Source organism: Diplotaxodon limnothrissa, linkage group LG1, assembly GCF_057381915.1.
Source record: "Diplotaxodon limnothrissa isolate DT_005_m linkage group LG1, D_limnothrissa_male_GT1.1, whole genome shotgun sequence".
In the NCBI taxonomy this organism is placed as follows: domain Eukaryota; kingdom Metazoa; phylum Chordata; class Actinopteri; order Cichliformes; family Cichlidae; genus Diplotaxodon; species Diplotaxodon limnothrissa.
In genome coordinates this window covers 26,408,752-26,480,840 of record NC_140596.1, presented here as the reverse complement: position 1 = coordinate 26,480,840, position 72,089 = coordinate 26,408,752, and the positions used below count along the sequence as shown (strand labels likewise).

The following is a 72,089-nucleotide window of genomic DNA, read 5'->3' as shown; positions in this document are numbered from 1 at the left end:
TGTGAGGAAGCAGTTTAGGAGTCTGAATGCTCGGAAAGCTCCCGGCCCAGACGGTGTGTCTCCTGCCACCCTCAGACACTGTGCAAACGAGCTGGCCCCAGTGTTTTCTGGCATCTTCAACTCCTCACTGCAGGCATGTCATGTGCCTGCCTGCTTCAAGTCCTCTACCATAATCCCTGTCCCCAAGAAACCTAGGATCACTGGACTAAATGACTACAGACCCGTGGCTCTGACATCTGTGGTCATGAAGTCATTTGAGCGCCTAGTTCTCTCCCATCTCAAGACCCTCACGGCCCCCCTCCTGGACCCCCTGCAGTTTGCATATAGAGCCAACAGGTCTGTAGACGACGCCATCAACATGGCCCTACACTTCATCCTGCAGCATCTGGACTCCCCAGGAACCTACGCCAGGATCCTGTTTGTGGACTTCAGCTCTGCCTTCAACACCATCCTTCCAGACCATCTCCGAGGCAAGCTTTCCCAGATGAATGTGCCTGATCCCATCTGCCGGTGGATCACTGACTTCCTGACGGACAGGAAGCAGCATGTGAGGCTGGGGAAGAATGTCTCGGACTCCCGGACCATCAGCACCGGCTCCCCTCAGGGCTGTGTTCTTTCTCCTCTGCTCTTCTCCCTGTACACCAACTGCTGCACCTCCACCCACCAGTCTGTCAAGCTAATCAAGTTCGCAGATGACACCACCGTCATTGGGCTCATCTCTGACGGGGATGAGTCTGCCTACAGGAGGGAGGTTGAACGTCTGGTGTCTTGGTGCAGCCACAACAACCTGGTGCTGAATGCCCAGAAGACAGTGGAGATTATTGTGGACTTCAGGAAGCACACAGCCCCACTCCCCCCCATCATCCTGACTGACACCCCCATCACCTCTGTGGACTCATTCCGCTTCCTGGGTACCACCATCACCCAGGACCTGAAGTGGGAGCCCACCATCACCTCCGTCATCAAGAAAGCCCAGCAGAGGATGTACTTCCTGAGGCAGCTGAAGAAATTCAACCTGCCAACACGGACGATGATGCAATTCTACACTGCAATCATCGAGTCCATCCTCACCTCCTCCATCACCGTGTGGTACGCTGGAGCCACTATCAGGGACAAACAGAGACTGCAGCGTGTTGTGCGCTCTGCTGAGAAGGTGATTGGCTGCAGACTCCCATCTCTGCAGGACCTGTACACCTCCAGGACACTGCGGCGTGCAGCCCGGATCTCAGCTGACCCTTCTCACCCTGGACACAGTCTGTTTGACCTGCTCCCCTCAGGCAGGAGGCTCCGGTCCATTCGCACCAGAACCTCTCGCCACAAGAACAGTTTCTTCCCCTCTGCTGTTGGACACATGAACAATAACCACATGACTGTCCCCGCCACTAACACATGACCCTACGCTGTGTCACTGCATCATTTCATGTCTGGCACTGATCACCACCTGCACTCATGTATATATCTTTCTACGTAGCACTCATAATTCTTATTCTCATGTATATATCTCATGTATATCTCATGCACATATCTTTCTTTCTACATAGCACTTTAATTCTTATTGTCTGCACTGAAGCACCGCAGCAATTTCCTAATGTTGTAAACCTCAACATCTGGCAATAAACCCATTCTGATTCTGATTCTGATTCTGATTCTGAGAATTATTGCTCAGGAACGCTTACAGTTTGTTGTACAAAAAAACTACAAGAAAGTCCAAAATTTTTGACACAAATATAAAGAAATGATGGGTGGCTCAAGACTTTAGCACAGTACTGTATACAAAGTCACTCTAAAAAAGCCGAATGTTATCAGTCGGTTATCTCTGAACCTCAGTTAAGTGGTCTAACTCTTCATTCGAAACAGACAAGTGTTCAATGTGAACATAAATCCCATCAGTGCCCAACAGCACCGGTAATGAACAGAAAAAACAGCTGTCCATCATCCCCAGAGCAGATTCTTCTTTACAGTTTTGTTTTTCTCTTTCTCTCACTCCCCTTTTTTAAATATATTTTTTGTCCTCTTCTACTTATACAGGGAGTGCAGAATTATTAGGCAAGTTGTATTTTTGAGGAATAATTTTATTATTGAACAACAACCATGTTCTCAATGAACCCAGAAAACTCATTAATATCAAAGCTGAATGTTTTTGGAAGTAGTTTTTAGTTTGTTTTTAGTTTTAGCTATTTTAGGGGGATATCTGTGTGTGCAGGTGACTATTACTGTGCATAATTATTAGGCAACTTAACAAAAAACAAATATATACCCATTTCAATTATTTATTTTTACCAGTGAAACCAATATAACATCTCCACATTCACAAATATACATTTCTGACATTCAAAAACAAAACAAAAACAAATCAGCGACCAATATAGCCACCTTTCTTTGCAAGGACACTCAAAAGCCTGCCATCCATGGATTCTGTCAGTGTTTTGATCTGTTCACCATCAACATTGCGTGCAGCAGCAACCACAGCCTCCCAGACACTGTTCAGAGAGGTGTACCGTTTTCCCTCCTTGTAAATCTCACATTTGATGATGGACCACAGGTTCTCAATGGGGTTCAGATCAGGTGAACAAGGTGGCCATGTCATTAGTTTTTCTTCTTTTATACCCTTTCTTGCCAGCCACGCTGTGGAGTACTTGGACGCGTGTGATGGAGCATTGTCCTGCATGAAAATCATGTTTTTCTTGAAGGATGCAGACTTCTTCCTGTACCACTGCTTGAAGAAGGTGTCTTCCAGAAACTGGCAGTAGGACTGGGAGTTGAGCTTGACTCCATCCTCAACCCGAAAAGGCCCCACAAGCTCATCTTTGATGATACCAGCCCAAACCAGTACTCTACCTCCACCTTGCTGGCGTCTGAGTCGGACTGGAGCTCTCTGCTCTTTACCAATCCAGCCACGGGCCCATCCATCTGGCCCATCAAGACTCACTCTCATTTCATCAGTCCATAAAACCTTAGAAAAACCAGTCTTGAGATATTTCTTGGCCCAGTCTTGACGTTTCAGCTTGTGTGTCTTGTTCAGTGGTGGTCGTCTTTCAGCCTTTCTTACCTTGGCCATGTCTCTGAGTATTGCACACCTTGTGCTTTTGGGCACTCCAGTGATGTTGCAGCTCTGAAATATGGCCAAACTGGTGGCAAGTGGCATCTTGGCAGCTGCACGCTTGACTTTTCTCAGTTCATGGACAGTTATTTGGTGCCTTGGTTTTTCCACACGCTTCTTGCGACCCTGTTGACTATTTTGAATGAAATGCTTGATTGTTCGATGATCACGCTTCAGAAGCTTTGCAATTTTGAGACTGCTGCATCCCTCTGCAAGGTATCTCACTATTTTTGACTTTTCTGAGCCTGTCAAGTCCTTCTTTTGACCCATTTTGCCAAAGGAAAGGACGTTGCCTAATAATTATGCACACCTGATATAGGGTGTTGATGTCATTAGACCACACCCCTTCTCATGACAGAGATGCACATCACCTAATATGCTTAATTGGTAGTAGGCTTTCGAGCCTATACAGCTTGGAGTACGACAACATGCATGAAGAGGATGATGTGGACAAAATACTCATTTGCCTAATAATTCTGCACTCCCTGTACTTAGGTCATTTGTCTAAGCTTGATCTTTGGTTTTATTCCTCATTTCTCCTAAGGGGAATTTGGTGGAGAGTTAAGACAAACAACTTGGAATTTAGTAAAGTCAAACCAAGAATATTATTTTGCCAGGAGAAAAAAAGATTCATGAGCTGCAATTTATCCTCTGGGCACCCAAAGCATTAATGGTCTGAATTATAAATACTGTTTCATCTTAATGCTGCACTTTTTTTTTTCACTTTTTTATTATTGTTCTCACACACAGTGTTAGCATACGGTTCTGTTTTGCTCCTGTTATAGAACCTTAGTTGCACTGTCATCATCTGCTTTTGCTTACCGATGAAAAGTGATGTGTTACGTGAGTGTCACATGATATCCAGCCTATACAGCACATACCTGTGAGAGCTGTTGTTCATAATGCTGTTAGGTTGTGTGAAGGTGATGTCAAGAGTCACCTCAAGAGCAAGTAGAGTTATGTGGAATGGCAGGGACAGTGATAATGAAATATGGTCAGCATCTGTTTTGAATTTGAATCAAATTATGTCAAAACACTGAGTATTTTTTACAGTTTTAAAATCATTTGTTTTAAAATAACTACTCTGGGTTGGGTGTTCTCTTCTCCATCTACTGGGCAGGTGAAAGGTGACACGCTTGTGATATCCTGCTGGGACAGACTCTCGTTAATGCCTAGGTAGGGACCTTGAAGATAACCTCACACTGCAATTAATCACACCAGCCTTAATTATCTCATTATAAAAAGCAATTAATTCTTTAAACCCCTATTCACATTCAGGTGGCAAGAAAAAAAGACCAACAAAAAAAAGAACATGGTGGACAACAAGTGAACAGTAAGGATCTTTTCTTTTAATAATCCCAACAATTATGGCTAAAACCGACGTGTTCCTTCTAACCAACTCCAGCTGCTTGTCTCTCTCTTTTCTCTGCCTCCCCTCCTACCTGGTTGACTGTTCCACTTGCTGACAGGAACTGTTGGGTGAGAGATTTCTCCAACAGCAGACGGCAGTGACGCCTCATCAGACTTCCAGCAAGCCCTGTGGCCCCTGATGGCGCCACAGCTGGGTGGACGGACATGATCACTCACTCACCGACAGGATTAACCCCCCCCCCCCCAACTGCATCTGTCTTCGCTGTCCTGCTTCTAATCTCTGTCTCCTGGCCTCTGTCTGTCTTCCCGCTTCAGCTTGTCTCTATCCCACAGTGCTCATGTACATGTCACAGTGGTGTTAAGTCTAGACAAAGTAGGCAGTACCCCAAGTTCTTAAGACCACTATTTACTGAGCAGGCTTTCACAGTATTGAGGGATTTTGTCTGTAAGGATATAACTGTGCTGTAAGAACACACCTCGGGTGACTGCAGCAGTATAAAACTATGCCAGGTAACTGTAGCCATTTGGAACTGATAGCTCAATGTAAAGGAAGTGAAAATTATTATTACATTTTGCAGATTTACGAAAGAGAGCAAAATGAAAATTGGAAATGGTTTACAGTAATCTCAAACAATCCTCAAACTGCTTTTTCCACTTCAAGTCTCTTCCATTATTTAATGTTAAGGCCTAATAATTATTACTTTGAGATACTACATGATCAAAGGTCTGAGCTTGCTTTTGTCAGAAAAAGAGATGACTATCGTTTGACTTTTACACCATTAAAACAGTTCCCATTATGAACTCCAAGATCAGACGGATATCTAACTGTTACTGAAAATGCACTCTTCAATTTAATGTGTATTTGCAGCCACACACTCACACAGCAAAAAAGTGAATGGTCTTTCTCCACAAAACATAACACATAAAGTGAACAGCATGTGAAGGCACTTTAATGTGACTTAAACGTCCTTATTAAAACAGACTTTTCCTCCCAAACTGTCCTAATCAGATTTTAGATATAGTTCAGCTCTTAGGATTTACTTGTTACTCCGCCTTGGTGTCACATTAACAAAGGGAATATTATGCAAAGTGGAAAAAACTTGAAAAACTACACAATGCACAGCTTTATTTAGCATGAAATGCGACAGACTAGGATAATAATAGGTGGATTATGAACATCAATGCAAGGGTTATGATTTAAATGCCAAATGCAAGATCACAGCTGACTGTCATTATGTGTTAAAAAAATACTAAATAAAAATATGTGAAATCATTGATCTGCAACCAAATGTTGAGCAATGTTGAAAAGCAGTTTAGAAAAATCTAAATAGAAGGTGGAGAAAAAAACATGGAAAAGTAAGATTTTGTTTTACATATTTCCAATGCAATGTGGAACGCTGTCTTCAAAGCTTGTTCAGTTCATTGCCATGGTTATTTAACTTCCTGCCGTGTGAGGCTCACACCACCACTGTGACGTTCGTTTTATCTAACACTGTAACACACCAGCCCTGCCCACTCCGACTGCACTATTCACACCATCTAAAGCTTTTGGGGGCCCAGTGGACACACAGAACAGCGTCATGCTGGGCTGCTTTGATAGAGACAGCTTACGTTTATCACAAGCAAAAAAAAAAAAAAAAATGGGGTGGGGGTGGGGGTGGCATCAGGAGGGGGTTGACAAAACACTACATCAAAGTGTGGCTACAGAACAGTCACTCACATATGACCCAGTGGTTTGCTTTCTCACTTGTGCATACATAGCTCTAGCCACATGCACGGTCCACATGCAGGGTTTGCACATTCTGTTATAAGTGCAATGTAATATGTTTCCTCATTACTCTCCCAGAGAGAAGATTGTTTTGCAACTGGGTCACTAAGAAAATTGTGTTGCTTCTGCTGCTCTTTTGCTCTTATTAATGACTGATACAGAACAAAGATATAAGAATATTAACTTGTTAAATCGTAGTTGTTTAAGTATTCTACCAATCCACTATTGGGGAAAGTTTTGTTTCTTTATTTTCTTTCAGTTGACTCTTAGAACTGAAGAAGCTTCTCAGATGAGAGGTGAAACGTCTTCAAGCAACTTAAAGAAGTCCAGACGCTTTTCTTTCCCAGCTCCTTAGACTACGATGACCTGGATGACTGAGAACCTTCACAGACAAAGCTCATGCAGTGTTAACTGACATTATATAAATGTATTAGGTTTTAAACACATGTGGTTTTGATCTAGGTTAATGTGTCTTCATGTAAGTTCCACATAAACTAGAGAATGGGAGAATGATTACATGTATTTAGAGTTATATCAGTTTTTGTTATATGATATAAGTTGTGGAATAACCCTAACCCTACATTCTTAACACTAAAAATTAATATAATGCGACATAAGGATAAATGATCTTTTATCCAGCTTAAACACTGTATATTTAGGGAGGGACCTGTCAAGCCTTCAGTAGCATTCTTCATGTATTAGATATACTATCCATGATACGGGAACTAATCAGGCATGAATCTGGGAAACTGAGGAGCATCCAACATAAGCCCCCTGATACACACATTTTCACATTGATGAGTTAAGCTCACTTTTTTCTCAGAAACTGATAAAATAAAAAATTGAAAACTGAACACATTTCAATCAACAGTTTGTTTATTTATTTATTTATTTTTCAAATATATTAACACTGTATAACCTTTGCGAGTTCACTGGTTTCTTGCCTGACCTCTCCCTCTTAAGCCCCAACACACGCAACAGTCCTTCTCCAATAGGCTGTAAGACTCAAAACCGAGCCCACTTAATCAAACAGGCAGCATAATCATGCTACTTTCATCAACCTGCCATCCAAATCTCCCATTACTACTTACATGCTTTTCTTCTTCATTCTAGCTCAAGTTTTGCAAATAAAATGCCTGTGGTGTGAATGTTGATTGTAGATTACGTAAGATTTATGTCTTCTAAACAAAATAATACTGCAGCATCAAATATTCATAGTCTTCTGTGATCAGCAATGCATACAGCGCTATTGATCCATATGGAAAATGCAGCTGCCAGTAACCACAGACCTGATCCATCAGCAGCAGGAGAAATAAGAGCGAGGGACGTGGAGTGCAGGAGCAATTTGCAATCACATGGAGAAAATACATGAATTTCCTGGAGTGGCGTCTGAAGGTGAAAGATGTTGCACCTACGTGAAATTGGAAGCAGACACAACTCTTACATAAATATGATCCTTAGACAAGTGGCTTTCTCCATCCTGACAGCTTATTTTCTGGGCCGACAGATGAGCGATGTTTCAATGGGTGAGACAGGAAGAGAGTGGCTGACTGAGGCTTTCCTTTTTTCCAGACGCTATGAGGACAAGAGAAGCCTTTTTGCAGAGAGGATTGAGAGAGGGGTAGAGGATATGTTAAGTGATGGAGAGAGGTTTTCTGATTTTTTTTAAAAGAGAAAGTGTTGTGGAAAGAGGTTGCACTCAAATGAGAATGGGACTGAAAGGATGGACATCACAGGTTGGCAAAAAAGCAACAAGGATCCTCTCCAGGTTGCAACCAATTTCGCCTGATTCGATTGTCTTGTGTGTGTAGTATTCACCTATTACAGAGTGCTGCCATTTATTAACACCATCCATGCATTTACAGCTTCAAAAAATGCTATTATGAATAGTATTTTTACAATCTGATTATGTTTCAAGGTATATCTAGGGGAATTTAAGGTTTTACAATCTTCACATGTCCTTGTATGAGACAATTTCTATTGGCCTTGCGCAATATTAGTAGTTTGTCTTACAGATAATGCATTTCATATTTTTTTCTGGCTTGCTTTCATCAGAATCAAGGTCACTACAGAGCAATAACTAAAAGCATGCCATCTGACAAACAGTTTAAAGCAAAACCGATAAATGTTAAAGACGACAGGTCGTCTGCCGCAATAAATGACAGCGATCCCACATACAAACATTGCGAAGTTCACAAGACACAGAAAAATGTCATCACCCTGAATATAGGCCAGGTTAAACCCATCTGCTTCGAGGAAAACTTTAATGTTGTTAAAGCATTTTTTTTAAAAGAAGGAGTTTCATAGTTTGGATGCAGTGCTGATGAATTTAACAGTACAGTGCTAAAGGTGTTGAAGACAGGTCGATGTGTGGGGTTATGTGTGCTGCTACTACCACTGTGGCACAAATTTCAGGGTAATAACGCAGTTTTAAAGAAAACCCCCTTTTTTGCTTTTTTTATGCAGTGAAACAGTGTGCCTGTGAAAATTCACGTGTAGTGAAAGATTGAATTAGTTGCAGTGTATTATGTCTGCTGTCATCTGGCTGTGTTATGTATTCACACTTCTTGGGTAAGGATATTCATAATCATTTATATATGGTATGTCTAGGAAATTTTACTGTATTTATGAAGTGTTGTTGGTGGTTGGTATGTTCTCCACAACCCTTGCATTTTGTCAAATGGAAATGTCTTTAAGTGTCCTTTGCTAGTAAATTATTCCTACAATTTCTGTGAATAACAGTTATGCAATGTAAGCACTGGATAATAAGCATGGTTAAGGCAAAGGTTTCTTGACTGAGGTCATTTTTATAGCTAATGAAATCTGAACACTGATATTATGAGCTGTAGACATAAGGGGGAGTTGTTGTGAATTAGCTGTTTACAGTGGGGCAAAAAAGTATTTAGTCAGCCACCGATTGTGCAAGTTCCCCCACTTAAAATGATGACAGAGGTCAATAATTTGCACCAGAGGTACACTTCAACTGTGAGAGACAGAATGTGAAAAAAAAATCCATGAATCCACATGGTAGGATTTGTAAAAAATTTATTCGTAAATTAGGGTGGAAAATAAGTATTTGGTCACCTCAAACAAGGAAAATCTCTGGCTCTCACAGACCTGTAACATCTTCTGTAAGAAGCTTTTCTGTCCCCCACTCGTTACCTGTATGAATGGCACCTGTTTGAACTCATCATCTGTATAAAAGACACCTGTCCACAGCCTCAAACAGTCAGACTCCAAACGCCGCCATGGCCAAGACCAAAGAGCTTTCGAAGGACACCAGGAAAAGTATTGTAGACCTGCACCAGACTGGGAAGAGTGAATCTACAATAGGCAAGCAGCTTGGTGTGAAAAAATCAACTGTGGGAGCAATCATCAGAAAATGGAAGACATACAAGACCACTGATAATCTCCCTCGATCTGGGGCTCCACGCAAGATCTCATCCCGTGGGGTCAAAATGATCATGAGAACGGTGAGCAAAGATCCCAGAACCACACGGGGGGACCTGGTGAATGACCTGCAGAGAGCTGGGACCAAAGTAACAAAGGTCACCATCAGTAACACACTACAACGGCAGGGAATCAAATCCCGCAGTGCCAGACGTGTTCCGCTGCTGAAGCCAGTGCATGTCCAGGCCCGTCTGAAGTTTGCCAGAGAGCACATGGATGATACAGCAGAGGATTGGGAGAATGTCATGTGGTCAGATGAAACCAAAGTAGAACTTTTTGGTATAAACTCAACTCGTCGTGTTTGGAGGAAGAAGAATACTGTCATGGTCCTGCGACCATGACTCAGTGACTTTATGTTTATGTTCTTTATTGTTATTACTTTCATTATTATTCATGGCTGTTTTGGGATGGTTTGTGTTTGGGATTTTAGACACTGGGTTCTGGGTTTGTGCTCCCTCTGTTGGTCCCTGGTGTTAGTGTTCCCCTGTCTCGTCAGGTTAATCAGGTCCAGCTGTTTCCCCCACCTGTGTGTGATTTCCCAGTGTCTCTTTGTGTACTTATAGTGTGTGATTTCCTCTGCTCCTCGTCGCGTCGTCTGTGTTCATACCCGGTGAATCCCCTGCGTGCTCTCCCTGCTGTTCTCCCTTCATGTTCAGGTTTGCCACTCCCTTTGTGTAGTTTCTCCCACTTTAGTTCGTCCTTAGTTCTGTTTTGCCATCTCCACTTTATGTTCAGTATTGTCAATAAATCACCTTCACATCTGAGTAAGTGCTGCATCTGAGTCCTCCTTTCCACTCTTCACACGGCCGCTGCCCCGGACCGTGACAGTACGACGCGACCACAAGATGGACCCAGCAGCGCTTAATCCGTCCAGGGAGCTACGGGAGACGCTCATCGATGCCACACAGGAGCTGATCGACCTGTGGCTGGAAAGCCCGGGTGGCACGTCCCAGCGCGCTATAGAGAGGCGGCTACAGCGTCTGGTGACCGGTCTCCCATGGCTGCTGGACTCGCTCTGTTCGTGGGAGCGGGAGTTTCTCCTTTTGGACCTTGGACTTCACCCCCCGTCTGCATTCACTTTCGAGCAGCCCGATGCGGTGAGTCAGCGGGATGCATTGCCTTCCCCGGTTTCCGGGACTTTGTTTTCTGGGGCTATTCAGAGCGGGATGGGAGACTGTATGGATCGCTTACCTACCTTCGTGGTAACGGATCCTTTCCAAGTGGGCGTGTACAAACCCGCTGCAAAACTGACAGACTGTGTCTCTGCCGCTCCTTCTGAGCCAGGACTTTATTGCCATTCTCCGGCTCAGTTCTGTGTCCAACCACAAGCTTCCCAGTCTGTAGCTCAACCATTAGCCTCCCTTAAGCCACAATTTTCACACTGTTTTTCCACCGCTGTTTCTGAGCAGGGAGACAAACTGTTTCACTACGGACCTGTTCCTCAAAAGCTGGCTACATTAGAGACTATTGCTCACTCCGGGGCTTCCCCAGAGGCTGGGTTACTGCCCTCAGCTTACTCTGGACCCCTGGAGGCCAAGATGCCAGCTGTGAACTGCACCGGGCTGTCACTGCCTGAGCAGGGTCAGTGCTCTGCGCAGCTGCAGCCCTCCTTATGTGTGCCGGAGGCCCACGTGCCTACTGGTTTTGTTTCATGTGTGCCAGAGGCCCACGTGCCTACTGGTTTTGTTTCATGTGTGCCGGGGGCCCCGGTGCCCACTGGTTCTGCGGCTGTTTTCGCTGGGGGGCCCGAGGAGCCCGTCCAGCCTCCTGCTTCGCCTGCTGGGGGGCCCGAGGAGCCCGTCCAGCCTCCTGCTTCGCCTGCTGGGGGGCCCGAGGAGCCCGTCCAGCCTCATGCCACACTGACTGCCACGTCGGCTGGGGGGCCCGAGGATCCCGTCGGGCCACCTGTGGCTGCTTCTCCACCTGTGGCTGCTTCTCCACCTGTGGCTGCAGCGCCGCCTCCTGCAGTACCATCACCTGCAGCGCTACCACCTGCTACTGCCACGCCTCAGCCTGAAGCTTCAGCCTCGCCTGGTTCTGGTCCAGCTTCATCCTCGCCCGGCCCAGCTTCAGCTACAGCTTCGTCCTCGCCCGGCCCAGCTTCAGCTACAGCTTCGTCCTCGCCCGGCCCGGCTTCAGCTACAGCTTCTTCATCGCCTGGTCCGGCTTCATCCTCGCCTGGCCCGGCTTCATCCACGCCTGGTCCGGCTTCATCCTCGGCTTCATCCACGCCTGGCCCGGTTTCATCTCCGGCTTCATCCACGCCTGGCCCGGTTTCATCTCCAGCTTCATCCACGCCTGGTCCGGCTTCATCCACGCCTGGCCCGGTTTCATCTCCAGCTTCATCCACGCCTGGTCCGGCTTCGGCTTCTGCTTCAGCATCGCCTGGTCCAGCCTTCGTGTCTGCATCCTCGTCTGGTCCAGCCTTCGTGCCCGCATCCTCGGCCACAGCATCCTCATCTTCACCCACTGCGCCTGGTCCAGCCTCCGCTTCAGCATCCTCATCAGCATCGCCTGGTCCAGCCTCCGCTTCAGCATCCTCATCAGCCTCGCCTGGTCCAGCCTTCGTGTCTGCATCCTCATCAGCCTCGCCTGGTCCAGCCTTCGTGTCTGCATCCTCATCAGCCTCGCCTGGTCCAGCCTTCGTGTCTGCATCCTCATCAGCCTCGCCTGGTCCAGCCTTCGTGTCTGCATCCTCATCAGCCTCGCCTGGTCCAGCCTTCGTGTCTGCATCCTCGTCTGGTCCGGCCTTCGTGTCTGCATCCTCGTCTGGTCCGGCCTTCGTGTCTGCATCCTCGTCTGGTCCGGCCTTCGTGTCTGCATCATCGTCTGGTCCGGCCTTCGTGTCTGCATCATCGTCTGGTCCGGCCTTCATTATTATTCATGGCTGTTTTGGGATGGTTTGTGTTTGGGATTTTAGACACTGGGTTCTGGGTTTGTGCTCCCTCTGTTGGTCCCTGGTGTTAGTGTTCCCCTGTCTCGTCAGGTTAATCAGGTCCAGCTGTTTCCCCCACCTGTGTGTGATTTCCCAGTGTCTCTTTGTGTACTTATAGTGTGTGATTTCCTCTGCTCCTCGTCGCGTCGTCTGTGTTCATACCCGGTGAATCCCCTGCGTGCTCTCCCTGCTGTTCTCCCTTCATGTTCAGGTTTGCCACTCCCTTTGTGTAGTTTCTCCCACTTTAGTTCGTCCTTAGTTCTGTTTTGCCATCTCCACTTTATGTTCAGTATTGTCAATAAATCACCTTCACATCTGAGTAAGTGCTGCATCTGAGTCCTCCTTTCCACTCTTCACACGGCCGCTGCCCTGGACCGTGACAAATACTGAGTTGCATCCCAAGAACACCATACCTACTGTGAAGCATGGGGGTGGAAACATCATGCTATGGGGCTGTTTTTCTGCCAAGGGGACAGGACGACTGATCCGTGTTAAGGACAGAATGAATGGGGCCATGTATCGTGAGATTTTGAGCCAAAACCTCCTTCCATCAGTGAGAACTTTGAAGATGAAACGAGGCTGGGTCTTCCAACATGACAATGATCCAAAACACACCGCCCGGGCAACAAAGGAGTGGCTCCGTAAGAAGCATTTGAAAGTCCTGGAGTGGCCTAGCCAGTCTCCAGACCTCAACCCCATAGAAAATCTGTGGCGGGAGTTGAAAGTCCGTGTTGCTCGGCGACAGCCCCAAAACATCACTGCTCTCGAGAAGATCTGCATGGAGGAATGGGCCAAAATACCAGCTACTGTGTGTGCAAACCTGGTAAAGACCTATAGTAAACGTTTGACCTCTGTTATTGCCAACAAAGGTTATGTTACAAAGTATTGAGTTGTATTTTTGTTATTGACCAAATACTTATTTTCCACCCTGATTTACGAATAAATTCTTTACAAATCCTACCATGTGGATTCATGGATTTTTTTTTTCACATTCTGTCTCTCACAGTTGAAGTGTACCTGTGGTGCAAATTACTGACCTCTGTCATCATTTTAGGTGGGGAAACTTGCACAATCGGTGGCTGACTAAATACTTTTTTGCCCCACTGTATATTTTAATGAATACTGTGGTATTAACTGTCTTTCAAAAGACAGGTTGCTTGTATAGGTCCCTTTATTTATCCACTTGATCACACAATAAGAGAAATTAGGAATTCCTCTGTGTCCTTCAGCATTCTAAAACAAATTACCTATCAGGTTATAAAATATCCTACTGGCACATTATTATATTATAAGCTTGTCTGCACATCCTCTTATTAATTCTTGATAACAACCTTTTGGAAGTGAAGGACACACAAGATATATGGGTATAAATTGCCAACTATATGACGCATGATATAACCCAGTACTGAACAAGACAAAACTGAAATCTTAGTTAGTTAAAGTTGCTGCTTCCTTAATCATTTATAACTTTAAGAATTCACATTTTAAATTGAGTAAGTTATTTTAAAATGAACTTCTTGTATGGTTTTCAGTGGATAGCTCGATAAGACAAAACTTTTTTTTTTCTACCAGTCTGAAAGTATTTTTTTTTATAAATATTTATTCCCACTCTCGTGTGCATTGTTGCTAGCCAGCCTCAAGTGGGCTTTTGAGGAACTGCACTTTCTCACCAGACCCAGGTCTTTTAATTGGCTGCATATTTCACCCATGGACTTTTCAGCCTAGTTGCATTTTACAGTATGTAAGCCAACATCCTTTATTTTTCTTCTTCTTCTTCTTTTTTTGGCTATTTTATTCCCCTAAATCAGTTATATATAGAATAGAGCCACTGCAGGTAGGGCAGGTATGAAAGGTGAATGACTATGACACTTTACTGATGCTTCTGTGCTACTCTTTATTTCAATAAAACAAAAAAAAGTGTGGGGTATGCACTTTTTGGCTTGTGAAGTGGGGCATGCAAGAAAACCAATGCTCTAAATACAATGCCTTTGAAAACATATATAAATGTAAGCAGGAAATGACAGATGATTTAAGAAAATGTGTCACCCATTGCAAATTGCCAAATGGGAAACAAATGCAATTAAAATTACAAGTATGAATTAAATATAATATAAGAGACTGTTTTCTTAGGAACCTGCAATGTTAGACCCTGTGTTTTGTGCATATTCCCTTAGAAAAGTTGACTAGGTTCAGGCTTCTTTGAATGTCTTCTGTACATTTCAAAGAGTTGCTTGGCTGTGCTACCTGCAGCCTGTATTGAAAAACTCACCAGAACCTATATTTAATCCAGTTTTACAATCTTAAAGTCATAACTGGTTGAAAACCTGGCAGCTGTTTTAATGTGGAAAGATGTAGCCTTCACATTTTGTTCTAAGTTAATAATTTATCCGCAATCTCTGTCACTGTCATTACATTGACAATTAATTACAAAAGCAGCATATTAACTGGGATAACTCCGTGTTTGTAAAGACTTATAGTGATACAAAAACAGTAGTATGTGCTTTGATATGAACTGAATGACTGAGAAAATGAAACAGTGTTAGGAATCTATAGAAGGTAAGCAGCACAGAGAGAAACAGAGAGATCTGCCAATACTCCAGCACACTAATATGTGTTTCTTATAGCCATAATAGGACAATAGAAAATACTTATCAAAATAGTGTCACATTGTTGTAGTGATGGTTATTGTTTTTTTATGGTTTATGTGCAGAACATCTCAATATAAAACAATCAAATATAAGATAAGATTTTTTGGTCCAGTCCAGTATGTTCTACAAAGACAATAGGGAAAAATGACCTATGGTTCAAGTTTGAGGATTTGATCTTAAAATATACTATATGGGTTTTATACACCTGCCACAATGGGACTGAAAACATCTGATTTCAAAGTAGTGTTGTCCAAAATATTTGTTCATAAAGTGTTTTTTTTTCTCTTTCAACATAGTAAGTCCCAAATCAATTACAATCTGCATTAAACACTACAACTGGTTGATATTTATATTACCAGTCTTGATTAAAGGGAGGAATGAAGGTATCAGTGGATTTTCTTCACAGTGCACTGAAATCAATAGGTAGTTTGAGAGATATCGGTACCTCAAAGGATAGAAAAAATTACTTTTTATAATCTGAATTTAAAAGAAAATGAGCTTCATATTTAAAAGAAAATGTTCGATCTCTCACTTGCCCAAAGGATTGTCTGCTTATTGACTTCAGAAGGAAAAAGTAACCTATAGTGTGCCTCAACTGGCTTTATTCAATATTACTGTGGGATATTCTATTTTGCTTTCATAGACAAGTGTCTATTGACATTTATGTTTCATATTATCTTGGTGTTTATAATGTGCACGAGGAACGAGAGTAATTGCAATGCAGAACAAACCAAGCAATCATACATTTTAATAAACCATTCTGTCAAATGCATGGTTTGGGAAGAATGCCTTTGAAACTGTAGATATGCATCAGGGCAAAATATTACTAAGCCAGCAGCCTTACCCAGTGTTGCTGAAACAGGAAAAAAAATACCATGTCAGTAATTTAGAACGTGAACAGTTTGTTAGAATCTAAAAATGATGGCAGCAGAATCATTATTTTTGACAAGTCGATTGATAGTGTTTGGCTGTTGACGAATTGCAATAACAAAATCCTGTTTCTGTCAGCCACTTTTGTGCACTACTGTTTCTTTTAATATGAATGGAACATTTTAACATAAAAATTGACATCTGAATTGATACAATCCGTCATTTACAATATGTTTCATATTTCTTTGTCAAACTGTGGGATTTGCACACATGGCATTTTGATAGTAAGAAAAAATGTCAGTCTTCTATAGAAATGGTTGATAAAATGAATGTTACTGTCATGGGTTTAAGCGAGAGTAATGGACTCCACTGTGGAACTGCTACAAAAACTGTCACACAATTACTGTACTCCTTAACATTTTCACAATGTCAACATGTTTCCTGGCATGTTTTCCTATCTATCTATCTATCTATCTATCTATCTATCTATCTATCTATCTATCTATAATGTATAAATACAAATTACATGAGCAGTTTTCTGAATTTTCTTAAGTTTGCCATATGAAGGTTTAGAGAATAGAACTTCCAGTGTGTCCTACTGTGATTTGACTCTTTGGTGTAGATCTGAACAATGTGTCCATCAGTCTCAGGGTGGTTGAGCTTCCCTCTGTTAGCAGGATGAACCAGTGAAGCACATTCAAACAGTTATTCATGAAAGATCTGCCAGTAATAGTTTAGCACAGTCTCCACTGGATTCATTAGGCAAACGAGCTTTTGTTGTTGTTGGGAGTCTTTCCTACATTTCTCCATTTATTTATTTTTCCAGTCAACAACATTGAAAAAAAAAAGGCCTTGTGTATTTCAATAAATAACCTTTAAATTATCAAATAGAATGGCTAAAATTATATTTCCCAATAAATATTTTAAAACATTTTAAAATTCATAAATGCTACTAAAATGCTTGTGCTAAATAACAACAGTGGATTACAAAGTGTTCTCATAATGAGGACCTGAGCACCCCCAAAGGGACAATTAGCCGCAATGAGAGAGTTCTGCTGACATTGCTGATCTGTAGAATAATTAACACCTCTGCCCTTTGTGTTGTCCCTGAGGAGAGTCCTTCTAAACCACAGTGGTGCGTAATTCTGATGGAAAGTTTTACACAGCTGCAATAAATATAGGCACAGGGAAGAATATTAGTTCTCCAAGAAAGAACATTAAGTGACTTGGAACATACATGGAAACAAAATTTGGAGAATCCATGTGAAAACGGTTGCTTTGTGAATACAAAATCATATGTTTGAAGCAAATCAAACCTGCTTGGTTTGGTTCAAACAAACTCTGCTCAGTGTGCCCAATTAGTGTGGTTAATTTGGGTGTGTGAGAAAACTGCCAGTCAAGCCCCAGCAGTTTTTAAAAAAATATGGTCTCTATTCAGTCTCAAACAGATTCTGGTGGTTTTATTGTTTATCTGTTTGTTTGTGGTGTAACAGCAAAAAAGATTGATCCCCAAACTGTGTGGTATTACATCTGCAAAGCTCAGCCCGGCAGATGTTGTTTAGCTATAAAGCTAAAGAGCTAATCAAGCCATCTTCTATTTTAATCTGATCAGGAAGCAGAATAAATGTGCATTTAAAGCACGGCAGTGAGTCAGCATTCAAATCTGATTGTGAAATGCTTTTTACTGATCATTTCTCTGATTTGCCTGCTTTGTTAATATATTAGTTCCATCAAAAAGGCAAAGAGCATAATATTCACAGTTTTATACAGGACAACTTCCCACCACTAACACATGACCCTACGCTGTGTCACTGCATCATTCCATGCTTGGCACTGATCACCACCTGCACTCATGTATATATCTTTCTACGTAGCACTCTTAATTCTTATTCTCATGTATATATCTCATGTATAGCTCATGCACATATCTTTCTACGTAGCACTTTTAATTCTTATCCCTACTTTTATTTTTTCATGTCTATTTAAGTGCTATTTATGACACTATGTTTGCACTGAAGCACCGCAGCAATTTCCTAATGTTGTAAACCTGCTCAACATTTGGCAATAAACCCCTTTCTGATTCTGATTCTGATTCTGAACTTGTGCCCTATCTCTTCTTAGAGTATTAGATTAGATTAGATTAGATTAGATAGAACTTTATTAATCCCTCGGGTGGGTTCCTCTGGGAAATTCGATTTCCAAAAAAGCACAGCACCGACAGAAGTTACAGAGTTACAGAATATTATATATATATATATATATATATATATATATATATATATATATATAATACACACACACACACATATATATATATATATATATATATATATATATATATATATATAAATACAGAGACAATATAAATAAAATATACGAAGTGGATAAATAGAATAAATAGGAATAAAAATAAAAATACAAGTGAATTGCACATTTCAAGTATTGAGTCTATTGCACTGTTGACTATTTACAAAAGTATTGCACAAAAGGTATTGCACAGTGAGGTGAAGAGGCACTACAGCTTAGTTGTTCCCCCCTCCTTTGTCCTCCTGTTTCCCCTCCCTCTCCCCTCCAGGGAGGAGTTAAACAGTCTGATGGCGTGTGGGACAAAGGAGTTTTTAAGTCTGTTAGTTCTTGTCTTTGGGAGAAGCAACCTGTCACTGAACAGACTCTTCTGGTTGTTAATGGCAGTGTGCAGAGGATGTCTGGCATTGTCCATAATGTCCATCAGTTTCTTTAATGTCCTTTTCTCTGCCACTGTCACCAGAGTGTCCAGCTTCATGCCGACCACAGAGCTAGCCCTCCTGATCAGTTTCTCCAGCCTGGATGAGTCCTTCTTTGCTGTGCTGCTCCCCCAGCACACCACAGCATAGAAAAGTACTCCAGCAACCACCGACTGGTAAAACATCCTCAGGAGCTTCCTGCAGATGTTAAAAGACCTCAGCCTCCTGAGGAAGTACAGTCGGCTTTGGGCTTTTTTATACAGGTGCTCTGTGTTGCATGACCAGTCCAGTTTATTGTCCACCCACAGCCCGAGGTACTTGTACTTGTTGACCACCTCCACCTCCTCCCCCTCTATCTGAACCGGCAGTGGACCTGCTCTAGACCTCCCGAAGTCCACAACCAGTTCCTTAGTCTTTGAGGTGTTGAGTTGCAGGTGGTTTGTGTGACTCCATGCGACAGAGTTCCTCACCAGACTTCTGTACTCCTCTTCCTGATCATCCCAGATACACCCCATGATGGCTGTGTCATCTGCAAACTTCTGAATGTGGCATAATTCAGAGTTGTAGCAGAAGTCAGAGGTGTACAGGGTGAAGAGAAGAGGGGACAGCACAGTTCCCTGTGGTGCTCCTGTGCTGCTGACCACTGTGTCAGACGTGATGTCCTTCAGCCTGACGTACTGTGGTCTGTCGGTGAGGTAGTCGGAGATCCAAGCCACCAGGCAGGGGTCCACCTCCATCCTGTTCAGTTTTTCTTGAAGCATACAGGGCCGGATGGTATTAAAGGCACTGGAAAAGTCAAGAAACAGGATCCTGACCGTGCCTTTCCCCCCATCCAGGTGTGAGTGGGCTCTGTGTAGGAGGTACAGGATGGCATCCTCCACTCCGACACCCGCCTTGTATGCAAACTGTAGTGGGTCCTGGGCATGTTGTACCTGTGGTCGGAGGAGGTTGAGGAAGAGCCGCTCTAGAGTCTTCATAAGATGTGACGTCAGTGCCACCGGTCGGAAGTCATTCAGCTCATTGGGCCGGTTCTTTTTGGGGACCGGGACGATGCAGGATGTCTTCCATAGGGCGGGCACTCTCCCCAGTCGCAGACTGAGGTTGAAGACTCGTTGTAGCGGCTCCCCAAGTTCAGCAGCACACGCCTTTAGCATCCTAGGACACACCTTGTCTGGGCCTGCTGCCTTTCTGGGGCGAAGCTTCCTCAGTTGTCTCCTGACCTGATCCACTGTGACACTGGGAGATGTTTGGGAGGAGGGGAGGGGGGGAGATGTCTTGCTGCTGAGAGAGGGATTGGAGGAGGGGGGTGTCATGGTGTCAGGAAGGGGGGGAAGCGAGGGAGGTAGGAGAGTGGGGATTGGACTCTGTAGTGAAGGTGAGGGTGAGGGTGGGGGGGTTGTGGGCTGGTCAAACCTGTTGAAGAAGTTGTTGAGTTCGTTTGCCTTCTCCACAGTCCCCCCCACTGTGCTTTTCTTGGTGTTGTGGCCTGTGATGGTTTTCACACCATTCCAGATCTCCCTCATATTGTTCCTCTCCAACTTCTGCTCCACCTTCCTCCTGTAGGTGTCCTTTGCTTCCCTCAGGCAGCGTTTCACCTCCCGCTGTGCTGCCTTCATCTCCTCCTTCACTTTGCTCCTGAAAGCCTTCTTCTTCATGTTGAGGACAGCTTTGACTTCCTGTGTTACCCACGGTTTGTTATTAGGATAACACCGTACCGTCTTAGCAGGGGCGACCGTGTCCACACAAAAGTTGAGGTAGTCTGTAAGACAGTGTGTCGCCCCCTCTATGTCCTCACCATGTGGGCTCAGGAGCACATCCCAGTCTGTGTTGTCATAACAGTCCCTCAGAGCATCCTCCTTTTCTGGGGTCCATCTCCGGATGGAGCGCGTTGTGACCGGCTGCCTTTGGACGAGGGGTGTGTATTGTGGCTGTAGGTAAACCAGGTTGTGGTCTGACTTCCCTAGTGGGGGGAGGGGGGTGGCTCTGTATGCATCTCTCACATTAGCATACAGTAGGTCAATTGTCCTGTTGCTCCTTGTGGGACAATTCACAAACTGGTGAAAAGCAGCCAGAGTAGAGTCCAGTGTGGCATGGTTAAAGTCTCCAGATATAATAATGAAAGCCTCGGGGTTTTGTGTCTGAAGTCTTGCTGTGACTGTGTGTATTTTCTCACAGGCAGCTGTTGCGTCGGCCCTCGGAGTATGACCTAGTAGTAATGCTCATAACCCTTAATTTTTTCATGAGCTCTTTATGCCCCCCAGAACATAACTTTACACAAAGGAAGTATTGAAAATATAATTAGCTTATTTGTTTCCTAGTTCAGCTGTTATATGGCACATGATTGGCTCATTAGGGCCAAAATGCCATATGGAATTCTCCCGCTGACCATATTTAAAAGATGGATGTACATTCCTGGTCTGAAAAGCAAAGCCAAAAGGCCAAGACTTTCATTCTTTTCAATGACCAACAGGAGGCGACTGCTCTGGCTGCTAATGCAACTCTGATGATAGAGTCAGTTGGAAAACAGCCTTACTTATTACTTGGTTTATGTCCTCCGTAAACACTTTCCTAATTAGTTTGTGGTCTCAGTGGCTAGTATCATGTCAGCAGATTATCATTTTTTAAAATCACGATACACATTACTGTCAAGAACAATAATAAAGTGGGATATACTTTAGGGCAGGCACAAGTTACGACCCGTGCTTGGTACACCAAGTATGGATAAGGTCTTAACCTAATGTCAGTGTAGCTACATCTGTCTTTTATATACAGTATATGGATTTCAACATCTTTCCAGTATTCTTTGAGTGTCACACGTCGGATTTCTGGTATCTCTGATCATTCCCTGTTGTATGCCATTGTGTTACAGCAACAGAACATATAAAGCAATATTGTCATCAGCGACTGACCAACAGTCAAAATTAGGTTTGTGCTTTCTAATCAAAATGCCGAATGCATGACAGGAGTCCAAGTTCAGACTTCATGTCTGTCTGGAGACTCTCTGCCTCCAGTCCAGCCAGTCAGTGTTGACTCTGTTCCCCCAGGCACTGTTGGTCTTCTCTCAGTATGGCATTCAAAGACTAAGCATTGAAAAATTAAAGGAAGGCATAATACTTGATAAGTTACAAGTCCAAAACGTAGATGCATGTCAGTAAAATATGTCACTTTGCAAATGGAAATCTTTGACATGCTTAGAAATTAATTTAGTAGTGAATGTGTAGTGTATACAGTTAAGACAAGTAGTATCTGGACACATGTTTTTCTAATTTTTCCTCTACACAATCACAGTACATTTTCAATCAAAGAGTGAAGATGCAATTGAAAATCAGACTTTCAGCTTTAATTCAAGAGCTTTAATAAACCTGCTCCATTAAGTGTTTCAGAATTACAAGTACACCACTCTATCATGGTGGTATACAAAGACAAGTGTGCAACAAATGTGTCACTGTCCAAATAAATATTAATTTTCTATTCATCAGTTATTAGATTAAATCATATTATCGATTGTGATAGTTTTTCAAATGTTCTTGACAGAATGTTTTCCAAACCAAAAACATGTAGCAATTCTGATTTAAATTGCATTTCCACTAGGGCTGCACTATTAATCGTTAGAAAATCGCGATCTCGATTCATACTTATGTGCGATCTCATTTCCAAATGACAACGATTTAAAAAAAAAAAAAAAAAAGACGACGACGACGATTGTACCGCATTTTGATCCGGGACGTAATCTGCATGAAAACAAGCGCTCACTCTTCCTGGGCCCTGTTTCAGGAAGCCGGTTTAGTGGAAAAACTGAGTAAGTATACCCTGAGTTAACGAAAACTCTGGTTTTTCGGTTTCACAAAGCGAGTTCAGCTGAAGCCTGAGTGAGTCACTATGACGACACACGCCGTGAAGCTAACCTGCTCCCTAGCAGGTTTACTACAACTAACCCTGACTGTCTCCGCCCCTTTGTCGGAAACCTGACAGTAGGAAGTGTCAGACATGGCGTGCCCCGTCCTTGAAGAGCCAGTAGATCGTGAAGCCCAAATTCTCCGCAGAGCTCTCCGCCGGGAGAGAGTGATCAGAGCGCGTTTGGACATTTTATCATTTCCTGATGATTTTCTGTGTGAACGTTACCGTTTTTCAGCACAATCTATAATTTATTTGAATAACATCCTCAGGCCATATATTACGCATGTGACACATCGCGGACATCCTCTCAGTTCTGTACATATTATTTGTATTGCACTTCGGTTTTTTGCAAACGGGAGCTTTCTGTATAATATTGGTGACGCTGAGCACGTTTCCAAGGCTACCGTCTGTCGGGCAGTCAGGAATGTTACAGTTGCACTGAAACGTCTCCTGTACTCGTGTGTGGTGTTCCCCGGTCACAGACCCACAAGATTTATCAAAGAGGGATGCCACAAAATTGCAGGTATCAAGGTGACCAAAACTTAATGTATGATGTGGTGATACTTGGACTACTACTTAAATTCTACATTTATTTTCAGGGTTCCCAGGCGTGAGTGGCTGTATAGATGGCACTCACATTCCAATCATTGCTCCTTCAGTAAATGAAGGAGACTATGTGAACAGGAAGTCTTTCCACAGCATTAATGTACAGGTACATAGTTCCCTGTAGCATTTCAAACTAACAAATTATTTCATTATAGTAATGGATGCTAATTTGTGTTCTCTGCACTGTGAAGATCATATGTGATGCTGCCAACATTATGACAAATGTGGAAGCCAAGCGGCCAGGCTCTGTCCATGACTCACAAATATTCCGTGAATGTACACTGAGCACAAAATTTGGACATGGTGAGTTGAGAATACTTTAAAATATATAAAGACCAATTGCTTCAGGGACATTTGAACTGAAGTGTATCCTTCTGTCTTAGGAGAGTTCACTGGCTACTTGCTTGGTGATAGGGGGTATCCATGTTTACCCTATTTGCTTACCCCTTACCCTGACCCTGAACCGGGCCCACAGCAGCGATATAACCTGGCTCATTGCAGGACAAGAGCCAGAATTGAAATGACTATCGGAATGCTTAAGGCCCGGTTCCAGTGCCTGCAAAGACTCAGGGTCACCCCAGAAAGGGCATGTGACATTATTGTGGCATGTGTGATTCTTCACAACATTGCCACAATTAGAGGAGAACACTGTCCTTCTGAACCAAACATCAGCAGTGATCCAAACCATGAACATCCTGACCCTCCCACGGACATACAAGATGGAAGCGCAGTCAGAGACACCATATGTCACAATCATTTCCTTTGACCCATCACCTCAACATGTTGAAAGAAGAATAAACAGATTTTTTGTTCAACTGGCTTTATTGGTCACCTGTGTTTCCTGTACACAAAGTATTAAAAGATGTAAACCTCATAAAGTGTCTCTGTTGCTTCCTCCTCTGTAACAGCTGTCAATGTTTCTTCATTATTTTCCTGTAGTAAAGAAATAGACAACATTGCTGTTCTACTGTGAACTCATATAATCTGTGGAGTATTACTCACAACTGCATGTTGGTCTGGCTCAACAGGAGGCTGCACCAGATGCAGTACACCACCACCATCAACTGATAGAATATGAGGTTTATACAGGTCACTTATAACTTACAAGGGACCAAATGGCAATTAACAAACATATAGCACTCAGCTTACACTTCATTGTCATTATGCTCTCAAAGACAACCAAGGCTGAGGGAAGGCAAAATCAGTAGGAAAATAACTTCACTACAAACAAATTCATTATGGTGAAGAGTTTATCAAATGAATGAGTCGCACTGCAAAGGTGACTGTGAAGAAAGGATGTATGCACACCATGTATTATTTTGAATTTACCCCCTATGTAGGCACTTGTGTCTTGCGGGGTTATTGACTCAGAGGATGTCCCCGCAGAGATGCCTTCGGCCACAGGGCGCCCACTGTTTTGGCTGAGGGCCAACTGCTCAGCCTCTGTGAGTGGTGGTGGTGGAGGACCCCCACCTGTTTTTCGGGCCTCCGCTTTTTTTCTGTTGGCTATAACGGGTCACATTTGAGCATACAGAGTAAGCAAATATGTACTTGTAATGTGCTCAGATAATTTCAATAAGTGCTTACAGAAAGAAAATTAATGTAGCCTCTAACTGCAATTGATTTACATGGGACAAACAGACCAAGCACTATGGCTCATAATACAATTACACCTTACCTGTTTGGACTATATTTTTATATTTCATTTTTACTTGCTGCCAGGAACGTTTGGGGCCTGTTGGGTTGCACCTGCGCTCACATCACATCACAAAATAAAATGTATAAAATAACAAATAAAATATAATAAAATAACGTGTTAAATGGGTGGAAATCCCTCGATCAATGTTTAAATTAACACTCACGCATTGACTCTGTCGGCTATGTTTTGCCATGCATGCTTTTGCAGCTGTGGCTGTGTTACTTTTTTCCGCGGAATTTGCATGTTATCGGCATATACTGCCATCAGAATTTCGGCCTCAAGCGCTGTAAAATACATTGACCGCGCCTTCTTTCCCTCCGTCTCCATGGTGACTCGCTTAATCTGTGCTCCGCTTATCAGGGCTTTATGTATCCTCGTGCGCGTGCTTAACTTGGGGTTAAAGCAACTCCGCGTTGATTGAACTAATTGTTATCAGCCTTTCTGAAACCGAATATTCTGAGTTGGACAGTTCGGGGTTACTCAACCCTGCGTATCGTTTTTCACTCTGAGTTTTCTAAACCGGCTTCCTGAAACAGGGCCCAGCTCAACAAATGACAAGGGCGGAGCCTTATACCACGTGATACAGAAGCTGGCTGCTAAAATTAGGAGGGAAAAAACAACGGAGAGCACATCAGGGATGACGAGAAAGTGACAGGAGAAAATCCGTCCCGGTCAACCACCCAAACATCAATAACGGGAACCTTATACAGCGCTTCACGTCGAACTCCCGCAGGCGCAAAGAAATTACGGAGGCTATCACTTATCACCTGACCAAAGATATGGCCCCCATCAACACTGTGCAAAACCAGGGATTTGGGAAAATGATCAACACCCTAGACAAACGCTACACAGTGCCGTCCCGCAACTATTTTTCTATTGTTGCACTACCTGCTCACGCAGTGTCGAGCAATGGTGGAGACGGAATTTCAAGCAGTACAACATTTTGCGGCAACAACAAAACGTGAGACATTTGTTGTTTTTATGTTTATTTATTGTTTTTATGTTCAGTCTCAACTGTTGCGAAGTTGATGTGCAGTTAATAAGTGCAATAAATATTTATACTGGAAAAGAAAATCGTGAGAGAATCGTGATCTCAATTCTAAGCCAAAAAAATCGTGATTCTCATTTTATGCAAAATCGTGCAGCCCTAATTTCCACTTTCTGAAGGTAATTGCTACCCATCAGTGTTGTAATATTTATCTTTTTGACTGATATTGGAAGACGCATGTGAGGAAAAAAGATGAGGTTCCCCTGGTCTAGTAAACAAAAATTATTATCACGAATAATGTAATTTTTGCTGGAAAATGTTTAAAAAACCCCAACAACAACACTTTTTTAAGGCTCCTGGTTAAAAAAGAGGGTGAACAGAGGAAAAGAGAAAAATCTTCTCATTGAGTAATAGTTGGTGTCAGCCACAAGCATAGGCCAGGATGGTATGACAGTAAGCATAACAGAAAAGGACAGCCTCTGTTCCCCCAGGTACCCAGTGACTCCTTGTCAATTTAGCAAATTATATTTCCATTATTTTCTTTTCATTCTGCTTATTAGAATGGTTGGGAAATTAATGAGGGATATATCCGCAATACAAATTGGCTCTGAAGCACAGTTTTTTCTCTAATAATCACATTCCTCTTGAAGGATAGAGTGAGAAATGACGGTGGGTGGGGGGGTTAGAAGACAGAGACATTGAGAGAAGGGTGTGTTAGAAGGGGGTTGCAATGGGGAAAGTTGTGGGGTGAGTAAAGAGGACCCTTGGCAGCAGCTTTGAGAGTCATAGATAAAAGTGAGGAGGTAATGTGACTAGGCTGAGCAGGTGAGGAGCACTGAGATCAGCCTAGAGGATAGATAATTACACAGAAGCACAGGGATTACCATGATTCTAGATGAAGTGGAAAAGCCATGCAAAGCATATTATTATGATGAGAGGAAGTAAAACTAGAGCTGTGTATAATTTATCCTCTGTGGCAGCATGTGAGGGGAGGATTGAGGAACTTACGTATTTATCCCTGAAGGAGTTCAAGGTATTTAGGCCTAAATAACAACCAGGAAGACATCAAAGGGTGTCAGCCCACAGAAAGAGCTCCATCCTTGACAAATAACATGATTGCTGCAAGATCGGTAAACAGATCTATTAAATAGAGATCGCTGATTCCATATATTCCTTTTCTACATTATGAAAAAATAGTTTAAAGGAAGTGAACAGTTATTTTACTCTTCACAGTTGCAAAGTTTAGTCTACCAATCAATTTTGTTTTATGTACAGATATTTGGCTTTACACACAGAATTGATATCCCATAGCACATTTTTGCCAGCTGTGTTCCTGTTGACATGCCAAAGTCTTAGTAGGTCTCAAGACTCAGTGTTTGGTGTTGTTAGATTTTGAATTCTGTGATTTAGTGGGTTTCCATGGTTTAGTTTTGTATTTCAAGCCCCTTCAGTCTTTCTTTAGGTTTCTTTAGTGTTTGGTGATTTCTAGTCTTTAGGTTTTGTTACTTTTCCTCCTTCGTGCTACCTCCAGTCATTCTTGTCTCTATGTTCACGTATTTCCTGTTTTACTTTGACAGTCCGTGTCCTGTGTCAGTGTATTCTGTAGCTGTGTCCCAAAAACGTAGGCTGCATCCTCCTGAGGCCGCATTTGTAGGCCGATTACGTCACAGCGACGCGACGAAGGCTGTCCCAAATCAGTTTGGCTGAGATCAAAGTTATTAGATTAGATGAAATAAAACTTTATTAATCCATCGGGTGGGTTCCTCCAGGATTTTCACACAGCTGAAAAAACGTCAAACAGAAAACTGATTAAACAGAAGTGTGAGATGGTCGAGAATTTATGCCAGTGCCCTGTTATATTTTAGATAGCAAGGAGCAGACGGCTGATTTTATTAAACTCCACCGAGGCAGGGACACAGCTACTGGCTCTTCTCCCTGTTTCATCATGTCTGATCAGTCTCAGCTGTTCCTATTTTCCTCATAACCCTCTGTGGGTATATATAGTAGAGATGGCACGATACCACTTTTTTATGTCCGATACCGATACCGATATCATAAATTTGGATATCTGCCGATACCGATATGAATCCGATATAGTGTTTTTTAATCAACAAAGCTGTTTTTTAAATATCTTGCTGCATTTTGTATAAGTTCATACTCAAGTTTAAAACAACAACTACACTAAAGCTATTCTTTTATACCTGTATGCAAAAAAAAATATTTCATAGTTCAGCAATACTGATCAATCTAATAAACTTAAACCTACACCATCCTCCCTATTCTGGTATTTTAAAGAGTACTTAGCATAAATATTAAGCAACCTAACTAATAGGGTTCCAACTCCCAGCAACAACAAAAATAAATAAATAAAAAATAGGGAACCACCCCTCACGCTCCACCTCATGATGCTTAATCGACGTAATCAACCTTAATTTGATGCAGTGTGAAAAAAAATGCACAGAAATCAATTATTTTTCAAGAAATATTAAATAGATTCAACATCTTTCTTCAACAAAATTGCAGACTGCACAGATGGTACCTTCCCAAAGGAAAAAGTACTATAGCTTACTAGGGTATATACAGTATATATATATTAGACTTAATAGTCACTATATACAGTAATGGACTTCTATTCATTTTGCATCAAATTAAAACTTTGGGTGTCAGATAATTATTTATTAAAAGCTAGACATTTTAAATGAGAATAAGAAAGAAAAGTATGTCTTTGTGCCCCCTTTTCCCTGTTAATGCCCTATCGGCCCCCCTGGCTAAACTTTGCTAGATCCGCCCCTGCACAGTTACCAGCGTCAGCTACGTAGAAAAAGATCCTGGAGTAGAAAGTAATATTAAATAAATTCTAACAACAGCTTATCAAGCTTAAACGTGCTGCTGTTGTTTATCCGCTGGTTTCCTCTTTCTGGTGCAAAGTGGGCCAAAAGCAAACTAGAGACACGGACTCGCGACAGAAAAGCCGATCAGCTGATCGTTAAGCAGTTTCATGATTGAAGTAGCAGCAAGAAGAGGCAGTCGCTTGTTAAGCTTAATGCAGGAATGCTTTACAAACATTCAGAGATGGACTTACACACTTGCTTTACTTCTCTCGGGATAACTTTGTCGGAGATGAAATGCCGGGTTGCTAGCGAAGCTCCAAATGCTATCCAGACCACAGACCGGTCCTGCATGCCACAGCCGCTCTATCACGTGATGCATACTGCTCCGACGTGCTAACGTTCTGAGGTGAGTTATGGCGTGTCACAAGTTTTGTGAGCTGCTTTCGTGATATTTAATGGATCGGATTACATTTTTTATTTTTCTCCGATATCCGATCCAGTAATTTAGGTCAGTATCGGACCGATACGTAATATCGGATCGGTCCATCTCTAATATATAGTGTGTGTTGCCCCCTGTTCCTCGTTGGATCAACTGCTTGTCATCCTCTGTGTTTCCTCTGCGTTATTTTCCAGGTTTTCACAAGTCTCTGGTTCTTCGTTATTGGTTTCTTCATGTCCTTAGGTTTAGTTTTTCCCAGTTTAGGTTTTGTTAGCTTTTCTCAGATCCTCTTGTCACCTCTTGTTCGTGGTGTTATTGCTGCCAGAAATAAAGGCTTGCCTTTTGCTCTCCACCCTCATCTCCGTGTGCCTGCATTTAGGTCTGATTTAAAATATCATTTGATTTAAAATATGATCAGATTATCTGTAATACTGGGCTACATACCAGAGGCCTATAAGGTGGCAGTAATTAAACCATTACTTAAAAAGCCATCACCTGACCCAGCTGCCTTAGCTAATTATAGGCCAATCTGCAACCATTCTTTTCTCACAAAAAATATTGAAAAACTAGCTGTTAAAGAGATAACTGATTATCTGCAGAGGAATGGTTTATTCTCATTAATTTATTATTTATTACTTGAGTTTCTGTTGGAATTTAGAATCCATCACTCTACAGAAACATCTGAAGAGAAGGTACACGTGATCTTTTTATGTCCTCTGATAGTGCAGTGTTTAATATCGTTGACTATAATATTTTATCACAAAAATCAGAGCATGCAGTTTTTTCAAATATATTGCTCTGCAATGGTTTGAATCATATCTGTCTAACAGATTCCAATTTCTGTATGTAAATGGACACACATTAAAGTTAATAATGGAGTTCCACAGGGTTCCATGCTAGGACAAATTCTATTTACACTGTACATCAAATGTGACTTTTTTGCTTGCATTTATCTCTAAAATTAGAAATACCCTTTATCAGAGTGATGCTGAACATTTGTTACTTCTAGACTTGACTATTGTACAGAATGGTGCACGTCAGTTAATGCTGGTTTGTGCTGCAATAACTATTCTCGGTCAGAAGGAGAGGCCTACATCCAGTGAGTAGATTGTAATAGGTGAGGTTTATTTGCACTCAGACTGATGGTACAATCAGGTATGGCATAATGTAGGAGGATGTGGAGGGGTGATATGGTGTGGTTTGTTTATATGACACACACCATTCACAACAAATGGGCTATTCGTGTCACGGTTCTGGGTCCGTTGGACCCAGTATTTTGAGTTTATTGTGTTTTGATTTAAGTTTGCATCAGGGATTGTGTTCTTGTTCTCTTGTCGTGTTATGGTAATGTTTATGTCTATTATTAGAGTTCCATGTTCTGTTTATCTGGGTTTAAGATGTGGGTTTAGTTTCATATGTCATTTCGAGTCTGTCTCTGTCTAGTCTGTGTCTTAGTAAAGTGTGTTTTGTTTCCTGTTTTATTGTGAAGGTCTGCGTCTCATGTGAGTGTGTTCAGTTTTACCTTTGTCTCGTCTTGTTGATTATTCCCAGCTGTGTCCACACAGCAAATTCAAAAGTGTTACATTTTTTGGTGTTAATAGTCTCCTTGCAAAAGTAGAGTTAATTTTACTCTAAGCAGAGTCACATTCTTTTAATGTAACTCTGAGGTGTAAAATGATAGTAGTTAAAATCGAGTGTTAAAAATGAGTGTTTCTCTGTCAAATCTGGAGGTGTTAAAATGGAAACATTAACTCTTGACCTCTTAACTCTGAACTCCTAGAGGGGCTATGACACCAACAGAGTAAATTCACAGACTCCGCCCCCAGCACGGCTCCAATCGAAGCTGAAGTGAAGCCGTTTCAGAACATTTTGCTCTACATATTTGAGTTGTTTGCCATGCTTGGTAAGTCATTTTTTCAAAGATTGTTTCAATTGTTATTAGCTTTTACTTCTGTGGCTCTTTGGAGTTGAGACAAAGCTGTGTGAAAGGCATTAGCCATGTTGCTCGCTGATAGCATAATATTCTGTTTTAGCTAGCTGAAAGGTATTGTTTGCGGGCAAATACCACAGCCTTGAAAAAAAGCTTGCATGTGAATTTTCAGTCAAACCTTTGGTCAAATACACCTAAAACAATGTCTAGAATGTGAAATGTTGGTATAATGGTGCTACTTGAAGCCTGAAAACGATCGCCCATAAAAAAAAACAAAAAAAAAAAACGAGCAAACAGCAGTAGCAGACGTCCTGACTGGATTCTACGTTAGCATAGATCCCTCCAGAGTTTTGTGCACACGGTTTAGGTAAAAATGAAAAAAGTTGAGGTTTTACATTTAGTTCAGTATTACCTGTTGCCTGTGTCCTTGTCTTTTGGGAAAATACTTTACACAAGTAATGGCTCAAAGAGGATTCCTTTTTACTGTGCTGCAATTGTTTACTGGATTATTTGTGCCATTAATTAGTGTCAAATAATTTTTATTCAATCTCTGCACAGGATATGCTTGTGAAGATGGAATATGGGGGAGAGCAGAAGTGCGTTGAAGTTCCACAAAGGGATGAATGAAGGACATGCATATTGTATTGAAGAAATAAGTGATGAGAACGCTGTTATTTGCATTTACCATGTCAGACCTTTTGATAAACAAAATTCTAATGAAAGTGAGAACATGTATACTGTTACATCTTTCAGAAAATGTTTTGAAATTGTGGTGCACAGTTCAGAATAAATGTTTTTCAAAAACCATTGCATCTTTTTAGTAAATGTTTATTTCCAAAAGAAATTTCTAGAAGTTCAGAACAGTAAAATTCCCGCTTTTTAGAATGAATTAGAAGATAACTCTTACGTAGTTAAACTAAAATACTCTTTGAGAGTTAATATATAAACTCTTAACACCAAGTGTTAAATTATCAACTCCAGACAGATTTGGTGTTTAACACTAAATCAGAGTTAACCTTCCAACTCTCCAAAAAGAGTTAAATTAACACTCTCTGGTGTGGACCCATATAGACACTTTAATAGTGTTGAAATCAAATCCGACAGTGTTAATTTGGACATGCTGGATTTGCTGTGCACCACCTGTGTGTAATTCCCCTGTGGTTCTCTGTGTATTTAAGTCATGTCTTCAGTCATTGTTGTTGCTGGTCCGTCTGTGTATTCCACCCTGCGTCATCTGTGTATCTACCATGTCACATCCGTGTGCTCTCCCTGCTGTCCATCGTCATTCTCCTCTGCTCGTTCTCATTCAGGTTTGTGCTTTGTAGTTTAGTTGTTTCCCAGTATAGTTTAGTTCCAGCTCCATTTTCCGTTTGTATTTACTTTCATGTTCAATAAACCACCTTTACACCTTCACGACTGCCTGCACTTGGATCCTCCTTCATTTCCTCCACACGGCTCACCTCACTCGCCGTGACAATTCGCTTTTCTTCCCAGCAGCTCTCTCCTACATCGTTAGCCTAGGAATGAAGTCAGGCTATCTCAGGAGTCCCATGAATTCCATGACTGCCCAGAGGCTGCTGGGTAATGTAGTTCACACTAACACAGACTTTTCTACAAATATTATAATTCATTATTATCAATTTGTCTTTTAAACTCCCTGAAAGGGAATTGATCCAAAATACAGCAGCAAGAATATTGACAGAGACAGATCTATTAAACTAGCTCCCAGTTTGGATTTTGGGAAACACACACCCTCTTTACTTTAAAGATTAAGCTTAAGACTTTATGATAAAGCCTATCCGGTTGTTCAGTGATGACGCGACGAATCCTACTTCCGGGTCTAAAGTAGTCTGCATTTAATATGGCTTTTGTGTTGTTAACATGTTTAATGTTATGTATTTTCTTCTATTTGATCTCAAAAAGCTCCTAAAACAGTCAGTGATCACTGTTGACCTCCCTCTGCTTTTATTACCGCTAATCATTTATTTAAGCTCAGTTTTTAAAACCTTAGGATGTAACTACAGCCCAGCCCATGCAGCAGTATATGAATGACTAACCTCGTATTGTGGATGGATTATCTCAGTTGTTCTCCTGGCTGAAGTTTGGTCCTTTTACAGCATCCTGCCATGCGATTACATTTGTTCCTGACCACCGAGAACACTCACGGTAACTTTTATCGAGTGGAAAAAAAGTTAGCTTGTTTATATTATGCTAACATAGCTGTGTCGCTAGCGGTCACGTAGCACATCATTATATACCAGCTAGCCAAACTTCAGTAACCCTACAAACGTCACTGCTGTTTAGTTTTCGGTCTTCATTTATGTTGGAAGTGATAGCAGAGCTGTACGTTTTAATTTGTTTCCAAAACCCCGCAGTCAGGACATGCTATATTGTATTTAGAAGCTAGCGAGCTAACTCCCTGCTAACTTCTAACTCCATTAAATGTCATAAATTCCGTTTTCATGGATGCCTGGATGTTAAACTCAATTGTTACACCTGGTAGAGCAGAACGCTGATCATTTTATTAAAGATGAAAGACTTTAGACAGTTTTTCAACTCTCAGTAATGCCATAGTGATCGTTTGATATATGGACCTGCAGCGGAGTTTAGACCCAGACACGGCTAGTGACGTCAGACTGAACAACCGGATACTTAAGGCTGGATCAGTTGACCCTGATCTATGAGCCTAGTTCTGCCAGAAGTTTTTTCCTGTTAAAAAGGAGTCGCCATATGCTTGCTCCAGGGTGTTGTCTGATTTGTACACTCAAAAAAGTAATCTGTTGAATGAATGTAATTTTATCATGCCACCATATTTCAATTTAAAAGCTTAAGTTGGCTTAATATAGCGCTTTTCAAGGCACCCAAAGCGCTTGACAATGCCACTATTCATTCACACACTGGTGGAGGCAAGCTATGGTTGTAGCCACAGCTGCCCTGGGGCAGACTGACAGAAGCGAGGCTGCCATATCGCGCCATCGGCCCCTCTGGCCAACACCAGTAGGGTAAATGTCTTGCCCGAGGACACAACGACCAAGACAGAGAGCCCAGGGATCGAACCGGCGACCTTCCGGTTACAGATACACTTCCCAACCCCCTGAGCCACGGTCGCTTAAGGTGATCTGGTTAAGTTATATGGACATGACCTATTTGTCAGTTACATTTAATTCAATTATGTATCTTTAATTTAACCTTTCAAATAAAAAGAATATAACTAAATATTTATTTAGATAACCAAGTTTACCACAGAGAAATTATGCTATTAACAGATCCAAAGAAATGTAAATTTTTTTTTCTGTAACTGGAAGCAGTTAACATCATCTAACAGTGTTGTTATAACTAGTTCTTCCTCCTTTAACACATTTTGCTAACTATTTCTTTTTTTTTTATGGTAAACTTCCTTCAGTTTCTGTGTACATCCCCACCAACCACAGAACTGGTTTATTTTCTACTGTACACAATGTAGAAAGCAGTAGAAACAAAGAAAAGAACATTGAATGAGAAGGTGTGTCCAGACTTGCACTGGTAGTGTAATTTGACTGCAACTTTCCATCTGCACCTTGAATACATCACAGGACTAAGAAGGAAGGAGGATGTGTAAGCAGGTCATGTTTTGTTATAATGTTCCTATTACTCAGCAAGTCTCTCAATGCTATCAGCTGGGAGTACATGAAAAACTATAAGTAACTCATTCAGCAGTACTGTCTATAACAGCGGTCCCCAACCCCCGGCCCGCCAGAGTTGAGGCTGAGGTGTGAAATGAGTTGTCAGAGTTTTTATCATTAACTTGGTTTCTCTGGGTTTTTTCCCGTGTTGTAGTTGTGTGTCTTATTTTGAAAGGAATAGTTACGCGTTCCCATAGCGAACTGAGAGCATTAAGTGGCAGAGAGGAGGATGTTACTCTCAATGTTTTGTGGCGCATTTCAGGGGGACGCTGCTAATAAAGTAACGCAATTAAATATTGTCTGACATTAAACCGGTCCGTGGCACAAAATTTTTTTTTTTGTTAATGATCATTAATTGATCATTAATTGAAGGTGCTGGAACACCACTCCTGATTATTCCAGCCCACTTTAACCTCTGCGGCAGCTGATCAAATACCTTTCAATTTGATCGATCTCTCACTTAAGATCATCTGGCACTGCTGTTATTTCCATTTCTGAATTTTGTTTGCATATCTTTTTTATCTTTGCATCTCAAAATTTTAAGCTGCATTGTGTGTGCAACTTTGGTCACTGATAGTGGAGTTGCTCATGACCTCATGCACGATTTCCATTACTTGTCTCTTCTTCTTGTCTTCTTGTACTATATGTTACTAAATAAACGAATTAGTTGTGAGATTTTTCACCATTATATATTTTTACTCTGCATTATTGCACAGTTCTTTTGCAACATGTTGCTGTCAGTAGGTGAATTCTGTTTTAATTTGCATTTTACACTTCATACAACATTCCACCTTTTAGAAGAAGCAATTGTGTTTTTCAAAAGAAAAATCATCAAGGCTCAGTGGCAGTTTTTAGCATCAACAGTCCAACAACAGTCAGGCTTTTCTCTTTGGCATTAGCTTGTTACAGAACCACAGTATGAGCCTAATTATCAGCAGCAGTACCTTTGAAACTGGTTCCAGCAGTTCTCAATCCTCCCACGTCCAATCAATTTGGTCATTTCTGGGTGAGTTTCCATTACTTTAAAACGTTATTACTGAGGCCATTAGTCTGTCGCTATTGTTGTGTTAAAGTGGGAAGGGGGTTGTGTTCTGTTTTGAATATCTTTGAAAACAGGTGCACTGATTATTCTTACTAAGGCCCCAGTCACCACTTAGTGGCCCCCTGACTGTTAGTGACTAGGGAATAATATGTATTCCCCAACAAATGGCAAATGGTTGCAAAAGGTTGCTGGCAGTCGCAGGGTGACTGGTCATATAGATATACAGTGGGGCAAAAAAGTATTTAGTCAGCCACCGATTGTGCAAGTTCCCCCACCTAAAATGATGACAGAGGTCAGTAATTTGCACCAGAGGTACATTTCAACTGTGAGAGACAGAATGTGAAAAAAAAAATCCATGAATCCACATGGTAGGATTTGTAAAGAATTTATTCGTAAATCAGGGTGGAAAATAAGTATTTGGTCAATAACAAAAATACAACTCAATACTTTGTAACATAACCTTTGTTGGCAATAACAGAGGTCAAACGTTTACTATAGGTCTTTACCAGGTTTGCACACACAGTAGCTGGTATTTTGGCCCATTCCTCCATGCAGATCTTCTCGAGAGCAGTGATGTTTTGGGGCTGTCGCCGAGCAACACGGACTTTCAACTCCCGCCACAGATTTTCTATGGGGTTGAGGTCTGGAGACTGGCTAGGCCACTCCAGGACTTTCAAATGCTTCTTACGGAGCCACTCCTTTGTTGCCCGGGCGGTGTGTTTTGGATCATTGTCATGTTGGAAGACCCAGCCTCGTTTCATCTTCAAAGTTCTCACTGATGGAAGGAGGTTTTGGCTCAAAATCTCACGATACATGGCCCCATTCATTCTGTCCTTAACACGGATCAGTCGTCCTGTCCCCTTGGCAGAAAAACAGCCCCATAGCATGATGTTTCCACCCCCATGCTTCACAGTAGGTATGGTGTTCTTGGGATGCAACTCAGTATTCTTCTTCCTCCAAACACGACGAGTTGAGTTTATACCAAAAAGTTCTACTTTGGTTTCATCTGACCACATGACATTCTCCCAATCCTCTGCTGTATCATCCATGTGCTCTCTGGCAAACTTCAGACGGGCCTGGACATGCACTGGCTTCAGCAGCGGAACACGTCTGGCACTGCGGGATTTGATTCCCTGCCGTTGTAGTGTGTTACTGATGGTGACCTTTGTTACTTTGGTCCCAGCTCTCTGCAGGTCATTCACCAGGTCCCCCCGTGTGGTTCTGGGATCTTTGCTCACCGTTCTCATGATCATTTTGACCCCACGGGATGAGATCTTGCGTGGAGCCCCAGATCGAGGGAGATTATCAGTGGTCTTGTATGTCTTCCATTTTCTGATGATTGCTCCCACAGTTGATTTTTTCACACCAAGCTGCTTGCCTATTGTAGATTCACTCTTCCCAGTCTGGTGCAGGTCTACAATACTTTTCCTGGTGTCCTTCAAAAGCTCTTTGGTCTTGGCCATGGCGGAGTTTGGAGTCTGACTGTTTGAGGCTGTGGACAGGTGTCTTTTATACAGATGATGAGTTCAAACAGGTGCCATTCATACAGGTAACGAGTGGGGGACAGAAAAGCTTCTTACAGAAGACGTTACAGGTCTGTGAGAGCCAGAGATTTTCCTTGTTTGAGGTGACCAAATACTTATTTTCCACCCTAATTTACGAATAAATTCTTTACAAATCCTACCATATGAATTCATGGATTTTTTTTCACATTCTGTCTCTCACAGTTGAAGTGTACCTCTGGTGCAAATTACTGACCTCTGTCATCACTTTAGGTGGGGGAACTTGCACAATCGGTGGCTGACTAAATACTTTTTTGCCCCACTGTATACAGTGCTGAAATGAAACCCTCCTTGTGCTTTTTTTCCAGATTGGTTGGATGGTTGCAATCAAAGGAATCACAATAGTGTTTTTGGTGCAGCACCATGTAACCTCTTGTAAAACACAATTCCAACATTTTATCTCCGCACTTCTTATCTTTTTTGTACTGACAAGATTTCACTGAATGGTAGTTTTATCCCTTTTGGGAGTTACACCACTCAGCAGGATTCTCCAAATAGTTACTTCTAATTCTATTTTTATCTGTAATGCTGCAAGAAATCAGTTTTTTTCTGTTATGTTTTTGGACTCTTACACCAAAGCATCACTCTGTCCTGCCAAAAGAAGTGTGGAAAGAGTGTTAGCACAACTGATTTCATTCACAGTGGTAGATCTGACATCAGTAGATTTTTCCTGATGAACCATAAGTCTTCTGATCAGTGTGTTAGGCTTTCTTGCTGTGCTAAAGCCAGCGGCATTAATAGTTTTGCACAGTGACTTTCTTCAGAGGTTTTTCCTTTTTTACCTTTTCGTTCCACTGCTTCACATCATCTATGGCAATAAAAATAAAACAGCACAAAGTCATCAGGTAGGAATAGATACAAGTTGCCTAAATTAGAATACGGCAGTCTACAGTTCAGTCCTGTTTCCTAAAAATGTTTCCATACAGGTAAAGAGCTTTCACATTTTTTTTCAAAGGAAGTGTATTTTCTCTCAGACAAAATACATTACAGTTTAAAAGACAGATGACATTCAGGTAAGGAGGTAGGCAGGCAGGGTGGTGGAGCTCTAATCCATAAGATATTAATACAGGAGACTGTGACTGCAGTTATAAAACAGGATTTTTAGACTTTTAGTTATTATTCTTTTGCATTTGGTTAGATCTAAAGAAGAGAATGGAAAAGATAATGATTAGGATTCAAATATCATATCATAGCATAACCTTAATCAGGTTACCAGGCATTTTCTGAGCTACCAGGAAGTCTTGGCCTGCCTGTTCTAACATGTTTGGTTTCCTGAAAAGGATAGGTGGTGAGAAAGTAAGAACATAGCAAATGTATCATATTTAAATTTTTTACAGTCAAATGCAGTGTAGCTGGATGTATATGTAAATCTAAGGGGAGGGAGTGGTCATCTGGACAAAACTCCTCTCAAGCACACAAATCTCTTTCAGTTCAACTCAATTCAATTCAGTTTTATTTACATGTATATAGTGCCAAATCACATCAACAGTCACCTCCGGGTGCTTTATATTGTAATTAGACTCTACAATAATACATAAAGAGAAAAACCCAACGATCATATGAGCAAGCACTTTGGCGACAGTGGGAAGGAAATACTTATTTTTAACATGAAGAAACCTCCGGCAGTACCAGGCTCAGGGAGGGGCGGCTATCTGCTGCGACCGGTTGGGGTGAGAGAAGGAAGAAAGAATAAAAGACATTCTGTGGAAAAGAGCCAGAGATTAATAACAAGTATGATTCAATGATTTCTTTTTAACACATGAAAAAGAAATACTCAATGCATCATGGGAATCCCCTAGCAGCCTACACCTATTGCAGCATAACTAAGGAAGGATCCAGGGTCAGCTGATCCAGCCCTAACTATATGTTTTTTAAGTTTTAAGTCCATACTTAACTGTATTGATAAAATCCATATATCCATTATACTGCTATTTTGTGCACACCATCAACATTGTTATTATTGTTATTATAAAAAACAAATTTTGGGAAGCCTATTGTTTAATTATTCTCATGGCCTATGGCCTACTATCATAAATCTGAAGGTCTCTAGAGAAGTTCTGCATCTATTAGGCAGTATAAGTAAGCCTTTAAAAAAGAGCCATAACACCAAAGTTAGTGAAATATTTTGATTCCTTAAATGTGTCACTAAAGTCCTGAGCTCTCAATCCTAAATGTGGCTTGTGAGGTGGATAAATATGCTTTCATTTTTCATCCTGCCTTGCCAAGGCAAGCAAACTGTCTTCCATTTGCTAAGGTCTTTCCCAATAAAGACAGAAATTTGATATCTTAAGATAACAGAAATGATATTACCCAGAAGCCATAACTGAGTCCTGTCAGAAAGGAGACGAAGTGAGTGATTGCCCCCAGTTATGCAAGAGCTGATTTATCCCATTAGGCTTTGGTGTAGGCACAGACCCAGAGCTTGTGCCACTGAGGCTCACTAGCAGTTATTGCCTGACATGAAAATTCTTCTTCAAGCGTAAAGTGTCAGAAAGTTAGATTGATGCTTCTACTCATTATTGCTTCTGCATTTTGGGATGAGAAAGGTAATATTAGCTTGGAAAAAAGTATGAATTGCAAAGCCTGTGATTGATATTTCTGAGAATTTTGTATCAGTTGGGACGTCAGCTAATAAGAATGAAGGTATAACAAAATAAACAGAGAATAAATGCTTTTATGTAAAAGTATATTATCTAATAAAACATTACATAGTTAAAAATATGGAAAAAATCATTGCTTTATTTCATTAATTAGCAACAGACAACATTTTGAAACCTTTGTTAGATAGCATATGCATGCATGCAATACAGTGCACAATACATATTTCACAGGGGTACCCAAATGAGAGATTACAATCAGGAAATATTTTGGGGAAAATGATTATTTATCCTAAGCAAAGTAATAAAAACAAAAACAATGCCAGTCTTATCTTATGGTAATAAATCCTGGACCCAGAGTTACCTTTTTCTGATATTCCATTTTATGATATAAAGTATACATCAGCTTGAAGTGCCTTTCTTTAAAAAGTAATCAAGCTATAGGTCTCTGCAATAACAGAAACAAGAACATATTGGAATGCTGCTGACTTTTTTAATATATGGACTCACTGGTGTGAGACATTGTATTGCAGCAATGGCAGACATCTACTCTAGACATCTTCGACCCTTGCCAAATCAGACTGAAACTATTTGGATGAAGAGATAGTATTCCTGCTATCTGAACCAGTATGACTGTTTCTGTTTGCTCCCAGACTAATATCTGGGAGCTAAAAGTATGATTCAGACTATTAATTATATTTGTCATCAACGGCTTTAAAAAAACATTAACAAACTCTAGTGTACTGAATACAAAATAGATGAAGTCTTTCTTCACACCACAACAGCACCTTCAATTACCTTCATATCAGTATGACCTATGAAGGTACATATAGGCATAATCGTTGCAACACAATAAGACTGTCCCATTTCACGCCACTGGATTTGGATTTTCCGGATGCCTAACAGCAATATAGTAAAGGTGTAATGTGCAGGGTAAATTCAAATTGTAGGTTGAGATATATCTATACGAATGTGGTACAGCTAAGATTTGAATCTTACAAAAACTTTGTGATAGTTTTCCCACAAATTATGACAACTACTGGTTTTTTTTTAATAAAAATGTATATTCTGTGAATATACAAATTTCATTTCAGGGTAAGACACCCACAAGCCACAGACAGTTAATTCAAATGCCAGTAAGGCATCTATAGTTTGGTAGCAACCCTATGATAGAACAAACAACGCAATGAAGGGTTCTCACTGGCAACATTATATTAGTTTATGTAATGCACAATATATCTAACAAGGTTTGTGTTGATGTTCTGAGAGAAAGAAACACATCATACTAGTGCAGGAGGAGTTCCCAATCTATACAGAAGTAAGTGTGGATAAAAATACTGATGGGTACGTAAAAGTGCCAACGGTTAAATAAAAACTCTCAGCAGTGAAAACAACAACAACGATAACAAAAATAACCCAGAAATTGCTGGTTGCAAGAAAAAGAAGATTAAGGTGAGGCAATTATTTCACCAAAAACAAGCAAACAAAAGAGAAAAATACTCTCAGCAACCAGCTGGAGCAAATCTAAGGCTACGTTTGTGCATTACGCTTCAAGAATTCAAGAAGAAGAAAAATACAGAAGGAAAAGCATTTAAATCAGACACAATATTAAAGCCAGGTTAAATGAACAATAAGGACCAAAGTGTTACAATTCAATGATCTATTAGGAACCCTCAGGTCATGATTCCCAGATTTCAATTTGATTGAGAATTTGACAAGTGTTACACATGCAGGTCGAGGCCCATGTTCAGGGATGTCTTAGTGGCTTACAAGGCACCTGAAGAATATTGTATGTGGGTTTAACATTGTGGCTGATAACTTTATCAAATAATTCCATCATCACCCAGAGGTAAACCAGGGCAAGATGCCTCCCAGACAACGCGCACTTGTGTGAACAAATGTGACCCATTAATTTCCCTAAGAGCTTGTATTGGAACACAAACGTTTTCTGACCCAGTTCAAATAATATCACTCAAACAAATGTCACTGAAGGGCTAAAATGCCAGAAGACTGCATCAGTCCACCAAAGTTAAAAAAAAAAAAAGATTTATAATTTTTGTGTTCGACATACTAAGAAATCCATTTTTTTTTATTTTGCTTTCATGGTGACGTGTTAATGAATAGAGAATATATAGTTTGCATATTAGAAAAATCGAATCTTTCCTGTAGTCTCGCTGTTGTGTGCAGATTTAAAAACAATTATTTGAACACGCTCGTGTTTTTGTTAATAGCTAACGAATAATGAAAAGTGTATCTTCCTCTTGTGAGAGTGAAGATACAAGAGTCTGAATGCGTGTGGAAAAAAGCTCATGAACAAATGTAGAACTCAACAGCTGAAGCCAGTGCACCAACAAGCTAATACAAGATTCTGGAAGAAAGAAAAGAAAGAAAGAAAAAATATCCAAATTGCACTTTTGGTTCTGATAAAACTAGATTGACAGTCACATTGGCAATTAATTTGCAACATAAATTTGAGTTGCAGTATTTTGCATTTTTACCCCCCAAGTTAGTGTAGGATCTTTAAAGCACCTTGAGGCAACTGTTGTTGTGATTTGGTGCTATGTAAATAAAACTGAATGGAAATAAAGAATCCCATCAGTCTTGAGAAATATCTACATGTCTTTGGCTTTTAAAACTAATGCTGGTAAAGTAGTATAAAGCCATTCATTAACCATCTCAAGGCAGGCGTTGCCGATTTGCAACAGTTAAAAACTAACAACCTGATTACCCCACATACATATTTTATGAGTTTGTTTTTTTTTAACTCAGAAGTACCACTGCAGGACTTGGTTGTGCATTAACAACGAAAAGTTTAATTTGAGCCTGAGAGGGTTAATGCTGGAAGTGGCAATGACTAGGGACTGTAGTGATTAATAGGGCAGGCTTGTAATGAAAAACATAGTCTGGAAAATAAATAGCATGCAGCTACAGGTAAGTTATTCCATGCTCACAGATTAAGATGAAATAAACAAAACACAACAGAATGACTTTGACCTCAGTCACACAGGCCTAAGGAACAGCTCGTGACCCCCTCTGGAAAACACTTGTGAAAAGTGTGGTACAGACCATAAATGCAAAACATATCAACTATGTGAAATGTTTGAACCTAGATAATTTATCATTTTAAGAAAAATATTAGCTTACTCTGAATTTGATGGTAGCAACTTTGCTCAAAAAATGTTGGGACTGGGGTCAACAAAAGGCTGGAAAAGTAAGTAGTATCAAAAAGAAACAACTGTTGGAAGACTTTGTAACAAATTAATTTAACTGGCAACAGGTCAATGGGTGGGTGTAAAAAGAGCATCTGAGAGTTTCTCAGAGGTGAAGACTGGCAGAGGTTCACTGATCTGCAAAAACTGCATCTATAAATTGTTGAACAATGTCAGAATAAACGTAAAAGTGCGAATGCTATAATTAATCATAATCTAGAGTTCATAATACCTTCAACAGATTCAGAGAATCTGGAGAAATCTCTGTGCACAAGGTTGAACATCGGTATTGGATGCCAAGATTTTACTGCAAACTGGTGTGTTTCTGCCATGGAAATCACTACATGGGCTCAGGAACACTTCCACAAATACTTTTCTTTGAACACAATTTCCCATCTCATTCAAAAATACAGGTTAACGCTTTATCAGGCAAAGAAGAGGGCAGCTTCTCTGGGGCACATTTCACTAGAAATGGCCCGAGGAAAAGTGGAAAACTATTTTGTGATCTGACAAATTGAAATTTGAAATTCTTTTTGGAAAATGCAGCATCCTTCAAACTAAAGAGAAGACAGAAAATCTGGTGTGTCAGTACTTACTTCAAAAGCCTGTAACTCTGATGGTATGGGGGTACATTGGTTCCTATTGGCAGTGTGTACATGAGGAAGAGCACCATGAATCTTGAAAGGTATTGATGGTGACTTTCCACTGTTTTAGAAAAACACGTGCTCCCATCCAAATGACTTCTCTCCGAAGGTCTTGTGAACACCTTGCATGTTTTAGCACAACAATGCTAAACCCTCTACTGCAGCGGTCCCCAACCCCTGGGCCTCGGACCGGTACCGGTCCGTGAGTCGTTTGGTACCGTTGAGTTGGTAGAGTTGAGGCTCAGGTGTGAAATGTATGGTTTTCAGGGTTTTTATCGGTTTTCAGCATTATTTTGTTATTGTTTTTATCGTTAACACGGTTTTCCTGGGTCTTTTCACGTGTTTTATGAATAAATAAATTCTAATACTAGTTTTATTTTGTTGTATTTATCCGCGACACCTTAAAGGTCGGTCCGTGAAAATATTGTCTGGAATAAACTGGTCCGTGGCGCAAAAAAGGTTGGGGACCACTGCTCTACTGCATGGCTTTGTAGTAGAGGACTCTGGGTGCTGAACTGACCAACTGAAAACATTTAGAGGATTATTAAATTGAAAATACAAGAAGACTCAGAACTGCTAAACAGGACTGTTGAGCAGACTGAAGACCAGTCCAGCAAATGCTCTTTTGTTCCCAGAAATATATGGACTGTTGTTAAAAGAAGTAGGGAAGAAGTGGTAAACATGATGCTATTCCAACGTTTTTCTTTTTTTTATGTGTTGTTACCATCAATTTCTAAAGTTTTAACTTTAGAATACACTTTTAATTCTTATCATTGTAAATTTTCTGTGTCCAAACACATGTTTTACTATGGTGTAATGTGAATAAAAAATGGATTTCTGAGATCCATCTTTTGACGGAAGTTGGTCCCCCAAACGTGTTACATTTTTGTTTTAGTGTTCTAGATGAATTTGAACACACTTTTCTCATTGAGCAGATGGTCATGTTAATTACTGAAAAGTGAGGTGAAACTGAAGTAACAATAAGCAAAGGACGATTCTGAGGGAGTATTTCAAATGCAAGCTATCAGATTTATTTCTGTATATATATGCAAGTATGTACATTTTTATTTTATATTTAATTGTATTTACATGTATTATTTAATTGTGACTTTTTTGTAATTTGAGGTTAAAAAACGTTAAAATAAAAACAAAACAAAAAAATGTAGCTCTCCATTAATAGCAACATAGTGGTATTGCTCAGCAGCAGCATATTTTATACTTTTATGGTCTAGTTAAAACAGCCACATACTGTGTGCGAATAAATTCTGCTGGCTGTGGGTTTTTAAACCAAAACATTTCCAAAGGTCTTGACATTGTTTAGACACCGTTGGAACCACATGCTGTCTACCAATCAAAGGCACAAAGACAGATGGGAGGTGGAAGGAAACCCCAGGGGAAAGGCCTTATGTCTCAGTTTCACTGCAACAATGGGGCACGTGCTCTCACTATTGTTGGAATTGTTCACTCACACAGTGTGCATCAGCTGACCGGAGAACTATATCACATCCTGTCTCAGAGCTATTGATCTTGAGTTACAGGGCCTCACGGTATTTTAACGGATGAAGAGATTTTCTTGGCAATACTCTGCTGTGAGTGGGACCCCAGCAACCCTGGCATCTGGCGGCTGCATCATTCAAACAGGACCAAAAATCTGATTCCTGCATTTCAACCAATCACATCATGACGTTTCATAGTGTTTAGCTGTTTTGACCAATGAAATATCCCTGTATGAATTTACATTTTCTATATGATATACAACCACTTTCTATCACTCTCCCAAGATGATAAAGGACATTTAAAAATAAAGATATTGTGGAAAATTATTTAAAATGCTCTTATATTGGAGAAGAATGAGTACTATGCAGAAATCGCGTATATATACCATCTGATTATACAGTATTTACAAGTGATTTTAAGCACAAAAATAAATACTGCGTAATGACTTAAACAGAAGTCAGACACTTATAACAATGTGCCAAAATAAAGGAGGATGTGTTTTTCAGATCACTGTATGATCACATTATATACTGATAAACACAAAAACATATAAAGATGTATGTGCATTAGATTAGTAGATATCTTGTAGCATTCACGAGCGTACGTTCAAAATCTCTTCTAACAAAAAATCCAGAACTCTGTGAGTATGCCGGCAAAGACTGCTTGTCTTTATTTAGTCAAAAATAATAATAATAATGTATTTTTGATACATTACTTGCTCTTTTTATTGTGTCAAAGCCGTTCAAGGCCATAATTTTTGAGTTACACAACTGAATTTGTATGGACAGTTTTGAAAGGCAGGCAGCTGGGTTAAAGAGCAATAAAAGAAGCTTGGGTATTGAGAAAGCTAATGAAGTATATCTTTCTGAATGGGAGGGGCTGGACTGCTGGCGTGTGCTTCACACAAACACAGGCACCGGCCAGAGGGTAGTGTCAATAGACTTCTTGGGGGATGGGCACTTTCTACCGTTAAATTTTCAACGGCATTTATTTCCTTAAGGGTTGTCACGTGGCCCATTTCAAGGAGGAGGTTGGGCTGTCTGGAATAAGTCAAAGTAAAACTGCAGCTGGTTGATTTAATCACAGAAAAAACTCACAAGAACCTAATGGTTTTCATGGCTTTATACTTTATACACACTTTGTTGACTGAATATATGCATGTGATAGTGAGTATATATGTGTAGATGTGTTTATGTATAAGCAGTACAACAATAACCAAGTTTGTTAGCACCTAAAAAACCTGTTCGACAAGTCCTTTGCTTTCAGTAGCTGAAAACACAACATTCTAATTAATATTTGAGAAAATAATTAACAGTTACTTGGCAACACAACCACCAGGCCCACAAAAATAACAGCAATTTTATTTCAAAAAATGCTAAATCCTTATTGGTGTTCAGCAGTGACATCAGCTTTTCTAGCTGAGGACCACCTACATCAAATGAATGACACAGCACAAAGGTCTGCCAGCAACACTCTCTGAAATGGGGCCTGTTGAACATCACACAATAGATTGCTGTTTGTATGCTTCCCAGGGATCCTGAGAAGCATGAACAGTATGGAAGTTTACTTCTCCTTGTCTATGAGTCACATATAATGTACTTAGAAGTGCATTTCATGTCTGCACTGGTAACTCAGGTACCGGGTTACACGTGTCTGTTTTCCTTCAGCATGAGTATCCAAAAAGGCATATATTTCTCAGTAGCCATGTGATGAATTGGCTCCGTGAGTTTTCTTGAGAATAAAAATAAAATAAAGTTCTTATTATATTTGAGGAAGTACTCTAATTGAGTGGTATTCACGGAGAGAACTCTCTTCTCTGTGAGGAAATCAGATCATTCAGCTTCGTTAATGCAACAACGAGTGCCTGCCACTGTCTGCCGACTGTGGTGAGAGTCAACATCACAATGTAAAACTGAAAGTTAGCTGGAGAAGATAGACTGATCTGCTAATAGTGTAATATTTTGAAGCCAAAATAAACAGTGATTTTAGCAGTTTTAGATATTATAAATGAAAAATGTTCAGTATAACCGTCTTTAGCCATAACTTGGTTAGGCATAGTGCATGATTTGGGTCAAAATACACCCTTTAATAATGTTAACCACATGTTAGACAAACTTCTCTTCCAATTCATTTGCTATTAAGTAGACAAGTGATTGATAGCACAAGCACAGAATATTTGGCTATTTCAGACCTTTAGAAACTTCAGTTAAAACATACTGAACTACCACTAGACCTAAAACCGCATCTTAAAAATGAAGCTAATGGGATACTTGTTCAAGAGGAGAGGGGGTTTTGCGTTACTCCCACACCCCTTTAGTGAAAATGGGCTATGGGAATATCACAGAGGTAAAATAAGCCCTCTATAGTAGTTAATAAAATGACTTCAGTGTCTTATTTCACCTGCAAGGGAGCTGGATTTTGACTTGATTTGGCTTTGCTTCAACATTTACTTTTGCTCTTTTTCAGTCTGGCTTTGACAAAAGTATGATAGGGTACACTTGCAATTGGTTGAAGGTAGCCTGTGATAGACAGATGGCTCATCCAAACACCTGCCAAATATGTTTTGAAAATGCCCACCCCATTCCAGTTTTCAAGGTTAAATTCTCAGATGGTTTTGTGTAATAAACCATCTGTCATGTCAGGTTAAGCTTCATCATAAATTTAATCCAACAGAACTAGCAGTAGTTGTGCTTGTGAAGGTGTTGTAGGATTGTGTCCTTGTCACTGCAATCATGACTTAGTGGTTGCTCTGGGTGCTTTCATTGAACTCAGGGAATTGGATGAACATCTGTGTGGGGTGAGGGGTCTTTCTGGCTGGGGAGAATACAGCATTTAGCACCACAGTGCATATCTGACAATTTACATCCCTGTGTAAAGCAGGTGGAGTACAGAAGAACTGTTTTGTTTTGTTTTTTTCAAAGTTGGTAAAAATGAGCAGATAACCTTAAAATGTCTGGATGTCTTAAATTATGGAAACAACCCCCACTGTTCTATTTACTCGATTCATACTTCATTACTCTTACTTATTCATACTTTATTCATTTCAGTTCAGTTTAATGTCATTTATAGAATGACAAACCAAACCAAGAGTCACCTCAAGACACTTTATATTGTAAAGTAAAGAACATGCAATAATACATAGAAATCCTACCAACCAAACAGCCCCCTACAATGAAGCACTTAGCGACAGTGAGAAAGAAAGACTCAACAGGAAGAAACCATCTGCTGCAGTATCTGTATATAATGTATAGAAATGATAGCTGTGCTGGACACTGAGTTATACAGTCAATGCTCCTTCTTGAAACATTTTTAACTATTGGTAAAGTAGAATAAAATTTAAATCAGAATATGAAGTCATCTTGGCTTTTTTAGACTTTTGTCAAAAACAGGTGGCATGAACAACAACATAAAGCTGACAAACAGAAGGAGACAGCACACTTAAAGAATCCGACATACAAATAGATCCCATGAACAATTCATTTATTTTCATTGTATTTCAATTCTGGGTGAACTACACGATGAGGTAGGCACGGCCATATTGCTGTCCTGCTCTCAGGTGATAAGAGATTGTAACTTTAGCTCACACGAGGCCAGAAAAAAACTGCAGCTGTACAGCTCTCTGTAGAGGTTTTCAAGCATATTTCACTTATAACCACACCCAAATCAGTTATGTGTGGGCGATAAAAAGCTGACTAAAAACACCTGCATGCACTATCAGCCATTATGTCGCTATGCTTGCGTACTAAATGGGTTGCATCTGAAGCTCTTTCAATACCTGTTATTATACAAATTTCTCTGGAAAATTCAGATGGCCAAGTAAACCAGGAGCAGCCCAGTAGATTTCAATGCCATTAGCCGCCCTGCTCAATAATCAGCTTCATTTGCTAAGAAAACAAACTGGGGCCAGATGGCGAGGCTGATGAGTGTTCATCGATCTGGGGTCCCTCTTGCATACTTGCTTAATTTTGGAAATAGAGGGGATGGACCTCTGAAGGTTGAGAAGGGAAACACTGGGGCAGATGTGACTTCCCTCCTCAATGCTGAGTACAACACTCAAAATGTGAATAGTATATGAGCTTTGGAGCAGCCCTTGAAGTATAAAGCAGCCCCACTAGTGAACCTATGTTCACTTTAGTTATTTTTATACCTGCTGCCAGTGAGATGGTAAAGCCTGGGTGAAAATGAACTGCTCATTAAGCTGTGGTATGAATATTTTAAGAATAACCTTCAATTTAGTGCACTTTGAGCTATTAAAACATGCAAATAATGTTTTATTAGTCTCAAAGATGTATTTGATAAGTCACATCTGCTAATTAAAGTAGTGTTTGATGAGCTTTATTGGGAAGAGGAGATTGATCCTTCATCTAATGCTATTATTCAACTAACATTTAACCTAGAGTCAGTGGAAATGTTACCTCTGGGACTTTTATGTTTGACTGGACCTAATCATTTTCATAAAATAAACATTTTTTTGCAAACCATGAAAGCAAATATTTAAGTTCAACGCAAGTTTAACTTAAAGAACAGTGTGTTTCATAATGTAGTCATTACGTTGGCACTCTAATACCACAGAAAAGGTTTTAATATTTAATTTTTTTTTCCTTTTATGTTTCATTAGATAAGATTTTGGAATTAAAAGTGAGCAGCAATTTCATCTGGATTTGACCTGAGTGACCCTGCTACTTAGGCTGAGATATTAGTCTCACTTCCTGAGAGAGAGGCAGCTTATTAAAAACAACCATTCATTACCATAAGACATAGCAAAGCAGTTGGCTTCCTAATCTTTGGAAGCTCCAGATGAATATCTTTCCATGACCTAAAAGCTATTATGTGCAGTGCAGCAGAATGCAGCATTTCCCTGACAGAAAAAAAAAAGAAGAAGCTGGCAGTTGCGGCTGATTTTTAGCTGATGTTTGGGCCAAATAACTATTGTCTCTGTGAAATCTTGTTTAGTCACGCTGTGACTGTCCTGTACTTGCAGGAAAATAGCTGTTGCATATTGTTGGCTGTGAGGGGGGAAAAAGGCAAAGCAGAGAAAAGGCAAACAGATGGTGTCAGGATCAGAGCTGCACGCATTAAGTCAACGTTAACCCAAACGACAGAACAGAAATGATTTGGAGGTAATATTAACCTTCAAGAACGAAAACTGATTTTAAAAAAATCTGATTATGACCAGATGAACTGGTCCAAGGGAAAACTTAAATCCATGCCAGGATTTCACAAATATGGAAAAGCAATGAGAGACACTCGCTCAATAACAATTGATCTACTTACAGAGTGATGGCGATTGCCACCTAGAAAAGCTGGCATACATGGCTTCAACTCCACTGTTCACAAAGGACCATGAAACAGACTGAGCTGATTATGCTGCTGATTAGTTAGCAGGAAGAGAGACAAGCATCTTCATTTCGAAGATGCCTTCTTAATGAACAACTGACTTAGTGTCTGACCTAGCAATTTGGTCAAAGTTTAATTATGAATGACACCTAAGTACCTCCCAAATTAAGGGAAAAAAACCACACTGCACTCTTAGAAAAAGACGGTGTAGAAGGTATTGTTGAAAGACATCGGCCCATTTTTGCCAAACGTGAGCATGTTGACTCCTTGCTTTTAACATTTTTGAACACAGGCAAACAGATGGTGTCATGATCAGAGCTGCACGCCTTAAGCCAGTTAGTTAGCCCACCAAAATATGAATAAACAAAGCCCTTTCTCATAGACAAGGCATGTTTGATGGAAATGTATAATAGTTGAATAAACATAGGCTTTGCGCAATGAATAGAATAACTGTCTGCAAACACAAAAATGTCTGCAAAATAACAGCTTTGGTGCCACATCCCCTGTCCTGCAGCTGTAACCTCTCGATCTTTGTGAGTTAAAGTATCACAGACACCAAAAGAGGCCAAAAAAACCAAAACAGCAACAAAAATCACCCTTGGTAAAGTGTTTACATATCTTGAGTGTCTTAAATAATTTCGAGAAAATTGGACAAGTTGGTCTTTTTATTTGTTTAATTGTTTGTTTTACATTGTTCTGATAGAAAATGTTTTGCTTAGATTAATAATTTGGAGGAAATAGATGGTTGTGGCTCCCTAAAAAAATCATCTCCCTAAAACAGATCAGTATCTTGACTGACATGAATCTGCAGTGAAACATGAGGTAGATGAGGTAGTTATGCTTTTTTTTCTTTGAATATGGCATTGAGGAAGCTAAGCTAAACTGAACAGATTTGGTGAGTCTGCATATTATTATATTTTCAGGCACCCTACCAGCTATACTTATCTCAACACTGACATTACAAATTTGCAGTAGATTTAGATAACTATCAAATCTGTTAAATCCTTTTTTGTTTTTAATCCCAGAATGCACAGACACGCAATACAGCCCACCCATGAGTGACTTTTTAAAATGTAAAACACTTAAATTTTCTTTGTTTTTCTTTCAAAGGAGCTACAGAGAACTGAAAATGGGGTTATCTTATCAAGGCTTCCTTGTAAATGATCTCGAAAAATATAACCTCATGAAATTGTTTTCTGGTAATTCTTTTTAGAATAAAAGATGAAAGCACACACTATAAAGAGATTGTGTATTGTGTTCCTTGAAATCTTCAACAATGTCAACCTGAAGATAACTGGAGCATAGTAAGAGCTAGTGTAAACATGCCTCTATTTGTAGTTCCAGCTTAATCTGTGAGCTTCAAGAAACTGATAGATACGGTGGCTGGGAAGTGCAAATCGCAACAAATTAAAAAACCGCAACAAATTACAAAAACCCCACAACAAAATACAAAAAGCCCACAACAAATTACAAAAACCCCACAACAAAATACAAAAAGCCCACAACAAATTACAAAAAGCCCACAACAAATTACAAAAAGCCCACAACAAAATACAAAAAGCCCACAACAAAATACAAAAAGCCCACAACAAATTACAAAAACCCCACAACAAAATACAAAAAGCCCACAACAAAATACAAAACCCCCACAACAAAATACAAAACCCCCACAACAAAATACAAAAAGCCCACAACAAAATACAAAAAGCCCACAACAAATTACAAAAAGCCCACAACAAATTACAAAACCCCCACAACAAATTACAAAAAGCCCACAACAAATTACAAAACCCCCACAACAAATTACAAAAAGCCCACAACAAAATACAAAAAGCCCACAACAAAATACAAAAAGCCCACAACAAATTACAAAAAGCCCACAACAAATTACAAAAAGCCCACAACAAATTACAAAACCCCCACAACAAATTACAAAAAGCCCACAACAAAATACAAAAAGCCCACAACAAAATACAAAAAGCCCACAACAAAATACAAAAAGCCCACAACAAAATACAAAAAGCCCACAACAAATTACAAAAACCCCACAACAAATTACAAAACCCCCACAACAAATTACAAAAAGCCCACAACAAATTACAAAACCCCCACAACAAAATACAAAAAGCCCACAACAAAATACAAAAAGCCCACAACAAAATACAAAAAGCCCACAACAAAATACAAAAAGCCCACAACAAATTACAAAACCCCCACAACAAATTACAAAAAGCCCACAACAAAATACAAAACCCCCACAACAAATTACAAAAAGCCCACAACAAAATACAAAACCCCCACAACAAAATACAAAAAGCCCACAACAAAATACAAAACCCCCACAACAAATTACAAAAAGCCCACAACAAATTACAAAACCCCCACAACAAATTACAAAAAGCCCACAACAAAATACAAAAAGCCCACAACAAAATACAAAAAGCCCACAACAAAATACAAAAAGCCCACAACAAAATACAAAAAGCCCACAACAAATTACAAAACCCCCACAACAAATTACAAAAAGCCCACAACAAAATACAAAAAGCCCACAACAAATTACAAAAACCCACAACAAATTAAAATAAACCCGCAACAAATTAAAAATCCTTGACGGAAAGGGATTGTCTGAAATACCGGAAGTGACACAACGATTAGGCTTACTCCATATTTGTAGCTCAGAAAAGTGATTCGGGATGTAAACAAACGTCGAGAAACGCACTCCTCACAGCGCTTCCTCATTACCCTGACCGTGCTCGCTGCATTAAAAATAGATGGAAAATGTTTTGTCCGTTTTGTGGCGTTAGCTTCTGCCTCTTCACCCCTTTTTGTGCTTCCTGTGGACGGTCTCTGGAGCTTTTGCGGGACACAGACCAGGCCGAAGGATCAGACTCCCCAGGGACATCAAAACATACAAAAAATTCTGAACAAAGTAATTTTGATATATTACTCACTTTTTTTCTCTTCAGTCTATACTATTTCAGTTAAATAGCACGTTTATTTACCATTTTGGCTTTTGTTTCTTTTTATGTTTCCTTATACTGTATTCTCGTCTACGTTTAGTAATGGAGAGTGCTTATAACCCCGTTTTGATGTTAAACGTTTTTCATTCAACCAGAACAAACATGTCCGTCATACAAGCAGTTCATGGAGTACAAAAAATCAAAATCCAAAGAGCGTCAAGCCTTCAACTGTGGAGCAAAATTAAAACTCAAGCAACAGAGTAAACCTGTCAAGGTAAGCCATCACAGGTAAATTTATAAACGAGGATTTGGCAATTATTCTTAAAGTGATCTTGCTTTTATTATTTGTTTCTAGATCAATATAGGAATAATGGCGAAACAACAAACGGACTTAAAACCGCTAAGAGGGAAAACACTGCCCTTATTTATTAGCCCCGAAATTACAGCCCCTGACCTCCTGAAGCAGGCTGTAGAAAAAATGATAACATTCAACAAGGACTTGGTGGAGGGACCATATGTCCTTTTGTATCCCGACTGCACAGAGGTGATAAATGTGCCTGGGACAGAAAGGCCATTCCGACTGGCAGACTACAAAGATGAAATAGGAAAGAACTACAACAGGATTTCTCTTTTCATTTGCCCAGAGAGCCACTTCAAACAAGGTTTGTTAATTTTATATTTTGATGTATTTACATATACAACAACTAATAATGTGTTTATTTTCTCAGCTCTGATTGCAGAGGATGGTACCTCAGACTCAGACCCTGAGATTGTGATTACATCAAGAAGCACAGCTGAGTTCAACCAGGCAGACACATTGGTGTGTACCTTTTTCCCCCTCCACCATGCCAGAGGCCTGTGAGTGGCCCAGGCTGAGTGCTCTATTTTTTTCTCTATAATGATCATAATTCTGTAACATCCATGGGTGGATTATTTTCATTGTGTGATTGTATGTTCTTTAAAAAAATTATTATTATTATTTTGATGAACTAAATGCAATACGAAGTTGTTGAAAGCTTTGAAAAGTGCATATTTTTCATCTTAGGTTTTCAAACCACAAGACCAGAGTACCCCTAATGGTAAACATGCAGAGAAGGAGTAAGTTATTTCAGAGCTTGTTCTGCTATATATTAGAGTTGGGCAATACAATATGTCACAATATTTCTTTGTTTTATTTCAGGGAATATTGATATACATCACAATATAAACAGCTAGATTTGTACATATTAAATGTGCCGTTGCTCATAAGTAAGATGTGAAATCCTCAGAAGCTTGTTTTGATTTAAATATTTATTTCCTGTCATACGTTCAGACAGACAGATGTATTACCATATTACATTCCTTTCAGATAACTAAAAAAAGGTACATGTTAAAAACTAGATAAAAAGTCAGGGATAAAGATTTCCAGTTTCAAAAGACAACAAACACCATATCACTCAATTGCTTGGTCAATTACATTTAAAAACCAAAAAGAATGATTCTAAAAATAAATCTTAGTTTACAGTAAGTTTTACAGGAGAACAGACATAAAATTGACAGTTTTTGTCAATATCATATGAATAAGCTAAGAAATTGTCACGGCTGGCGGGGTGAGCCGTGTGGTGTGGGGGAAAAGGAGGACCCAAAATGCGGCAGTGACTGATGATTCGAGTGTTTATTTACAAGTGGTGGAGTGGCAAAAACAGGCAGTGAGGCATGACAAAACAACTGCAGAAACCTAAACTGGGAGAACTAAATGACAAACCTGAGACCATGCAAAAGGGGTGCGGGGCAGAGAGACAGGAACGGAACACCATAGAACGCAGACGAGCCGACAACGAACACAGACCGACACCCACTATATACACACACACATACACAAGGTAATCGGGTAATCGCACACAGGAGGGAAGAACAGCTGATCTGAATACACATGATGACTGGAGGACACAAGCTGAACACAATAACAGACACAGACCGTCAGAATAGAACAGGAAATCCAGAACACGAGCCTTCAAAGTAAAGCAGGAAACACACAGACTGATTTACAACACAACACGGGGACATGAACAGAGCACCAAGGACAGACACAGGTAGGGCTGAATATACACCAAACTTCAGGTTCAACCCTAAACTAATACAAAATCAGAATAAACACAAAACGCTGGGTCAACGACCCAGGACCATGACAGAAATAAAAGCAAATTCTCCTAATCTCTCCTTGTATATTTATTTTAATGGTTTGTTTAGATGTAAATGGTGCCCAAACATCTCCACGGGTGGTGTTGCTACTTCACTGTGCTGCAGCAATTGGTTGCTGCGCAACTTGATAAGGATTGACTATTCTTATGTCAATGAAAAAAAAGAGGGATTAGAGGAATAAGCAGCATGTAAAATGGATGGATAGCTCTATTGCAATAGTCTCATATTTCCATTGAGAAAAAAGTATAGTGCAATACATATTGTTATTTTATTGCCCCGCCCTAATACAAATATTTATTGGTTTCATAGCATTTTTATAATGTTGGTATCATAAAAAATATAAAACTGTATGAGCTTCTTATCTGGACATTTTAATTCCAATTCTGTTTCAGACATGCTCCAGGACCTTCATCTACCATACAGCCATGTCAGGTATTTGGGCAATTTATGTCAGCATGAGGTTTTTTGCTATTGTTGAAATAATACAATGCTATGTATGTTTATGTACAGTATGCAATCTTTGTTGTTCTTGTTTTTCAGATTGTAATATCTGATACAGAGGATCTTGATCACCAAAACGAAACAAATCCAGTCATGAGTCCCTATAGGTAAATAAAATTGTGTCTTATACGTAATTTTAAACCTGTAACTACAGTACACGTTTGGGTTTGTGAAATGGGTAAAGATAGTTATAGGGTCAACACAAGTTTTTCTAATGTTGGAATTATAATTTCTCAACAGTAAATATGCAGACCTGTGTGCCCCCTGCATTGAGGACGAGGATGAAGAGCTGGTTGAAGTTGCTTCACCGATGGATTCCAAAACACTGTAAAATATCAAATAATACTTCAAATAACAACGCTAAATTGTATAGTCTTGCATTCTGTCTTTCATTTTTGTGATTACAGGGAAGACGTTAACATTACTCTACCTGACATCATTGCAAACTTATCCAGTGCTATTCATCATGGAAGTGTCAGCAGATTCAACATCTCAAGAGCAAATGTCTGGGATGGAGCAGTCAGAGGTTTCAGGCGGTTGTCATACTCTGAAACCAATGACATGTTGGTTAAATTTACTGATAATGCTGGCATTCTAGAAGAAGGACTTGATGCAGGTGGCCCAAAACGAGAGTTTTTGAGTCTGCTAATGAAACACATGAAAGATCGTCCCATTTTTGATGGACCAGAAGGACATCGATTCCTCGTCTACAATGCAAAGGGTATGCAATGATCAGATCTTTGATAAACTTAATTTAAAAACATTTTTGGGACTTGTAAATCAATTTGTTTTTAATTATTATCAGAAGCAACTCATTTTTTTTTTGGATTATTTCAACACAGCATTAGTATGTCTATCTGGTCGATTGATCTGACATCGATCGGCTCTGATCGATTGATAGAGAGAGGTGTGTGTGTGTGAGAGAGTTTAACATTTACTGTATTCATTCACAGCTGTAAGAGAGGATGACTACTACCTAGCAGGAAAGATGATAGCTGTGTCAGTTGTGCATGGTGGTCCAGGGCCCCATTTCCTGTCAGAAGAGCTGGTACATTATCTTGCAGGCCAGACTTCAGTAAAAGCAACAGTTGCCTCAGTCACAGATGACGACATAGGGAAAGCTTTACTAGAGGTGAGGACAGCGCAGGATTTGAATGCAGGATAGAACTATAGTTTCTTCATCTGTATGAAATTAAAATCTTCTTTCTTTGTGTAGGGAAAAAAACAGGAATGAAAATCAGACACGTAAGCTTACATTGTGTATGTCCATTTTTATGGGTTTTTCAGATCGACAGTGCTGGTTCAGTGGATGTCCTGCGTGACTGTGTCATAAAACACAGTACTATGCTACAGGTGGCTGGTTGTCTAAGGCATGTTTCCACAGTTGAGGAAAAGAAAGACATTGTGTCTGACTATCTCCGGTGGTATATAATTGCTCGAAACTCATCTGTAATTGACAGGTAAGACTATTATAGAAGAGACTATGCACAACACCGTCATAACAATAATTCTATAATTTCCAACTGAAATATTTTACATTCTCCAAGGTTTCCAAAGTTCAAAGTGTGTCCATAGTTTATGCATGTATTATGAACTGGTAAATGACACAAAGTTCTCCTCATTCTTTAGATTTAAAGAGGGTCTTTCAGCACTTAATTTCCTGAGTGCGCTCCAGCAACACCCTACTTTGCTTTCCCCGGTCCTGTGTCACATGGAAAAGAAACTCACAGCTCTTGAACTTGAGAGACTTTTCAAACCTGACTTCAGCCCATCTGGAAGTAACAGGAGACATCTGGAAAGTCAAACTGTGGGCTACTGGTCAGACTATCTGCTGGACTGTGAAGGTTTATACCAGTATTTCTTTTAGTACTCATTACAAGACAATGTGTTGAATTCACATATACATATATAATTTTTTTATTTTTTTTAAATTCTTTGCAGAATCACAAACTGCTGTGTCGGTGGGCGATGTTCTGATGTTTGCAACTGGGCTAACATCACTGCCACCTTCTGGATTAGATCCACTACCAAGCCTACAGTTCCTGGATGACTCTTTATTCCCGATGGCAAATACATGCTTAAACTTATTGAAACTACCCATGACAACCTCATATTCTGTGTTTAAATCCAACATGGATTTTGGAATTCAAAACTCCCCAGGATTTGGATGTTTCTAGGATGTCTGGCCTTGTATTTCAAACCTGCTGTTGATTTGTTTCTCTAGTTTTTAAGTCAAGATTTTTTAAAAATATGTTATGAATAGGAGAAGGTGAGACATACTAGTGGTACAGCACAAATCCATTTTGGTTTACCAGGTGTAATTTTATTAGATAACCCAGTCACTTACAGCTGCTTCTTCTTGGCATTACATTGTAAATTCTGTAGGTTTTTTTGATACAGGACTTATCCAGAAATCAGTTATGTATTTGAGCGTGTTTTTTTTTATTCTAAAATGTAGGTACATATGTTCAAAGGAGATTGAAAATACAATGGCTTGACTTGATTTGTTCAAAGGTTTGACAGTGCCGCTAAAAGTAAAGGCATTTAAAAGTGCACCGTGTTCTACTCTTAAAAGTTGTAATAAACCCACAATACAGTGCAAGATTTGATTTTATTATTTATCGAAATGTTCAGGACTGTATCTCAACTTCCATCAGCTAAACAAGCATCACAATTTGCAAGACATTGCAGTAAGAATGTGCTTTTACAAACACTAACTTAAACTTTTGGCATCTTCAGCCAACTCATGTAGCCTAGTCCAAAAATACAGCATATGCTATAGGTTTTGGTAAAAAACCAAAAAAAAAAAGGTTGGTTTTTTTGGGTTTTTTTTTAGAAATTTGCAATTTCTAATAACTTCATGTAGAGTTCAGTGGCAGACTCCCAGCAGACTGGCTTTTGAAAATGATTTTGCTCCATTACAAAATCCAGATACTCCTGTATGTTTGAGTCCCCACATACAACTACTGACAACCTAGACTCAGGAAAAGTGTCCAGTTCAGATTGTTGAATCAGGAATCCACAGTCCCTGGAGCCGTATCTGTGGTCAATGGAAGACAATTGCATTAATATAGGTTTACACAAAGTAATTATTTGATCATTATTATCCATTACCTGTGGGGTAGGTAGTACAGTTCATTTGGCACGCCTCCTGGACATGAAGCTGTTCTTGAAGGACGAATCCGATGAGTGTTCCACAACTTCACACATTCATCAAGATCCTTCTGAACAATGTCAGTGAAGCAAAATCTCAAAAGGCACTGATGCTCATGACTTCCATTGAAGTATCCAGCGTCTCGAAGATCCGCAAACAGCTCCAACCAAAACTGAGCCCTACAGAAATTGTTAAAAAAAAATTGTTTAGAAATAGTTTAGTTAGTTTACATGGCATCGTTTCACAACATGTCATCGCATGGCACTTTACAGTTCATTTTAACTGAATCATATATAGACTCCAGTCAGTTTAAATGTTTTCTATTGAAAGGGATTGCATACAGGCAAAAATCGAAAACATTTGAGTAATGTGCAAAAGTTCATTTATTTTAGTAATTCAAATTAAATGTGAAATTACCAATATTGACTCATTACATACAAAGTGAGGCATTTCAAGTATTTGTTATAATGTTAATAATTAAGACGTAGAACTTATGAAAAACATGTTCTATTTGTTTGGGTCCTTTTTGCATAAATTACTGCCTCCATGCAGCGTGGTATGGATGCTATCAGTCTGTGGATGTGTTGAGGTGTTATGGAAGACCAGGATGCTTCAGTAGCAGCCTTGCGGTCTTAGCCACTACACTATGTGACACCCCTTTCATCCACACTTACATTGGACAAAACTTTCTATTAATGTGCTTTGATAGTCTCTGGGAACAGCCAACGTCTTTTAAGGTGTTCTTTATGGAGGGTGTCAATTATGTGTTTTTTTCCCCACAGCTGTCAGGACAGCAGTCATGTCCATCCTGTGAGTCGTCCTAAATTAGAAAGACCATTTAGAGGCTCAGGAACCCTTTGCAGATGATTTGAATTAATTAGCTCATAGTAGAGTGGCACTTTAAGTCTAAAATATTTAACCTTTTCACAATATTCTGGTTTTGAAGTTGGGTTTTCTTAAGTTCAAAATCATAATCATCATAATTACTAAATGGGCTAAAAATGTCTAGTTTGGCAAATAATGAGTATTTAATATCGGTTTTACTTTTTAAGTTGAATTACTGAAATAATAATAATAATAATAATAATAATAATAATAATAATGGATTGCATTTATATAGCACTTTTCGAGGCCCTCAAAGCGCTTTACAATTCCAGTATTCATTCACTCTCACATTCATACACTGGTGGAGGCAGCTACAGTTGTAGCCACAGCTGCCCTGGGGCAGACTGACTATAAATCAACTTTTGCACAACATTCAAATTTGTTACTTAAATATCAGGCAAACTTAAATGTTATATTTACCTTCCTTTTCGATATATGGACCACCAGGACTCAATTCGCTGGTTATTCGTTGATGAACCAAACATGTGACTGGACTCTCCGCTGAAGTGGTCATCATGATGGTGACGTAGTGCGCACTGAACTGCAGCCATAATGCCGTTTTCTGTCCCACAGTCAGTTCTCAGTCTCATCGGTACAACACCAAGGCTCCCAACACATGACAAGTAATAGTAAGCTATGACCACTGGATTATTATTGGTTGGTCCACATTCTAGCCACAAAACCTTGCGTGAAAATCCATCAATGCACCCTGAAATGGCCAAACCGAATGGTTTGAGCTTGTCATAACCATCAGCATGCCACATGTAGTTGGGTCCCAGCGAATGATAGGTTCTCCTAATGAATCTTCTGCGTGTTCTCATCTGGCATCCATGAGGATTAAGCTCCCGGAGTATTTTCATCACATCATCCCTCTTCACTTTAAGATGATGCTTTTGTTTAAGTACCTGCCACATTGTTCGATACCCAAACAATCGCCCAGGTCCTTGAAGCTCCGCTCTGATTGCGTTAATGATTGTTGTTCTGGAGTGAAAATGTTTTCTTCGGTAAAGTCCAGCATTATTGAGTTTACTTTTAAGACTCCTTAAACTCATCTTTACACCATGCAAAGTTAACATCATGTCCATGATAACACTATATGAGTGACCTTCGTTGAAATATTTAATGCAGCACTGTAGCTTGTCTGATCCTTCGGCCTGGTCTGTGTCCCGCAAAAGCTCCAGAGACCGTCCACAGGAAGCACAAAAAGGGGTGAAGAGGCAGAAGCTAACGCCACAAAACGGACAAAACATTTTCCATCTATTTTTAGTGCAGCGAGCACGGTCAGGGTAATGAGGAAGCGCTGTGAGGAGTGCGTTTCTCGACGTTTGTTTACATCCCGAATCACTTTTCTGAGCTACAAATATGGAGTAAGCCTAATCGTTGTGTCACTTCCGGTATTTCAGACAATCCCTTTCCGTCAAGGATTTTTAATTTGTTGCGGGTTTATTTTAATTTGTTGTGGGTTTTTGTAATTTGTTGTGGGCTTTTTGTATTTTGTTGTGGGCTTTTTGTATTTTGTTGTGGGCTTTTTGTATTTTGTTGTGGGGTTTTTGTAATTTGTTGTGGGCTTTTTGTATTTTGTTGTGGGGTTTTTGTAATTTGTTGTGGGCTTTTTGTATTTTGTTGTGGGCTTTTTGTATTTTGTTGTGGGCTTTTTGTAATTTGTTGTGGGCTTTTTGTATTTTGTTGTGGGCTTTTTGTAATTTGTTGTGGGCTTTTTGTATTTTGTTGTGGGGTTTTTGTAATTTGTTGTGGGCTTTTTGTATTTTGTTGTGGGGTTTTTGTAATTTGTTGTGGGCTTTTTGTATTTTGTTGTGGGCTTTTTGTAATTTGTTGTGGGCTTTTTGTATTTTGTTGTGGGGTTTTTGTATTTTGTTGTGGGCTTTTTGTAATTTGTTGTGGGCTTTTTGTAATTTGTTGTGGGGTTTTTGTAATTTGTTGTGGGGTTTTTGTATTTTGTTGTGGGGTTTTTGTAATTTGTTGTGGGGTTTTTGTATTTTGTTGTGGGCTTTTTGTAATTTGTTGTGGGCTTTTTGTATTTTGTTGTGGGGTTTTTGTATTTTGTTGTGGGGTTTTTGTAATTTGTTGTGGGCTTTTTGTATTTTGTTGTGGGGTTTTTGTAATTTGTTGTGGGGTTTTTGTAATTTGTTGTGGGGTTTTTGTATTTTGTTGTGGGGTTTTTGTAATTTGTTGTGGGGTTTTTGTAATTTGTTGTGGGGTTTTTGTATTTTGTTGTGGGGTTTTTGTAATTTGTTGTGGGGTTTTTGTATTTTGTTGTGGGCTTTTTGTAATTTGTTGTGGGCTTTTTGTAATTTGTTGTGGGGTTTTTGTAATTTGTTGCGGTTTTTTAATTTGTTGCGATTTGCACTTCCCAGCCACCGTAGATAGATATGCAGAAGACTGCATAAACAAGGGTTCCATGTATGGTCTTACAACTGAAACAAAGCAGGAGCAATACCTCCCATTTTTAAGGTGTATTTATATGTTTTCACTGTCTTGTTTTGCAGGACACTGTATGTAAGTTGGGCACAATGTGAGTTCTGAACTGCTTTTAATCCATTTCTTTTAGGTGTGCTGGTGTGGCTTGCTGCTGAATCAGAGGTGGGCAATAGAAAGGCTAAGGCTTCAACAGAGAACACAGGGTTTTTCCTGTTCTTCTTCTCCCAGCATTAATGGCTAGAGCATTCCTATTACCTGCTCTGAGCCCTGAAGATGGGATTCCTGTGGTGCAGGCCGGGAGCTGCTCTGCTGCACTGCATTGTGATGAGTTCTCCACTGATGTTTTCCTGCTTTTGCTCCTCTCAACTCTGCCAGTTCTACTTTTCTCTCCTGCCTGTCTTCAAGCGTGGTGTAGTTTCTCAATACGTCTGCTACTTTGTGCCCCTTTATTCTAGCCTATTGCTGAATTCATGTGCATGTTATTTGCACTCATTTCATTACTATTTTGCAGTAAATAAATAAATCAAGATTCAAAGATGTCACTGACTATTCTAGTGAAGTCATAATACTATTGTATGCACTTTACCTTGGTTTTTGCAACTTTTTCATGTTGAGGATAACATCTCATTTTAAGTAGGGTATGATTTTACGCTTTTTAGAGCACGCGCTTTTTATTTTTAAAACTGTATCTATCTACTCAGCAATCTTAATTCTACAGTTTAAACAGGTTTTTTTTATATTGACACATTTGATAGTGGATTCAGAATACCAAAACATTTGTTATATTTATTTCAACTATCATTAACTTCACCAAACTGTGATCCACAGATTTTTAAATAAAGATTTTTTCAGTTATTACTGTGCATATATGTATATACTCCAAAAGCTGATGCAAAACATTCTCATCACAGCTTTCATGGTTCTGCATTTAATTCAGCTTGTTAACAATCTCAACTGCTGCATTGACGTCCATCACAGCTAATGAAGTAAGGCTTTTCATTTCAGCAGGATCTATTTTGGGGTTGTTTTGTTTTCAGACTCGAAAGTTAGACTATAAACTTATACTTGTAGAATTCTTACATCCTGTCTCTAGCTTCAAACAGATAAACTGTAACGTCAAAGATAGATAAAATGAGATCGTTTCTCAAATAAAATGAGGTGTTTTGTAATCACTGACTATGCTGCATATCAGGAGAAAGTTATAATCAGTGTCATTGTGAAGCTAAAAATAGTAAAAACCAACAAAAAACAGCATTATATTAGTCACATGTGCTCAGAATATTTTTTAATCATCTCTGCCCAATACTGTCATTTTTTTTTCTCTTTTCTAAGTTCTGTACTCATTCCCATTCTGCTCTTTCTACTAATTCTTCTCTATGTTGTCACTCCACGTCCTGCTCTCAGACACCATCATTCTCTCATCTGTTCACACTCTCTTGGGAACCCTGTTTGTCTCCTTATTCCCTCTACATACTCCTCTCCAATTCTCCCCTCCTACTTTCTCTTTCTTCCTCAGGAGTCTCTTGTCACTTCCCAAGTTCCCAGCGGTACATCTTGGAACAAACAATCCAGAGATGGAAATGAAATATGGACAGAGTTAAAAAGAATATAGACACTGGAGGATCAAGAATATTGCACTGACAATGAAATGTTTCAGTAACATGTACTGGGATGTAACACCATCTAATTAAAATACACTGAAGTACCCATTGAACAATGTGAATATGTACACTTGTGTGGCTTTGGATGTGTGTGTTTCACAGGTGGACTTGATAAAGTGAAGACGAAGTCCATATCCATATTCCCCAGACAGCCCCTTAGCATTTCTCCAGGCTCCCGCCCCTCCTAGTTTCACACCCATTTTTTTTCAGGGCAGTTCAGACGTGGGGCCCCTCTTTTGCTCTGGGTTTGACAGAAACCAGTATCTTCCCCATCTGAGCCTGCATGAAGTCTGGGTCTCTCATCACAGAGCTGGTTGCCTGACAGCTCATCCATTCAGCCCAACCCCAGAAGGCTTTGCCCCAGTGCTCACTGCTTTAACTAGGTCTCCATAACAAACCTCTTTGCAGTGTTGACTGTGGAAAGCTGAAGCTGAAACTGGCCAACCTGTATGGTGGTTGGGAGGGGGATGGAATCGAAGGGGTGAACAAGGAAGGACTCTGGGAGTAAGACATGGAAAATGAAGTAAGGCAGAATGAAGAGAGATGCTAAAGTCAATAAGTAACCTAATAGAGCAGGGTGGGCATACCAGACATTCCTCTTTGCAGTCCCTTGTGGGTAGCGCAAGGAGCAATTTTTCAAGTTAAAAGAAGGATCTGGGTTAGATGTGAGGCCCATGAGAGTCAATGTGGCATTTGCACTATGCATTGGGTACCAGCTGAAAAAAAGACAAGAAATACTGTAGAGGAAATAATAATTTGTCAGTGTTACTGACAGTACAAGGGGGAAAAAGCAAACAAACAAAAAGGAGCCATCCTCAATAAAAGAAAATAGTTTTCAAAGTTTTGTTGGAGACTTTGAGAGAAGTGACGATTTAAAAACACCTTCATTGAGAAGAATATTGGTGGAAGCCTCTGTTTTAATCACTTAGACCTAGATACAGAGGAGCTAAACTAAAATAGCTCTGTGTTCCGCCCCGCTTATTCCCTCACGTCTGAGTGGGTGCACGATTGCTGAATAACCTCCTCCACACTCCGATGGTGGCCAGCTTCTACTACAGATGGAGGGAAATTGGATGGATAGAAAAAGAAATAGAAATAGGACAACCTTGGCCTGAAGCAAATAAAACAGAAGTGAGAATCAATTTTATCATCCAATTATCATTTTGGCCTGACCCCCGTGCACTCAATATTAGTAGTTTTAGTAATAGATTTAAAAGTACTTTCTCTAAATCCCAATTAGAGCTAGTACACACACATACAGTAGACATGGGGATCTTATTAAATATCTGTTGTGTGTGCTTGGTATATACATAGACTTTTGTATAGTGAAAGTTGGACACCCCCGTATCCTTATATTCATGTTAGTTAACACTAAATTAACCCTAATATCATTTTAAACTGAACAGAAGGAACATATTTTATTTCCTCAAAATGAAGCCCACCATGGAATCGGCATGATTAATCATGCTGCGAAATTGCTCCTTGGCTGCTGCCTCTACATGCAGATCTTCACAGAGCTATCTGTATAATTTGCTAGTTTAACATCACTGAGCATCACCATCTGAATCTCTTAGTTTTATTCATTTTGATCTGGAGAACTGACGAGTGAGAGGGCATTTATCAAACTTTCCAAGGGTGACAAAAAAAAGAAAACTGAAGAAATTATTTGTGCAGATGTTTCACTAATGAAAGTTGTCTGAAATTATTTAAAATTTTGTGTTTTACATGAAATCAGCAAACTGCCTAGCTCTCATTGTTACTGTGTATGGGTGCATACATGAAAAACTCAAAAACTATGATGGATCCTCTAGAACTTATCCTCTGAGCTACTCACAGTGGTACTATAAAGCATCACAAATATCTTCTCTTTGTAGTTAAAGCTTGGCTAGCTGACCTTGAGAAAAAAATGAAGTATTATGCACCACAGATGAAATGCTGCCTGCATTTCCCATTACAGTCAATAAGAGCTGGGTTATCTATCAGTTCGTATCTAAAATGTCAAACTACAGTTGTGTTCATTGATGGGATTGTGTGAGAAAAGGGTGTTGTGGCTACATTTTAATGCATATTATGGGCTTATTGACATATAGCTGCAGGATTCTGAGACGTTTTCTTCAGTTTCCAGCAGCAAACTGTAAACTGGTTTCTATAAATGGCACACTAGTGAAATCTCCACAAAGCTCTAAAATTCTTTTACTTTTCACCTCTACACAAACACATGGCATCGAAGGGCCCAAGTTCTGTGAATTCTGAGGCTGTAGCTGCGCATATGTCAAAGCAGTAGGCTTTTAAAGCTGACTAGGTATGAAGAAATCTGACTGCACTCCCACGGGATCCCCTTCATTTTTATAATGTATAAAAATCTCAGTATGAAAATCTGCCCCTATAAATTTCAGCGCTAAAATTCACACATCTCCTAAACGAGCTCAACATTTTATAAACTATGCTCCTTACTGCAAGCTCAAAGTGAATGATGTCAGTGTGACATGTAGATAAATACAGATTTTCTAAAGAATAATTAACAAGCTGACAAACCAGACAATTCCCACCACAAAGGGGAAACAGATTCAGATGCTGAAAGTGCAGAAAACATGCATATACAATATGTAATAGCATTTCTGTCCCATGCAAAAGGCTGTGCAGTCACCAGGCATGGTTGCTCAATAGCAGAGGTCATTGACCCTTAGCCCACATTAACTATTTGTGCACCTTAAAGGCCTCTTTATGTTCCCTGTATTTGCGCCTGTCACTCCTGGACTCTGCAGCTGCTTCCAACAATAACCTCTGCCAGCATGCCACAGACCTGAGCTGTTCTTGGAATAACAGAAAATTTATTCAAAGAGCTGAACAAATAGAATGAACACTTAGAACACACTTTGTGCCCTTCAGCTGTGATAAAGGCATGATTCCAGTCCCACACAGAGACAGATTGATTTTGCATGTTGAATTCTGTAAGTCTCATACATTGTTCGAATTGGAAAATTGAACCTTGATTCAATAAATAGTGGGACCTTTTGTGCATTACAGGATGAACACAATCCTGCCAAGACATAATCCTTCTAACCTCAGACTTTGGGGACGTGCAAGCAAAGCAAAATCACAGTGCAGTTACAACGACAGTGAAACATCACAACACACATTTCCATTTGAGGCCCTGAAAACTAATTAATCTCATATGGGACCGAACAATAATGTAGTGGTTACTGTTGCCTGACAGCTAAAAGTTTTCTCTTGTTGGCTTGAGCCTTCCTGTGCACAGTCTGCATGTTCTCCACGTGTGGTTTTCCTTCAGGTTCTCTGATTTCGTCCCACAGTCCAAAGACATGTTTGTTTGAATAAAGTCTTTTAAGCAAAGCACTTGAGCAAAACCACATCCATTTGAGGGCACTTAACGTGTGTAAGGTGGGTTCTTTTTGACACTTGATATTTTCAGTCACGCAAGCTGCAAAGATTCAGTCATCACCTGGTAAAACTCTACAGCTCTGATAATGTGTCTGTTTATTCAAAGCAGTACTTTATGCCAGATGCTCACAGTGAGAACATTAACACAAAAATCTTTAGACTGTTACAGTGTTTGCCATTGTTATTACTTCATGTTAGTATGTAGAAATGTGAATGAAAAAGTTTTACCTAATTATTGGGGTATGTGAAAAGGCAGGGCACGAGAACATTTCCATCACTTTCATGCAAATTCATTCACTGTTTGAATTATTTGAACTGATTTGCATTATTAGAGCTACTCACATGCCAAAAAATACTATAGATTATCGTCAAGTATTAAAAGAAAAAAAAAAGTTTTTTGGCCTTAATGGCATGGGATGGGTTACATCTGCTGGGTAGGTTGGATATATAATTCTACCACTGAACTTGATGTAATTGCCGTAAGTGTGCCAGGGGGACAATGTGCAAAGATGCAGTCCAATATGAGGTGGCTGAGGTTAGTAATAAAACTTAAAGTTATTGTAACAGTTTCCGTGGAGACTGATAGTAATCCATATGGGAACCTTGCAGAGACTGAAGCTTTTAACCTGAAGGCCAGAAAAGTTTAATTTCGCTAGATAAATGGCACCAGAAAGGAAGCTAAAAGTGATGACTGAACTCTTACTCTTCTGCTTGTCTCTTCTGCATGGCACGTCTGATTTTGTCTTTTTGTGCACAGAAACGTTTCATTTACATTTTGCTATGAATACAGCATTTTAAAAATTTCTTTAAATCTTTGCAAATTATTTTTTTAAATGGAAACAAATAGAGGATATTAATTTTAATTCCTGTGGTCAAACAATATTGTAAATGTGGTCAGCAAGTCCATTTCTCTGGAGCAATCACTGATTAAGTGGGCATTCTGTGTTCTTGAGCGTCTTTTTTTAGCTATTCAATTAAATTCAATTCAATTTTATTTATATAGCGCCAAATCACAACAAAAGTCGCCTCAAGGCGCTTCATAGATACAGAGAAAAACCCAACAATCATATGACCCCCTATGAGCAAGCACTTTGGCGACAGTGGGAAGGAAAAACTCCCTTTTAACAGGAAGAAACCTCCGGCAGAACCAGGCTCAGGGAGGGGCGGCCATCTGCTGCGACCGGTTGGGGTGAGAGAAGGAAGACAGGATAAAAGACATGCTGTGGAAGAGAGACAGAGGTTAATAACAGATATGATTCAATGCAGAGAGGTCTATTAATACATAGTGAGTGAGAAAGGTGACTGGAAAGGAAAAACTCAATGCATCATGGGAATCCCCCGGCAGCCTACGTCTATTGCAGCATAACTAAGGGAGGATTCAGGATCACCTGGTCCAGCCCCAACTATATGCTTTAGCAAAAAGGAAAGTTTTAAGCCTAATCTTGAAAGTAGAGATAGTGTCTGTCTCCCGAATCCAAACTGGAAGCTGGTTCCACAGAAGAGGGGCCTGAAAACTGAAGGCTCTGCCTCCAATTCTACTTTTAAATACTCTAGGAACAACAAGTAGGCCTGCAGAGCGAGAGCGAAGTGCTCTAATAGGGTGATATGGTACTACAAGGTCATTAAGATAAGATGGGGCCTGAAAGTGATTGTATGGTGGAGTGTGCTAACACTACCATGAAGCACGGACTGTTTCATAAAGGTGAAATGCAGGTTCAGACATGTCTCTCTACATTTATATAAATGTTCAAATGTACTAGTGGCTTTAAGTTTCCAAATCACAATTAATTTTTTGCTTTACTATAACATTTTTGTCATGCAGGTTATACACACAGGAGCTCATTAAAAATAAGAAAGCAATACAAGGACAAAAGGCCTGAAACTTCCAATAGAGAAGTCCTTGTTTCCACAGTGTCATTTTTAACATCACCATGTCTGCCACATGAGAACGTGCACGCCATTTGATACAAGACCTTTTCATAAGATACACAATAATATGATTGTTCTTGGAGTCTCCTCTTGCTTTAGTCCTCAGCTGATAATGATTGTGAAAGATTGACAGTATGACTTTTTAAATGTAAAATTCTAAATACATTTCCTTTAAAGTATTTGGTGTCACAATTCACATAAAGATAAACAGTTTCTAGCAGTCTGACTGAGTGGGGGGAGTCCAGTGACAGCCAAAGACCTATAAGAAGGTGTCCATGTGACTTACATTTCATTGTTTTTCTTCTACTGGTAGGGTAAAGTAGGCAGCAAAAGTGTTACAACACTGCTTCCAGTTCACACTCTGATTAAGAGGTTTTTAGTTCCCACATTTAGAAAAGCTAAAGAAAAAACAGGTTTTTATCCACTTGTTGTGCTGATGAAATGATGACTGTGTTTCCACACCCGAACATCTCCTGCACTCCTGCACTTGCTTTGTGTTTTATTTAATAGAAACAAGCCATTAAATTAAAAAAAGAAAAGATATGTGGTCATTGATGGCCTCTCTAGCTTAGCACTGTTCATGTGCAGCACGTCTTAAAGCTAAATGTTTAATAACTCAGTGTCCCAGACACCAAATATTTAAACACTTCAGAAAATAATTACTCTCAGGCGGACTAAGATTTCAGTTTGAACAATAAGCTCAGAATCCAAACTTTTTCATAGTGAATAATCGTATTCATAGTGAGTAATTTATTAGTTGACGTTTGGTCCATTTTCACTGTTTTCTTTCTGCCACATGATCTCTGTCCTCTGGGGACCCTCAACATGAACTTTAATTGAAAACAATTTAACCCTCATCTTACCTGTGCTAATATATACATATTATCCTAGTCATAGCTCTTTAGTTACTTAGTTGTCTATCTCCATTTCCATCCAAATGTATGATTTTTTTTTTTTGTTTGTTTTTAGAAATCTTTCAGTCAGAACTTGGTATATTATCTTTATTTGGTTGAAATCCTGAATGATTAAGTCCTGTAAGCTATTTTGATGACAACTCTTAAGAAGGTTTATTGTGTAAAACTCAACTTTGTTGCTTAATTCTTGCTCAGCAAGTTGAAATTTTGTTTTTTTACATTTTTTCAAGCCATTTTATTTAGTGCATGTCATACTGTACACACACTTGTATCTCCCAGAGAAGGTATCTTTGGCCAGTTCATAGATTTCTTCTAAACCTCTGCATGAAGGAAAAAAACACAAGAATTAAAAATAAATGTGTAAAATATGTGTATTTACAAGGATCTATCTAAAAAAGGAACAAGAATGCAATAATTGATGTTACCAGATATTTTCAAGGAGAAGCGATGAGCAGATGAATGCTCGAGCTTAGAAAGAAACATGAGCAAAGTGCCATAAACTCATGAGGCAATAAAAAAAAGAAAGTTATAGATTTGAATCTCATGTTGCAAATGAATAAAATAAAGAGCCATTGAAGTTAATCACATTTTTCTGAGACTGAATAAATTATTCAGAGTAATTTAAAGCAATTTCAATATATATATATTTTTATTATTATTTTCAGATGATTATTTTCAGTGTACCAGTGACATTACTTTTACCACGAGGCAGATGAAGTTAAACTGGTTTGCCTACTGCTGAAATCACAAGCTGGCTTGGGAGATAAACACATCCTTCTGTGCTGAAGATGACCGACAATGACACGAACATCTTCTCCTAATTAAGCTCTGGAGGCCTTCATTTATAGTTGCCTTTCAGACACTCTGACAGTCTGGCCAGAGTAGATGGAGCAGGTTCAGCCAGGGCACAGCCACTTGATTTTGACTTGTCAAGGAAAAAGTGGTTGGCAGGAAGAAGCTGTTAGTCCTTGATTCCTTGATTGTGATTTAATCTCTGTGTTTTTACATTCCTTATCTATATGGAGCAATAGAATCTGTGGCATGGTTTTTGGCTTTAACTTATTAAAAAATAAAGAAAAACATCCACATGGAGAGCGCACATCAAAATTAATTTCTGCAAAACAAATACTGAAAAATCTTTGAAAGATAAGAAAAAATGAAATTAAAGAGACCAACATGGGGACAAGTGAAAAAAGCAAGGCAAAAACGCGAGAGCATTAAAGGTAAGAGGTCAAGAGCTACGAGGGCGAAGAAG

The 72,089-nt window shown here is 39.8% G+C and overlaps 1 protein-coding gene and 1 long non-coding RNA gene across 2 annotated transcripts; one reads left to right on the top strand and one right to left on the bottom strand.

The window, feature by feature from the left end:
* The first annotated feature begins 53,940 nt into the window (after positions 1-53,940).
* On the top strand, positions 53,941-58,627 carry LOC146639884 (G2/M phase-specific E3 ubiquitin-protein ligase-like). The gene is made up of 10 exons (XM_085356167.1): positions 53,941-54,042; positions 54,124-54,430; positions 54,509-54,588; positions 54,814-54,847; positions 55,149-55,155; positions 56,858-57,171; positions 57,404-57,582; positions 57,738-57,910; positions 58,080-58,294; positions 58,392-58,627. Exons 1-10 carry the CDS (start codon positions 53,953-53,955, stop codon positions 58,625-58,627), a joined length of 1,635 nt encoding a protein of 544 aa, XP_085212293.1. The 5' UTR covers positions 53,941-53,952.
* Positions 58,628-59,271: 644 nt separating this feature from the next.
* On the bottom strand, positions 59,272-61,385 carry LOC146639883 (uncharacterized). The gene is made up of 3 exons (XR_014906260.1): positions 60,910-61,385; positions 59,565-59,783; positions 59,272-59,490 (listed from the first exon to the last, which is right to left on the bottom strand). It is a non-coding gene; the product is annotated as an uncharacterized LOC146639883 (long non-coding RNA).
* Between the last annotated feature and the right edge of the window lie 10,704 nt (positions 61,386-72,089).

Coding starts and splice junctions, on each gene's coding strand:
- LOC146639884 (XM_085356167.1), top strand. CDS start 53,953: ATGGAGTACAAAAAATCAAAATCCAAAGAGCGTCAAGCCTTCAACTGT. Junction 57,583..57,737: donor TAGGGAAAGCTTTACTAGAG/GTGAGGACAGCG, acceptor TGGGTTTTTCAG/ATCGACAGTGCTGGTTCAGT. Junction 58,295..58,391: donor CTATCTGCTGGACTGTGAAG/GTTTATACCAGT, acceptor AATTCTTTGCAG/AATCACAAACTGCTGTGTCG.